General features: G+C 38.0%; 4 protein-coding genes and 1 long non-coding RNA gene across 8 annotated transcripts in view; 3 read left to right on the top strand and 2 right to left on the bottom strand.

Moving 5' to 3' along the window:
- LOC307120374 (uncharacterized protein) overlaps nucleotides 1-1,193 on the top strand; it is a 7,140-nt gene extending 5,947 nt beyond the window's left edge. The window contains exon 5 of one of the 2 annotated variants that reach the window (XM_079807389.1): nucleotides 1-1,193. This exon is cut by the window's left edge and continues 62 nt beyond it. The gene's annotated coding sequence lies outside the window, so the exon portion shown is untranslated. The other variant, XM_079807390.1, reaches the window with a different exon arrangement.
- An 11,281-nt stretch (nucleotides 1,194-12,474) lies between these two features.
- LOC307120409 lies at nucleotides 12,475-14,083 on the bottom strand. Its single transcript, XR_013815789.1, has 3 exons — nucleotides 14,029-14,083; nucleotides 13,339-13,392; nucleotides 12,475-12,577 (listed from the first exon to the last, which is right to left on the bottom strand). It is a non-coding gene; the product is annotated as an uncharacterized lncRNA (long non-coding RNA).
- A 2,629-nt stretch (nucleotides 14,084-16,712) lies between these two features.
- On the top strand, nucleotides 16,713-36,087 carry LOC307120401 (uncharacterized protein). 2 transcript variants are annotated; one of them, XM_079807426.1, is made up of 3 exons: nucleotides 16,713-16,849; nucleotides 28,393-28,707; nucleotides 34,519-36,087. In XM_079807426.1, exons 1-3 carry the CDS (start codon nucleotides 16,801-16,803, stop codon nucleotides 34,545-34,547), a joined length of 393 nt encoding a protein of 130 aa, XP_079663552.1. In that variant the 5' UTR covers nucleotides 16,713-16,800; the 3' UTR covers nucleotides 34,548-36,087. The 2 variants fall into 2 exon arrangements, with proteins under 2 accessions (XP_079663552.1, XP_079663553.1); XM_079807427.1 differs by having other exon boundaries at nucleotides 28,393-28,703; nucleotides 34,519-34,673.
- Nucleotides 36,088-39,561: 3,474 nt separating this feature from the next.
- Nucleotides 39,562-55,135, top strand: LOC307120368 (uncharacterized protein). 2 transcript variants are annotated; one of them, XM_079807382.1, is made up of 5 exons: nucleotides 39,562-39,801; nucleotides 44,686-45,012; nucleotides 47,175-47,519; nucleotides 47,602-47,720; nucleotides 52,683-54,707. In XM_079807382.1, exons 2-5 carry the CDS (start codon nucleotides 44,721-44,723, stop codon nucleotides 52,743-52,745), a joined length of 819 nt encoding a protein of 272 aa, XP_079663508.1. In that variant the 5' UTR covers nucleotides 39,562-39,801; nucleotides 44,686-44,720; the 3' UTR covers nucleotides 52,746-54,707. The 2 variants fall into 2 exon arrangements, with proteins under 2 accessions (XP_079663508.1, XP_079663507.1); XM_079807381.1 differs by lacking the exon at nucleotides 39,562-39,801 and adding an exon at nucleotides 42,775-42,918 and having other exon boundaries at nucleotides 52,683-55,135.
- A 5,827-nt stretch (nucleotides 55,136-60,962) lies between these two features.
- Nucleotides 60,963-69,137, bottom strand: LOC307120373 (CD48 antigen-like). Its single transcript, XM_079807387.1, has 6 exons — nucleotides 69,015-69,137; nucleotides 68,155-68,472; nucleotides 66,738-67,028; nucleotides 66,517-66,630; nucleotides 66,342-66,403; nucleotides 60,963-61,263 (listed from the first exon to the last, which is right to left on the bottom strand). Exons 1-6 carry the CDS (start codon nucleotides 69,067-69,069, stop codon nucleotides 61,216-61,218), a joined length of 888 nt encoding a protein of 295 aa, XP_079663513.1. The 5' UTR covers nucleotides 69,070-69,137; the 3' UTR covers nucleotides 60,963-61,215.
- Between the last annotated feature and the right edge of the window lie 2,952 nt (nucleotides 69,138-72,089).

The raw sequence follows: 72,089 nt of genomic DNA, 5'->3' as shown, positions 1-72,089 counted from the left end.
GACACTGGATGGTTTGCTATTGTAGCTCTATCAAGCTTTTTTCTTCATCTTATTATAAGTCTTTGCTCTTTAAATTGCTAAATTTAGGTCGGTGTTGGTGACACGGCACGGCAGTGGGGGCGATTTCCTTTTAGTTGTTTTTTTGTGTTGCCTTATTTATGTAAAAAAGGCTGTTCTCTCAGCTAGTGAAGATAATAATTTATATTATAAATGGCTTCCAGTTATTAGGGCCCAAGCTCCGATGGTGTGAGGACGCTATTGTAATTCAGAAGGGATTTTAAAGCACTGTTACTGGTTTATAAATCACTGAGGCCTAGGACCTCAATACATTTCAGATTTGCTAATTAATTATAATGAAGTGCTTTAACAGAAACCACTTTCAAATCCAGACGCAAAACTCAAAAAAAAAGCTGTGCATTTACTGAATGAGCTCTGTGCCACTGTACGACCGATTGCACTTTATCTTTATGTATTGTCTCTTTATTATTGTAATTCTTTTAATAACGGTTTTACTGAATGAGCTCTGTGCCACTGTACGACCGATTGCACTTTATCTTTATGTATTGTCTCTTTATTATTGTAAATCTTTTAATAACGGTTTTACTGAATGAGCTCTGTGCCACTGTACGACCGATTGCACTTTATTGTTATGTATTGTCTCTATTCTTGTAATTCTTTTAATAACGGTTTTACTGAATGAGCTCTGTGCCACTGTACGACCGATTGCACTTTATTGTTATGTATTGTTTGTTTATTCTTGTAATTCTCTATTATTCTTACTGGGGGGAAACACTTAATATTCAGCAATAATATTGATCTGACACCATTGTATGAGAACTGGACTGAGCTGGACGATGACATCACTGTTTACTCTAGAGCTGCTGGATAAATGAACTAAATTAATAACTTTTTTACAATATACTAAATAAACACGGAACTTATTAAATTGGACAGTGACACTGTTTTCTTCTGGAGCTGCTGTACAGCCAGAACAAACTTTGTTGCATTATTTTAGCTGCTATAAAACAATCTGAATAGTAAAATACAGAAATACAAAATAATTGTGTGTGTGTGTGTGTGTATTTTTTTTTATTTATTTTTTTACTATCTGCGTACTGGAAGCTTCTTCTCACCAAAACAAATTCCTTACTGTGCAAACATACTTGGCAATAAATCTCTTTCTGCTTCTTTCTAATTTTCCAAGTTTATCAATGCCTTAAAGGGGACCTATAATGCAAAATTCACTTTTATAAGGTGTTTGAACACAGATGTGTGTCCACGGTGTGTGTAAACAACCAGTCTATAATGGTAAAAATCCACCCAATACTTTTTTTTAAATAATCCGATTCCCCATCAATCATTATGAATCTCTCATATAGCGCATTGTTTATTATTTCCCCCTACGTAAGAGTAGGGAAACCCCGCCCACGACTGTTGACGATCTGCCCTTTTGGCATAGACACACCCCTAGAAGCACAGAGACGGCCATTTCTGTTTACTCACTCGCAAATTTATTTTCTGAATGAGCTTTCTAGAACCCACTCATATACTTTGGATCTAGTGAGATTGAAATATCGGATCCAATGATCTCATACCATAAGCTTATTTTATTTTCTATATCCCTGTCAAACGTGTTATCTTTATCTGTCAACGCTCAATCACATGCCCACTACTATTCTTCTCAATTTCATGTACATTTTAATTTGCTCTTTTAAGAAGTTCACAACTGTCGCTGGACTCTGTGTTTCCTGACCTAGATGTCGACCAACATCTGGAGCTGCCCAATGACGCTTTGCAGGATGTTTTAAACAAGACATGATAGTTTTTAAACCAAAATCTAGAACTGATCGGTGGTAAACATCTGAGACTTGCTTATTAAAACAAGCTTGTAGGAAAGTAGAAATGGAAAAAGGACACACTTCGAACATCATCTAAGTGGCTCAAGGATTGCTGCACCCTGCAGAGTATGCAAAAGCTGCATATTTTTTATAATATAATTTCTAATGAATATCAAAGACCAAAGGTCCTGTTCTCAGTCATAAATGCTGCCTTAAATCCACCTGTCAATATTTTCCCAATCCCTCAAACGTACAAAAGCTTCTTGAATTTCTTTATTGATAAAATCTCTTATTTAAGGCCTCAGGTGTTAACTTCATTTAATGAATCCATTGCTTCTACTTTGCTGCTAGCCTCATAGGAGATTTTTGAATCCCATTTCCTTATAATCCCTTACTGAAACTATTGCCACCCTTAAACCCTCTTTCTATCCTCATGATGTAATGCACCCACGTTTTTTTTAAACTGTTAAAAGAGTCTACTGTTTGCCCATCCCTGCTCTAGATGGAGCTGAAGTTATGGTAACGGCCGTTTTTGTTGACTAAAAAAAATATGGACGTAGTGTCCATGACATCACCCGTAGGATTCCGAAGAGCATTTTTTAAGCCTAAAAGTTGTCTGTTGCCATCTTGGCAGCACGTCAACGCGCGTCACTCCCGGATAAATTAAAATTGACAAAGAGGCAGGACATGGGTGGAGCTGAGGTGCCTGGTTGCTGAAACCATGCCCGCCTAGCTCGACCATAGTGGCAATCCACCTGTCACTCAAGTGACCACGCCCTTAATTATGCAGAACTTTAAGGCTTAATATAATTTAGACGGATGAGTTATAAAAAAAATTCTCCCCATCACGGTTGTCATGAAGGGCAAAATTAGCTGTACAGACCAAATCCAATTTTTGTACCAGGCTGTAAACATGTTATTTTCTGCTCTAAAGTTGGTCATTTTAACAATGGGGGAGATACAGATTTGACTCCAGTCGTCACAGTTAAAGGGTTACTTCAGCGATTTAGCATTAAGCTTTGTATCGGTAGAAAACTGGTAGTATATTCAAATTATGGTACTTTCCCCCCTCATATCCCCCTGAGACGAGAGAATTATGCAGTTTATTTCTGTAAAAAATCCTCCGATGACGCAAATATTGTCATTTTGTAGTCATCAGAGGATTTTTTTGGCCAGAGGCTAGAGACTACAGCCAGTAGTAGGAGCTGTTCCACGTTATCAACCCGCCCATAGGGGAGAGATCTCACGCACAGAATGTAAATGCACACGGCCACTCGGATCGGGCATTGATAATGGAGCGGTGCGGAGCAAAGTGAGTGTTTCAACTTTTCAATGAATTCCTATGAAAGTTTAGCTTCTATAGGCATGATCTGAAAATGCGCCAGACTGGACACGCGTCGTGAATGACTGTCACGCTTACCTCAGCTCTACTCAGCTCTTCGCTCTCGTGATGAATGAAATCGGACTCCTGCTGCATTTGTGCCGTGACTTTAGTTCGGCTCACTCACACTTTATTGAAAAGACACGTTCAGTTTTTAATTGTAGTGTCTATTCTCTAACTGAACAAAATGATTGTATTATGAAAATAAAAACGATGGTGGGGCGGTGTCATGGTGGGCAAGTGATAAACCATTAGCCGTGGCTTCAGGAGTGGTCTTGTAGGGAATTCTGGGAGTTGTTGTCTTTCATCCACATGAGACAAAAATAAATTTTCTGTCCTTTCTCAGTCCAGAAGGCACCAAATTCAAAAACAATTTCACATTTCTACTACATAAATGACCCAGTTTAAATACACATTCATCTTCCCAGCGCTGAAGTGCCCCTTTAAGTCACTTCCGTGTTGGTTTCAAGAGAGATAGGCCCTGTCCCAAATGACACCCAAAACCCTCACAGTCTTCCTACGAGTCAGCACTTTCACAACGTAATGCCGCTTTGACTGCCAGTAAGAAGTCGGCTGAGTAACCCACATCAGTGCAGGCTCGGCACAAGTGCACATCGAGGGTGCATATCGACCTCGAAAGGGGGGGCGTTCGCGAGCACCCTTCTGAGACCTGAAATGACAAATGGGACACCCTATGGTCTTGTGGACTTAACGGACATTGTAAGTCCACAAGACCGAAAGTGCACATGAAGTGTGCCTTTTGGGACAGGGCCACTGTGGAAAGTTGCCACTTGTTTCTGACAAGCGCTTTAAGCGGTAGACCAATCACAACAGGCTGGGCTGTCTGGCCAATCAGAGCAGAGAAGGCTAATGGAAAGGAGGCATTTAGACAGACGGATTCATCCATTGAGTCGTTTGAGAATCATTGAAAAATGTAGTGATGTATATTTTGAGAGAGTGAAACAGTTTTTTGACATTTGATGCATGTAAACCTGTTGTAGGAGACCTCCAAAACAACATTAGGAGACTTTAAACAAGCATAATATGGGCACTTTAATGTTTTCCTTGATTGGTATGTATCTATGTGTAAGATCTGTAAGATATAAGTTACAAAGCTCATATAGTCACCCACAAAGTTATTTATTAACAGAGAACACTGATCCAGACCTCCCTGAAACGCCTCGATTGAAGTCCAGATATTATCCTGTGTGTGAACGTCTGCTTAACTATGTGAAGTTTCAGCATAATTTCCTAACAAAGGCATAGTTTCCAAAATAAGACTTTAGCAGAACAATCATCTATATTTGACCAGTAGGGTGTGTTATAAATATATCTCTCTTTATACATGAAACATTTTAGAAAAATTGGACACAATTATGGGACACCACAATGCAGCATCACAACAGAGAAAGGAACCTTAGTGGTGTTGGATGATGATCCAGGTAAACTAACTCCAAAACCGTTTGTCACAGACTCTTATATCAACATTTTGAAGTGTCAAAGTGGCAGTTGCATAAACTGCAATGGCCGAAAGTGCACATGAAATGTGCCATTTGGGACAGGGATGGGTTGCCAGTTGATCATACCTCTTTTGTGGTCTGATTGGTTGAAGGACTATCCATTTGCGTACAGTCATTTAATTTATGCTCTTTTATCACGCCTCTTGTGTAGTAGAAAATACATAGCAGACTGGTCCGTGTAACGCTTCACAATTCAATTTTCAGACCATATAGTGCAAATGCAAAAAATAAAATATTGAAACAAACGTCCATTTTTTCCATTTTCTCGGTTACTTCATCAGTGGATTTTTGCCATTTTCTCTCCTTTTTTCAAATTTCCTTTTGCTAAATTATGACTTAAGAAATTAGCTTTTGAATAAATTGAAATCTAACCAATTTTATTTTCCTTCTATTTTTTCCCCCAATTTACGTGGACTGTGCCATATAGCGGGGGGAGGTCGCGGACTGTTTTACATCGTTTATGTAGGCTATAGCCTGCGTGCACGTTGAGAAGTAGGCTAACTTATAGTTTAAAAGGCTAACACAGAGGACGCCATAGTTTTTATTGTTAATAACTGTGCTAAATGTAGAATTCAGGTCTGGCCATCGGGAGCAGCGGGCAAACCGGTGGCCTGGCTACTTATTTCGCCCGCTGCTTTGTATTTATCTATACTTATTTGTTATTAGTGCACGCACACACACATACACACACACACACACACACACACACACACACACACACACACACACTCACGTGCACACACACTCACGTGCACACACACTCACGCACACACACACACACACACACACACACACACACACACACACACACACACACACACACACACACACACACACACACACACACACACACACACACACCTACTTTATTATAGGCCTATTGATGCATGCCTCAATGTACCCGAATGATTTAAGGACTCGCCATTTGATAATTAACGGCTTGTAATGAACCGAGTTAATGACTGCTAAATTTAAGGGCACGAGAAGATGTGAGAAGCAGTATATTCAATGAAAAGTTCAATGTTGCCGTGGAAACGAAGAATGATGATCACTCAGTGAAAACAATAACATCGGCAAAGGAGTTTATTTAGGCCCAAATATTTTGTATGTTTGCATGTAGGCTAGGCTAAGATGTGAATAAAAGCTAACAAAAATTTGCCGAACTTTATAACTTTAACAAAATTATAAAGAAAGAAAAAGTGAAAGACAGTCACAGACATAGGCTACCAATTCAGATAGATTTTAAACATTAATAATAACTTCTTCTACTCTACAAGAAGAAAAAGTGAAAAAAGAGAGAGAGCATTTTCTTGTGGTGCCCCCCTGAGCACTTGGTGCCCTATGCGCAGCGCGTGTTGCGCGTAATGGGATCGGCGGCACTGTGCATTTGTCACACTTCCATGTCTGAAAAGCAGAAGCAAGCTCAGCGTAAAATAGACTCTTCCGCTGCCTGTATCAGTGGCAGTGCCCATAGCACGAAAGTATCGTAATTTATTGATGTAGCCTGCAGTTCATAACAGCCACGGGTAACAGGTGCAATGGACCGCTCATGTTCGCATCAGTGGCATAACTTTAACCTAGAAATCACGGACCCCGGTGCACAAATATCATAACTATCTAAAATAGGCCTACTGTAATATATTGTATGTTATACTGTAATACATACAGTGAGGAAAATAAGTATTTGAACACCCTGCTATTTTGCAAGTTCTCCCACTTAGAAATCATGGAGGGGTCTGAAATTGTCATCGTAGGTGCATGTCCACTGTGAGAGACATAATCTAAAAAAATAATAATCCAGAAATCACAATATATGATTTTTTTTAACTATTTATTTGTATGATACAGCTGCAAATAAGTATTTGAACACCAGAGAAAATCAATGTTAATATTTGGTACAGTAGCCTTTGTTTGCAATTACAGAGGTCAAACGTTTCCTGTAGTTTTTCACCAGGTTTACACTGCAGGAGGGTTTTTGGCCCACTCCTCCATACAGATCTTCTCTAGATCAGTCAGGTTTCTGGCCTGAGTTTGAGCTCCTCCAGAGATTGTCTATTGGGTTTAGGTCTGGAGACTGGCTAGGTCACGCCAGAACCTTGATATGCTTCTTACAGAGCCACTTTTTGGTTATCCTGGCTGTGTGCTTCGGGTCATTGTCATGTTGGAAGACCCAGCCTCGACCCATCTTCAATGCTCTAACTGAGGGAAGGAGGTTGTTCCCCAAAATCTCGCAATACATGGCCCCGGTCATCCTCTCCTCAAATCAGTGCAGTCGCCCTGTCCCATGTGCAGAAAAACACCCCCAAAGCATGATGCTACCCCCCCCCCCCCCCATGCTTCACAGTAGGGATGGTGTTCTTGGGATGGTACTCATCATTCTTCTTCCTCCAAACACATTAAGTGGAATTATGACCAAAAAGTTCTATTTTGGTCTCATCTGACCACATGACTTTTTCCTATGACTGCTCTGGATCATCCAAATGGTCATTGGCAAACTTAAGAAGGGCCTGGACATGTGCTGGTTTAAGCAGGGGAACCTTCCGTGCCATGCATGATTTCAAACCATGACGTCTTAGTGTATTACCAACAGTAACCTTGGAAACGGTGGTCCCAGCTCTTTTCAGGTCATTGACCAGCTCCTCCCGTGTAGTTCTGGGCTGATTTCTCACCTTTCTTGGGATCACTGAGACCCCACGAGGTGAGATCTTGCATGGAGCTCCAGTCCGAGGGAGATTGACAGTCATGTTTAGCTTCTTCCATTTTCTAATGATTGCTCCAACAGTGGACCTTTTTTCACCAAGCTGCTTGGCAATTTCCAGCCTTGTGGAGGTGTACAATTTTGTCTCTAGCGTCTTTGGACAGCTCTTTGGTCTTGGCCATGTTAGTAGTTGGATTCTTACTGATTGTATGGGGTGGACAGGTGTCTTTATGCAGCTAACGACCTCAAACAGGTGCATCTAATTTAGGATAATAAATGAAGTGGAGGTGGACATTTTAAAGGCAGACTAACAGGTCTTTGAGGGTCAGAATTCTAGCTGATAGACAGGTGTTCAAATACTTATTTGCAGCTGTATCATACAAATAAATAGTTAAAAAATCATATATTGTGATTTCTGGATTTTTTTTTTTAGATTATGTCTCACACAGTGGACATGCACCTACGATGACAATTTCAGACCCCTCCATGATTTCCAAGTGGGAGAACTTGCAAAATAGCAGGGTGTTCAAATACTTATTTTCCTCACTGTATATTCTAGAAAGAAAGACGCATTCAGCCTTACTCAAAGGCCGCGGAAACATGGCCAGTGGGTTCTTTACGCAATCCATTCCCCGCATTCTTATTTTGCTTCTTATGTATTAAATATACAGGCCATTAGTTTATGAAACCTTGATCAAAATTAAAATACAATTAATAGAAAAAGAAATTCACTTTAAAGAAATGATTTCTGCAAAACAACACTCAATAAAAATCATGTCTGACCCCACTCCATGTCTCCAGACATATTGCACGTCTTATAGCCTATATCTTACTCATGCTGCTCACTTTTCATCATCAACATATGAAATTAAAACAATAATACAATAGGCTAATATTTAAACATATAGCCTAACTATGAATCTAAATAGACTACGTTTTGCATTTAGCCTACTCCACTCCAAACGCTTCAAAAATGTATTTTGTTTATTAACGCAAAGTTTTTAATTTCAAATTTAATTTCTAAATTCAGTTCATATTTTCAACAAACGAAATTCCGAGCCAAAATAACGAAGTGGTAAAAAAAACTGCAAAAATGAAAAATATTAAAGAATTTGCGTGCGCTTTTGTCGGCATGAGTACGATAGGCTATAAGACGCGCAATATGTCTGGAAACATGGAGTGGGGTCAGACATGATTTTTGTTGAGTGTTGTTTTGCAGAAATCATTTCTTTGAAGTGAATTTCGTTTTCTATCAATTGTATTTTAATTTTGATCAAGGTTCATCTAATTGCCTGTATATTTAATACATAAGAAGCAAACCAAGAACGCCGGGAATGGATTGACATGTGTAACGAACCCACTGGCCATGTTTCCGCGGCCTTTGAGTAGCCTAAGGCTGAAATAGCGTCTTTCTGTTTTTAATACATTTTTTGAATATATGTCTTAATTACATTAGGCCCATTATAGACAGTTATGATATTTGTGGCTGCACCGGGGTCCATCATTACTAGGTTAAAGTTACACGCTTATCATTAGTGATCCATGGCACCTGCTACCCATGGCTGTTATGAACTGCAGGCTTCAATCAATAAATTGCAACAATTTCGTGCTATGGGCACTGCTACTGATACAGGGAGCGGATGAGATATTTTTATGCTTTCAAACAAGTGTGACAAAGGCATGGGCTAAATACATTCTCTAATGTGGATAGAGACATATATAGAAGGAAAATAAAATCGGTTAGATTTCAATTTTTTCAAAAGATAATTTCTTAAGTCATAATTTAGCAAAAGGAAATTTGAAAAAAGGAGAGAAAATGGCAAAAATCCACTGATGAAGTAACCGAGAAAATGGAACAAATGGACGTTTGTTTCAATATTTTATTTTTTGCTTTTGCACGATATGGTCTGAAAATTGAATTGTGAAGCGTTACACGGACCCAGACTCCCCAGACCAATGTTCAATCTAAAGGCCAATTTATACTTCTGCGTCGAGTGCACGCAGAGGGTACGGCGTACCCTACGCATAGACGCGTTGGATACGCCGTACCCTACGCCGTAGCCTGACGCGCACCTCTCCAAAAATGTAACAACGCGTCAATTCTACGCGGACCGCAAGCGCTGTGATTGGTCTGCCAGAACCCTTCCCTCAGGTCAATAAATAAATAAAAAATCTGCGATAGGAGTGTGTGTGTGTCCAGAAATTGGATGATAGTTCCTTACGTCTGCTATAACACACTATTTTGCAGTCCAGCGATTCTTTATGGTAGTAAATAAATACATAGATCCGCTGAATATAGTTTATTTATTTTCTCATTAAAACCAAAGATGTTAATCAGTAATTGTATATCAAGAACAGGGACACATTAGGGTATATTTCGTGAATGAAGTCTCCGCAACAACAATCGCTTGCTGAGCCACCGCTGCTGAAAACAGCGGCCACGAGCTCCGCATGGTTTCACAAATGCATTCCAGCGCCAGATCGCCTTATTTAACTTTACTAATCAACTAGAGGTGCTTAATTTGTATTAGATACAACAACTCAAGCTGCAAGAAAAGCCGCTCTCTCACTGCTGCTGATATTCCGACATGAATGTACAGATTCTACACATCAAGCTGCTTCTTCTTCGGCCGTTCTCTTGATTACACCAACATGCCCGAGGACACTGCCTTCTAGTGTCTGCATGTGGAATTGCACATTGACGCAGACAACAGCGCAGAAGTATAAATGCTCACGACGGCGTCGGCTACGCGCGTAGCCTACGGCGTACACTACGGCGTACACTCGACGCAGAAGTATAAATGGGCCTTTAAATTGCCCACCCAGCAAAAACACGTTGAAAAGACGTCGAAAAGACGACATTGCCAGACGTTTAAACAACGTTCAAATTTGGTTGAAAAGTGAAAGGTGAAAAGACGTCTTTTTCAAGTCGTTGAAAAGACGTCTATAAAAGGATGCCCACTTACGTCTAAATTTGGTTGAAAAGTGAAAGGTGAAAAGACGTCTTTTTCAAGTCGTTGAAAAGACGTCTATACAAGGACGTCCCACTTACGTCTAAATTTGGTTATAAAGTGAAAGTTTAAAAGACGTCTTTTTCAGGCCTAATTTCAACCGTGAATGCATGATTATATTTAATATTCATAATTACTGTCACAATAAGACAATTCACAAAAGAATACCGTTTATTGACACATCAAAAACACTTTCCTGATCACATATTAAGCCTGCATTTGATCAAACATAACTGTAAAAAACATAATAGTGTGAAATATTACTATAAAAATAACTTTTATATGAATAGGGGAGCGCGGGGCACAACCTAATGCGGGGTTAGTTGTAACACGCATGTTTTAACCCTTTCCACACATGCCAGAATGACTAAACTTGGTGTATTTACTAGTTGCCATATCAACATTATTTAGAGAAAAAAATAGCGCCAAAATTAAAAAATCTCTGGAAGATATTAGTGAACATGTATTTAACCATATCAAAAGTACATTTCTTACCTAAGTTTAGTTTTCATCTCTGTTTTTTGTGTTTATTTAAAATAAGACAAATCCGATAATATCTTAATCTTATATCTGTTATTTAACAGTTGAGATGTTCTTTAATGCTGATCTAACAACAGAAGACACGAGCCAGGGTTTACATCCCAGTTGTGCAGGTGGGGTTACAATGAGCCCCTATTAGAAATATGCCATTATATTCTATACTTCTATGAATTTTTTTGAGAAACCATGAGAAAATGGTGAATAATGACTGAGAGTTAATGTTCAGAAATTATTAATTATTATTATTTTTTTAACTATGCTGTATAGCTGTATTTAGCTGTGTTTGTAGTCAAACTCAAAAATGCTTATATTTTTAATGATTAAAAAATGGCATTATTTTATTTTAAAAAGTTAATAATTGTATTTTGTTGACAAAATATTATAGTTTGTCTTGTATATTTTTTTGATTATAACAGGTAACATTTTAAGCTGTTATTTGGTAATGTTACATTGTGCCCCACCACATGTTACAATGTACACATGTTACATTTCACTTCCATTCTTTCGGGGTAAATCAAGAAAAAAGTAAACACTGTATTAATGAAACAAAACCACATAATTGTACTAGACATGTGTGCAATTAATGTGGGAAAAAATAAATACTCTGAACCCCAAGTGGATTTACACAAACTGAGAAAGTCAAAAAGCGTTAGGTTGTACCCCGCTCTCCCCTACATTGTAAAATGACATTTATTCCTGTGATCAAAGCTGATCTCTTCAGAGTCTCATGATCCTTCAGAAATCATTCTAGAGTTGATGCTCAAGAATCATTTATAATTATTATCAATGTTGAAAACAGTTGTGCTGCTGCACATTTTTGTGGAACAGATTTTTTTTTTTAACAATTTAAGTCTTTACTGTGACTTTTGATAAAATGAATCCATCTTTTCTGTATAAAGATATATATATTTTTTTAAATTTTAAAAATATTTATAAAACAGAACAATGGCCAATTATAAAAACATTAGAATTCAATAAAGCGGTGTTCACCCAAAAATGAATTGTCATTAATTACTTACCCCCGTGTAGCTCCAAACCCATAAGACTTTTGTGCAAAAAACAAATGAAGATATTTTTAGCAGATGCCTTGTGTGCACAAAAAAAGCGTCTTATTCACAAATTATGTATCTTTGACGCATGTTCACAAGTGCACCAGCTCTCACAGCAACACAACACGGATGCATGGGGGTGAACATGTGTCAGATATACATTTTGTGAATAAAGATGCTGTTTTTTTGCGCACACAAAGCATTCATGTCGCTTCATAGAATCGAGGTTAAACCACTGGAGTCATATGGATTACTTTAATGATGTCTTTACTACCTTTCTGGGGTAAACTGTGAAATGGGGGGACATAAATCTCTCAGATTTCATTAAAAAGATCTTCATTTGTGTTTCAAAGATGAACAAAAGTCTTACAGGTTTGGAACAACATGAAGGTGAGTGATGAAACTTTTTGGTTAAATTTTATACATTAGGTAAATCAGACAACATCAATCATCTTCTTGTTCTTCTGCTCCTTCCACCATCCCAATCACGACAGAAGCTTCCACTTTGAATGCTTTAGCCTGGCTGTTTTTCTCCAGCATCTAAAGTGAGAAAGAAAACAATAACAGAAATGTAAATGAAAAAACAAAAAAACAAAAAAAAACAATGGTTGTCCAAAATGTAAAGTATACACCATCACTGTTAGGGCATTTCCACCTCAGGGCACAAAAGACTGGAAACTGACTAATAGCATGAGAACAATTTACTAACATTTTCAACAGTTTTGTTACTTCCTATACATTGCAAATGTTGCACAATTAAAATGACTATGCAAGTACTACAAAAAAGTAAACTGCTGAAATGTTAAAAGGACAGTACACTGGAAATACGGTCATCTTACTCACCCTCATATGATTTAAAAATGTATGGGTTTTCTGTCAATACAATGAAAGTCAATGGGACACAACATTGTTTTCATTGTATGGGCAAAACAGTTCTTCAAATCTCAAATGGCTTTGTCTGTATTCCCCAGAAGAAAGTCATATTGGAGCAACATGAGGGTGAGTAAATGACAGAATCTTGTCAGAATGTCTTTGTTAACAGAATAACAATGATTTTAACTTCATGCATGAATATGTAGCTTTAACTTAACAGTAAAAGTGTAAAGGTGTAAAAGTTCTCAGCAAAAGAAAGCCAACTGTACTGCTTTCCACCCACGGTTTGGCATGTTCAGCGCCGCGGTTCATCTCAAATCTGATGGCGCATTCGCATCTATAATATTTTTTTTTGAAAATAACAACACGTAAAACAGACAGAGTTAGGCTAATGTATGTTTTTATAAAGGGACTTTGGTATTACTTACCAGTCATATGGTTCATAATGTCTAGAGATGTTCTTCGACAGGAGTATGCTCCATCTATGGCCATCAGCCAGGAAGAATATACACACATTAGTCAAAAATATTTAGTAGCCTATACAATACCAGGTTTATTAGAAATAAACTATAGCAGAGGTAAAATGCAGAGTAGAAAAAGAGTAATATACAGATATGCAAAAAAATTATCCTAAAATAACAGAATTTACATTTTTAGGTTTACTTATTTAGTAATACTAATACAGTGTAAACAATAAAAGCCTTTTTAAAAGAACAAAAAATGTGTGTGTGTGTGTGTGTGTATATATATTAAATATATAACGTTATATATAAATATATATATATATAATTTTGCAAAAGAAAATTACAAATGCATGGTGATATATATTTAGGTTGACATTAATTAGCTTACTTCCAAACAAAACTATCAAAATATCTCATCTACACATAAGATTTGATTTTAAAAGCCCCAACTTCCATAAACAAGAGCTCAAGTCTATAACTTAGTTAACGTTAGCATAACGGTTGCAACAGTAGATGCTAAAGGACTTTTTCCGAAGACACTAAACCATTTCTATAAAGTAGGCTAATATTCAACGCAAGCGTGTCATTTACATGAAAGAAAGTGTCAGTAACATTTGTATGTACTATTTGTGTAATTTTAGGCACTAAACTTACCTGAAATTATGAAAACAACAATGAGAGACGGAGTTTTGCAGCTTGTCTCTTGTCAGTTGAGTTGAGTTGACGCTCCGTTTCCTTGGTAACGCCCTCTGCGCCAGTTCAAATGTGACGTGAATGTTCAGCACGCGCGCCCATTAAAACACGTAGAAGTCACGTAGGATTTACATAAATGTCAAATTGAGGGAGTGAATTATTTGATAATCAGATCAAATGTCCTGAAACTTGATACATTAAGTGGATAGCAGGCCTGTGAACCTAGCCTACATCAAACTGTAAATTGAATGAGAATAAAGCAGTATTAAGAATGTAAAACTATTTTGAAGTCAGATTATATATAGGCCTAGGTTATAATATGCTATATGCTACACAAGGCATGAATATATTTTCTCATACTGTATATGTACAATTACAGATGTAAATGAAGCATTTTCTATGTATTTTTTACATATATTTTTTAAAGCATTTCAATATATTTAACAGTGCACTTCACATAGGCCTATAGCTAAATGTGAATATATTAGCCTACATATATTACATATGGGTGCAATTAAAATTAATTTATTAATAGGCTATATAAGTGCTCCGGTTTATTATGGTCTAATAGTGTTTAAAATACTGTGATAGACTATTTTATGGATGCAACGATGCATTAGGCATATTAGCCTACTGAATGTAGTGATTGTTAAATGTTCAGAAATAGATGTACTAATACACAGCACAAGCGTTTTCAAAGAGATATGGCCCACTAGGGGCGATTCTTGCTGGATTTCTGCCATGCCAAATCATACAGTAGGCTATGTTTATATATGGTTTGCGAACGTACTGCTTATACACAAATCATTTATCTGCTGGTTGTGCGATGACACGCTCGTAACTTGAAACCATTTCTACAACAATCTATTTCTTCACTTGCTTTAATAGACGGACTAATTATGTTTATGGCTATATTAGGACTAGCCTATATATTATGTGGTCCGAAACAGACGCGCATCTTGGGCTAAATTTGGACCAAATCTGACGGACTAAACAGAGCCCAGTTTTCGACGTCTTTTTTGGGCTAAATTTAGACAAAATCTGACGGACCAAATTGAGCCCAGTTTTAGACGTCTTTTTTGGGCTAAATTTAGACAAAATCTGACGGACCAAATTGAGCCCAGTTTTAGACGTCTTTTTTGGGCTAAATTTGGACCAAATCTGACGGACCAAACAGAGCCCAGTTTTCAACGTCTTTTTTTGGGCTATATTTAGACAAAATCTGACGGACCAAACAGAGCCCCGTTTTCGACGTCTTTTTTGGGCTAAATTTAGACAAAATCTGACGGACCAAACAGAGCCCAGTTTTCAACGTCTTTTTTGGGGCTAAATTTAGACAAAATCTGACGGACCAAACAGAGCCCAGTTTTCGACGTCTTTTTTGGGCTAAATTTGGACCAAATCTGACGGACCAAACAGAGCCCAGTTTTCAACGTCTTTTTTTGGGCTAAATGAAGGCTATGACGGGCCGACTTGATTTAGCCCAAAAAACAACGTCCAAAAGACGTCTGGTGCTGGGTGGGTGAGCTTGGTCTGGTGATAGCCAGATACGCATTAGCCTTAATTCCCAAACAAATACATAAATCAGTAGGCCTAAGGATTTACAGAATTGAATTAACCTGTTGCATCTTGATTTGTGTGTCTCATCTGGAGCAACATGTGCCATATTCACCAGCAGAATCTCTGTCGCTGATCTCTTGCTATAATACAACACTGCCACCTTGTGGGCTGTTTACCTTGCCACGAGTAAACCTGTATTAACACAAAAGTCACAATTCATGTACAAGTTGTAGGCCTGCTAATCAAGGTCATTATTACATGTTAATACAGTTAAACTTGTATTATTATAATCATTTTAAAAGGAGCCTTCGCCTTTTTTTTGACTGGGTCTGCCTTTCTGAAGCATTATACTTGTCCAGCACATGATTCTTTGTACTACATGTCATGTTTTTCTTGTATAATTCCATTGTTCTTTTCAAAATGGCATATTTAAAAAAAATTAAATAAAAAATAAATCAAATTAGACAAGCAGTTCACGGTTGTGTCTTTATTGGACATTTCTCTAAAACATTCATAAATAAAACAAAGCCAGAAAAACGTACTGAAAAATGCACAATACATAATCTTCCAGGCTAGAAGTCGGTAAGTAGTCAACATTAACAACGATTTGTGACAATTAACCCGTGATATAGTGGGGAAACTATATGTGAGTGTGTGCGTATACACTGCAACGTACACAGCAACGCACGTTAGTTGTTCCTCTTTCTATTCTAGTAGAAAATGCGAATTGAATGGTGAAATGAGAAGAAGAAGAAAAAACTGCCTTTAGAGAATTGTTGGATTGTTGGGGGTGGGACCAGGGTTGGCCAATCAGAGTGTCTATGAGCGCGCCCTACAGTGTTGCCAAGTCCGCGGTTTTCCCGCGGAATTGGGCTACTTCAACACTGTTGCCACGGGCTGTGTTTCATGTCCGTGGTGTTGAAGCGACCCCAATTATGTGATAGCCCCGGGAATGCGAATTTTACCGGAGAAGCCCCCCTGAAACGCGATTGGGCTTGTTTTGGGCTAGTTTTGAGTAGCAATTGTGCGGGTTTTGTTGTGACAACCTGGCAACCTTACTTTCAAATTGCTTTCACTTCCTCTTTGAATGAAACCATTCCGTCGCCGTAAACGCAGAGGAACAACAGAGCACGTGCAGTTTTATGTATCAGAATCTGCTTTTTTGTTTTTAAAATGAAGCTCTTTATTTTGATCTCATTGTTTTTGTGTTTACGTGTGAATGGTAAGACACTTTTATGTTACAGTCTCTATTTGTTAACGATATCTAAATGAAAAACAAAAAAGTGGCTTATTGTGGGGGATTCAAACAGCAGGACTAAACATAAAAACAATATTTTGTAGAAAAAACATGACGCTATATTAATGTGGTGGGAATTTTTTTTTCAATCAAGTATTTTTATGGATATTTATGTCATGTAGCCATATAGCTCACCTTACAGCTAAAAGCTAAAACATTAACACTAACAACTTGAGTGAAAAATATCTACACAGACACACATTACACATAATTTAACTTTGATGAGTTTAACTACAAAGCAGAAATTCCCATAACAAAAATAAACAAAGTAAAAAAAGTTACTTTCTTACCTCAAAATAGTTTTTTTCAACGTCTGCTGTGTCTGCCACATGGCTCTACTTTATCACATGTGGAATAAGGACTAAACTGAGCATGTTTGAAGTGAATCAGGTGATTTGTAGTTCCTGATTGGAGAAATCGGAAGTGTTACAACTAACCCATGTTACAACCATCCCTGGTCTCCCCCTACATATCCAGCAAGAAGTTTCAATATCACCTTCATGTTTCAGTGCCGACAAAATGTATGTCTCACGCCTTCATAAAAAAAAAGGCTTTTTATTAAATATTAATTTGAAATGTAACGTTATTAAATATGAATATAAATTGTTATTCAGGCCTACAGAACAAGTTTCTATATGTGCTGCACAATTTTTATATTAAATAAAGCTGTCCAAAGCTCAAATTGCGGCATCTCGTAGCGGCATCTCCAACAGCCAATACTTTCTCCGGCAGCCGTTGCTGTTTTTAACACCTGTCACTGGCCAATTACATTGATTCGATGTATAATTTGAACAAGATAACATTAGCTATACACCACAGGACTATCGTTAAAATAACATTATACACAAGACTGTCATTTGTAAGCATTTATCATAGGCTACAGTTTGGGGCTTCGGTGCTTCAGAGAACAACAACAACAACCTTTATTTATAAAGCACATTTAAACACAATATGGATTGATCCAAAGTGCTGTACAGAGTACAAAGCAGACATATACAAAAATAATTACAGGTTTTCAAACGCTAAAGAATAAAAATACGATTTAAGAGTAGATTTAAAAATGTCCAAGGAAGGAGCAGACCTCACATGATAGGGGAGACCATTCCAAAGCTTGGGCCCAGCCACAGAAAAGGCCCGATCACCCGTTGATTTATAGCGACACTTAACGTCACAGTTAAGAGCAAGTGAGTGGACGATCTAAGTGTCCTATCTGGACAATAAGGCACAAGAAGATCACTTATATACAGTGGCGGCTCCAGACAATTTTGATTGGGGGGGCAATGGGGGGTCCTGGTCATTTCAAGGGGGGTCTCATGAAAACCAACAAAAAATACAGTGGACACGGCTAATAACTGCATATTACTGCTACTAAACAACAACAAAAATTCGATTTGGTTGACCGCATTTTTAGTTTGATGATGAATACACTGTGAAGTTTGGATTTTCCCCTAGGTCTAGCGTAACAACTTATAGCCTACTCCAGTGTTTCCCAACCTTTTTTCAGTCATGGCACCCTTTGAAAATTTTCTCCATTTTGTGGCACCCCCTCGCATACGTCACGCTAGGGGTGTAACGGTACAGATTGCTCACGGTTCGGTTTGTATCATGGTTTTAGGTTCACGGTTTCGGTACGGATCAGTATTTGCTATGTTCAGGGAAAAAAGGACTACTGTCAAATAAAAATAAAGAAAATAATAAGAACAAATAATTTAAATACAAGCAGCAGCACAAATAAATACTATTGAGCAAAGATACTAACAAAATAAACTATGCTTTTCAGGTTTTTCAGGTACGTCTAACATTAGTTTTCAGGTACAGAAATTGATCAAATGTAAAATAGCATATTTGACTGTATTAAAGGGTTAGTTCACCCAAAAATGAAAATTCTGTCATTAATTACTTACCCTCATGTCGTTCGACACCCGTAAGACCTCCGTTGGCACAATGCACGGTTCACTCTCAAGACCCTTAAAAGGTAAAGACGTCGATGGACTTTGTAACGACGTCTTTAGTACCTTTTAAGGGTCTTGAGAGTGAACCGTGCATTGTGCCAATGGAGGCCTTTCAGAGCCATCAGATTTCAACTAAAATATCTTCATTTGTGTTCCTAAGATCAACGGAGGTCTTACGGGTGTCGAACGACATGAGGGTAAGTAATTAATGACAGAATTTTCATTTTTGGGTGAACTAACCCTTTAAGATTAATCCTATTAAACTAACAAAAGCTATTCAATCAAGAGCAGTGAGTGATGTCCTTGTCTTTTGTTGTTTGACATTAAACAGACAGCAGTAAAGGCTACTGTCCCTTTAAGACCTAATGCTCGGATATGCGTCATCTTTCTCGACTGTATAAAGTTTACTAAAGGCATATACAGACTATGTCTGCTACAATACTCATCAAGATGGACATGTTGACATACTTTTTGTGTGAATTTGTCCGTTCAAGAGCAAGAATTGAAAGAGAACTCAGTATTTGTGCCCTGAGACGTGTGCTTTCGGATGAGTGCACAGAGACAAATTTTCTCACAGCACGCGCAACTTCTCATTCGTGTCTTCTGGCACCACAGCCGGGTGATGACGGCGAAAATCACTGGTAATATTCGAACATACGGCAGCACTCACATGCATTGAACAAAGTTTACAAAGAGAGAATTATTTGAAAAAATATTTATTATAAGTTGTGTATTTGTTTATCATTATTATTATTAGGCTATATGTGCATATGTATTTAGAACATTTAGTTAAATGCCGTTCTCATGTCGGGTTGTAGTCATCGCTTAGGGAGAGAAGGGCGAAATGTTCGAATTTGCATGGTGGTAACTCAAAGGTTTTCTTTTTACCATTTCGTTAATTTGGCTTGTAATTTCGTTTGTTGGAAATATGAACTGAATTTAGAAATGCTTTTGAAATTAAAAACTTTGCGTTTAATAAACAAAATGAAAATTGAAATGAAGACATTATTTGGAGTGGAGCACATGCAAAATAATATAAAAGTAGACAGTTAATAGTTTATAATTATTATGTCTTGAACTTATCTGTATGGCTAAAAATGACGGAGTGCGAGTTGTTTCCGCTGTCATAAAGGAAAAAATGCGTTGGAGCTTTTGTCGGACAGAGGGTTAAAGAAAACGTAGCCTATTTTTTTTAATTTTTTTTATATATTTATTTATATATATATATATACATATATACATATGAAAAAAAAAAAAAATGTTTATATATATATATATATATATATAATATATTATTATTATTTTTTTTTTTTCATATGTTGATTATGAAAAGTTAGCAGCATAAGATAAACTTCATTATAAGATGTGCAATATGCCTGGAGACTTCATTGAGTTGTGTTGAAATTCTTTCTTTAAAGTGAATTTCATTTTCTATAAATTGTATTTTCATTTTGATCAAGGTTTCATCCACTAAATGGCTGAATATTTAAAAAAATAAGACGCAAACCAAGTCCAAGATCGTTAGGAATGTATTGACGTGCGTAACGAACCCACTGGCCTGTTTTCGCAGCCTTTGAGTAGTCTAAGCCCTCTTTCTGTTTTTAATACATTTTTTGAATATATATCTTAATTACAGTAGGTCTATTATAGACAGGCTAGTTATGATATTTGTGGCTGCACCAGGGTCCGCCATAAGTTACGGATCTGCAACGCGCACCGACATTCATGGGGTGTCAGTGATTCTTATGTTTATATTTTTTATATGTCGAATACATTATTAATTATTATTGTTCTGTAGTTTGAAGTGAAACATTTTTACATCTTTATCCCGGATATATATATTTTTTTAATCAGGAAGAGGGTGGGGGGGGTCAAATGGGGTGTCAAGGCGTTTTATAGGAGGGTCTTGAGACCGCCCCTGGCGCCGCCGGTGCTTATATACCTTGGTGCAAGGCCAGACAACGCCTTATATATAAACATAAGGATTTTAAAATCAACTCTAAATTTAATGGGAAGCCAGTGAAGAGATGCTAAAATAGGGGAGATGTGGTCCCTCTTTTTCGACCCAGTCAGCAGTCTAGCAGCCGCATTTTGAACAACTTGCAATCGTGATACTGAAGACTGAGGGACACCGGAATAAAGACAGTTGCAATAATCTAATCGTAATGTTACAAGAGCATGAATCACAACTTCTAAATCTTTGCTTGAAAGGAGATGCTTCAGTTTTGCAATAGATCTTAAATGGAAAAAAATTCCAATAATAACAGCATTAATTTGTTTATCAAAAAATAGTGAAGAGTCAAAAATCACTCCAAGATTTTTGATTTGTTTGTGTTCGTTTGTTGAAAGAGGACCTAACTGGGCTTCCAGAGCAGGGGAGGAATTTGCAGGGCAACCTAGAATTAAAACCTCTATTTTATCCTCATTTAGCTGCCAAAAAATTATTTGCCATCCACCTCTTGATGTCATTTACACATTTCCATAACACATCAGATGAACCAGTAGTGTCCAGCCTTACTGGTAGGTAAAACTGGGAATCGTCTGCATAACAGTGATATGAAATGTATTTCTGAAAAATGAGGGCCAGGGGAAGCATATAAAGGGAAAACAATAAAGGTCCCAGAATGTCTTTCTTTTGTCACTTCACATTTAATCACGTCTGTTCCCTGGAAAGTTTAGTTCACCTCTCGTGTCTTTGGGTATGAGCCGTTAATTCCATCAATATGTCTGATCTGGGCTGTGACAGCCTCATATGCTATACATGCGTCCGAAACAGAATTGATTAGTTCACCAGTCTCGAGTCTTCGGGTTTGAGTCATTCGTTTATCAAGTTCATCAAGACCCAAATGCAAGGCCAAGCAGTCATTGGAAACAGAAAAGATTAGTTCATCTCTCGAGTCTTCTCGTTCAAGTTGTTCGTTCTTTTTTCACGTGACCGCTTCCCTGTTCAGTGTCTCACAACATATACACCATTACAGTCCTATTATTGACTGCCTGTTGTAATATATTTATTATTATAAAATCATCAGAAGATATGTGCAATAAACATTTGTTATGCCTATCCGTTCTGAACAACCCAATGTCCAGGCTTCATATGAAAATCAATTATACTAGCTAAAAAACTGAACTAAACAAACATAAAAAAACTACTCACTTGTTTGTAAGGAATTGTGAATTAACCATAGACTGTAAAGGAATGAACTCATTTCGGATACATGCCAACATACATGCCTCGTGAAAACATCAACTGAACAGTTTGCCCAATGAAAAAGTGAGGGGGACGAATTTACATTTTATATAAAGTGGGGGGACACGTCCCCCGCGTAATCAACGCCTATGCTGTTTCTGATTGGTTGTTGCCGTTTTGACAGCGTTTATGCCAAGAAATCGTAGAGAAGAATACTTAGTTAGGCATTAGTGATGTGTCGTTCATGAACGATTCATTAATTTTGAACGAATCTTTAATATGACTCGAGAACAACGGGTTGTCTCAGAGAGTGATTCGTTCATTTTGTGTTGACTGCACGTGCAACATCCCATGTGTTCTGTACAGGAAACAGAATTGATTAGTTCACCTCTCGAGTCTTCCGGTTTGAGTCATTCGTTCATCTCTTGAGTCTTCTCATTCGAGTCGTTAGTTCAAGTCCCCATAGGCTGAATGCAGAAACAGTTCATCTCTCGAGTCTCAATCTTTTGTCACGTGACAGCCGTGTTGGATACAGAAATGAGTTAATTCCTTTACAGTCTATGGTTAATTCACAATTCCTTACAAACAAGTGAGTAGTTTTTTTATGTTTGTTTAGTTCAGTTTTTTAGCTAGTATAATTGATTTTCATATGAAGCCTGGACATTGGGTTGTTCAGAACGGATAGGCATAACAAATGTTTATTGCACATATCTTCTGATGATTTTATAATAATACAATTTTTTCCATTTAAGATCTATTGCAAAACTGAAGCATCTCCTTTCAAGCAAAGATTTAGAAGTTGTGATTCATGCTCTTGTAACATTACGATTAGATTATTGCAACTGTCTTTATTCCGGTGTCCCTCAGTCTTCAGAAGACGAGCGAACTCAAGCCTAAGCTCTCCTCACTCTTCCTCTTTTCTACTCTTCCTTTTCTCTCGCTCTCGCCGCTCTGATAATGACAGAGAATGCTAGATCAAGCGAACGAACTTAGGCTGCTGAATATATCGAGAATGCGGCTTACATCACAGCCGTTCTCGCTGCAGCGCGCGCTTGCTGCCAAGGGAGTTATAAAATGGCTGCCCTATGGCAGCGTGCGTGCCCTCTCCACAGAGCGTGTTTGCTGACTAGAGCGCAACCTACGTCATAGCATGCACTCTCTGTCTAGAGCTTAACGGTGTCCTGCGCCTTTTTTCACTATATCACTTCTCCCAGTCCCCTCTATTCAGGCGTCTAGAGTGGTTCAACACTGTAGGTTATGTGCCCACTGCATAGTATGCACTCCTGCATAAGCACTGTTAATTCAGCGCCACAAAATCACTCATAATCTGCCACGGTCTAGACTAAAGCATAATGGCATGTGAAATGGCTTCCATACCACCTGGACTTCCTTATATTCTCCCAGTTCCCTTGGTTCAGGTGACTGGAGATGTAAATATTGCAATTAACTAGCCTGTGGTCAAACATGCTCGGTTGCACACTGACGCTGTTACGCGTTTACCTCTGTGGACTCGCTCACCGGCTTACGCTGTGAGTACTCTAATGTAAGTTGCGCCCACTACACAGTGTGCGCCACCACACATTATTTACAAGGAATCACAAGAGCTTTTTCTATGCAAGGAATGCGTCCAATTTACAGTCTGCACAACTAGGAAGGCCAGGCACACGCCCACTGCAGGTGTGCGCCGCCTAACATAAACACTATCCTCACAGTGTTACGAGTTCATCTGTAGGCAGTGTACCAACATCAAAGTTGTACCCCTACAGTCAAGCATTCCCCTATGTTCCCCAGCTCCCTGCACTCAGGCAGCGGGAAACATTTTTCCACAGTCCATGAGCCTGTGAACAAACGCGCTCTCCTGTACAAAAAGACAATCTCCTTGGTAAGCGCAACTTCCACGGCGACCCAAATGAAGCGCGCGCCGCCATTCAGTGCACACCGCCTCTCACAGTGCCACTGGCACAATGCAACCGGGCTAACAGGTCCCTGTTACTCAGTGACACGCCCCACAAATTAATTCAACCCCTGGCTTCGCAAGCCGAGGCCTGGCATGCTATTCCCGGCATTTCGACATGGATGTTGAACATAATAAAACAAGGTTACTCGCTACAGTTCGTGGTAGAGACAACGGTGAGAAGCGACATGAGGACATGCTTCAAACCGAAATATCAAAACTGTTAATAAAGGGAGTGGTCAAAACCGTGCACCCCTCACAAAGCGAGTCAGGCTTTTACAGTCACTACTTGGTCTCTGACCCATTCTAGATCTCAGACATCTGAACTAAGCCCTTATGAAGCGCCCATTCAGAATGTTAAAAATGAAACAAATCCTTGGCACTTTCGCCCGGGAGATTGGATTTTCACTGCAGATCGAGAGGATGCTTATTTCCATATCCAAATAGCCCCTCATCACAGGCCATTCTTGAGATTCGCCTTCGAGGGGAAAGCCTTACAACACAAAGTGCTACCCTTTGGTCTATCTCTGGCGCCCAGCACGGTTACGAAGTGCATGGACGCGGCATTAACCCCGCTGAGACTACGGAGATAGTTGAGAATTTGCAATCTCGACGATTGGCTCATAGTAGCGCAGTCAGAGATCAGTTGCTAACCCACAGATCTTGGCTTCTCAACCATTTGAAATGCTTGGGTCTCAGGATCAATGTGGCAAGGAGCTCATTGTCTCCCACACAGAACATTCCGTTCTGGGAATAATGTTAAACTCACTACAGACGAGCGCATGACTGACGTCACAGCGTGCACTCTTTGTTCAGAGTCGAGCAGCCTCTTTCAAGACCGGTGTATACACTCCTCTCAAATGTTTTCAGAGGATGTTAGGTCTCATGGCCTCGGTGGCGCCAGTTCTCAGACTGGGTCTGTTACACATGCTCCCCCTTCAGTGCTGGCTGAATTGCCGCGTTCCAGCTCACGCATGGCTTCGGGCCGATTACGAATCAAGGTCAACCACAGCTGCATATTAGCTCTGGCTCCTTGGAAAAGTCCCGTCTAGTATCAGACGGGCGTGAGTTTGGACACTATTACGAAGTGGAAAGTTATCTCGACAGATGCACCCAACCTAGGTTGTGGAGCCCTTCACGAGGGCAGGCCAATCTCCGGTCTCTGGTCAGACTCAGAAAAGAGCCTTCACATAAACTGTCTGGAGATGAAAGCGGTCATACTATCGCTGAGAGCTTTTCTTCCGTACATGAACACCACCACGTCCTGGTCCGAACGGACAACATGCCGGTGGTAGCCTATATAAATCGCCAAGGCAGCCTGAGATCTTGGGCAAAACGACTTTTAAGTCGTCCTCAAACCAAGACATGGATATGTACCCAAAGTGCTCTCTACTCCGTTCAGAGCACAGGTCATTTACTTTCAGCACTTCCTTCGTCGCAAGACGAGAAAGATGCAAATTCACCCCGTTAGAGCACTGAGAGTATATGTAGAGCGTTCTGCCACTTACAGGCAATCTGAACAGCTCTGTATATGCTTTGGCGGCCGCACCCACAGGTGCGCGGTCACAAAGCAGACTTTGTCACGATGGGTAGTGGACGCTATCTCTCTGGCTTACGAGTCTAAAAATCTCAGCTGCCCTATAGGCTTTTAGCTCATTCTACTAGAGGCATGGCCTCTTCATGGGCATGGTCCACTGGCATTTCACTGAACGGTATTTGTGCGGCGGCAGGCTGGGCCTCCCCGTTCACTTTTATCAGGTTTTATAATTTGGATGTTCCTGCCTTACAGGCTGGGCTTCTCGCTGTATAAACACATATTAACTCCTTATGGCCCGAATATTCTGGTCTGGGTTAAGTACTTGTGTAAGGTCATAAGCATACACTTTGTTATATGATTTGACTTGTCTGGTCTTATCAGTATACCAAATTATAACCCGACTCTGTCCGGTCTATATACATATATATGTTACCAGTCACGGAAAGTGATGTGTAACACATGGAAATCTGGTCATATTTGGAGAAGTTGTGGCCATTTGAAAGTAGGCACTCAAAAAACCAAAGGGAGAAACGACCTCTAAAGATTTTGCAGTTCTCACCTGCTGGGAGTGACAATAGGGCTCATTTACATGTCATTTAGATAAGCCATACCCCCTGTAAAGCTTCCCCCTCTAAAGCTGCATGGTTGCATTTATTTTTGGCCATATGACTGATATTCTATTTGTCATATTTCTGTTTTGCATAAAACTGAAGAATATTCGGTACATCCTATACTGTATTCTAAAATGACCTGATAATAACTTTTGCATGGATTTTATTGAAAAGAGCTTAGGCTCATGTAACCAGTCTATTTTTGCAATATTTCACGGTGTGTCTGTGAAACGCTGAGGTACCGTAGTAGTTTTGTGCGCGTGTGAACATCATGGCAATGTACAACTCAAAGTACCTCACGCGGGAAACACTTAATGTAACACGTAAATGCAAGTAACAAACGTAAATCAAGCATAGTTCATGAAGTGTTGGCGAAATAACACATTATCGGACCGGAGAGAATAATATGGAATTTCTTCCAAAAAACTTCTTGCACAAAATAAATTCAAGCACTTTAAAGGACCTGTATGTATTAGGGGTGGAAGATATAGCCTCAAAAATATATATTTGCGATGACGATATGAAAAAAAATATATGGTTAATAAGTTTTATTGGTTATTGCAGCTGGTAGGCAACAGCATTTATTAGTGCAAACAAAACCATAACATAACATTTTAGTTTAACAATAACTAATGTAATTTATGTCATGGTCTGTCTGAATTTTTGATTCTGATTGGCTGGAAGGTGTGCAATAAAATCGTTTAATGCACAGGTAGTTCCAAGTCAGATGAATCCTCGTTCTATATTAATGCGCTGTTTTCATTTCAGGTGTCTTTAGACAGAGCACTGTAATCGGTTTAAAAGTCCGAATGAAAATGCTGCATATAAGCACTGCTTTCATAAGGATACACTAATATTTCTGAAGTGTAAAACTTTTTATTTTGTTACAAGTCATGGAGATAATGTTGAAATAATGACACAGACATAGCCTGGCTACGCCATCTCATCTGACAGCGTTTTTTTCCCAGGTACTTTCTACTTCAACTGCGCCTGACAGAAGAATTTATTTTTCTGAGGTGTTTCTTACAGGAAAACCCGATCGGTTTAGACAAAGTCTCGTGTAAACTGGCCACAGAAACGCGCACACACACTTTCCATAAAAGTGGAAAGTACCATAAAAGTATGCATGTAAACGGGGCTATTGAAGCTATTGACACTGATATTGACTATTTATTTGAATCCAAATAAATGCTATAATCCATTCCTTCAAATAAATGTAATCTTACGCACTAATTTATCTCTGTGTCTGATTCAAAGAAGGCAGAATACTAGATCTAACGAGCCGTAACTGACGAAAATAACACTCAATGTTTCCCTTCTGGTCAAATATTGCGCTGCAAACATCAATAGCAGCTTTAAGTTGTCAATGTTTAGTCAGTTGTAAAGAGGGCTGACCTCTTGTAACCAAGTAGTTCCCTTTTTAGGTACTAAGTCGTTATCGGAGGCTGACATGCTGCTCTTTGTGTATAGCCTACTCTGACAGGTGTTGTTGTTGTGCGCGCTAGGGAACGTAAATGCTCCATACGCCATCGCTATATCATTGATGTCGCGATATGACACTTTTTTATCATGTAAAATTTATACCAGTATTATCGTGGACGATATGATATGGCACACCCCTAGTATGTATGTTTATTTTCAGTCATGTCGTTGTAGTTGTCGTTGCTTTAGCACTGTTCAGTGCGCAGCCAGCCACCAGGGTTGCCAGGTTTTCACAACAAAACCCACACAATTGCTACTCAAAACTAGCCCAAAACAAGCCCAATCGCGTTTCAGGGGGGCTTCTCCGTTAAAAATCGCATGTTTTTTGGCATGGTTGCCTACTAAAATTTGCATTCCCGGGGCTAAATATCACATAATTGGGGTCGCTTCAACCCACGGACATGAAAAACAGCCCGCGGCAACAGTGTTGAAGTAGCCCAACCGCGGACTTGGGGGGTGGGGGGTGGGGGGTGGGGCAATAACAAAAGAAACACGCCTCTGCTGCATGCTAGAATCTCCGAAAAACAAGCCGATTTCAACCTCAAAGTGTATGCTTTTAAATATACCAATACTGCTATCTCAAACACGGAGAGGCTTCTTCGTGATCTCAACAAGCAGATTCTGCAAAAAAGCGAAAATCACAAATTTTGAAAAAAAACCCCCGCTTCTTTCTCATTTTGCTCGAAACTTGTACTGCCGACATGTCTCTACTTTCCGTGACTGGTCACATATATATATTTCTCAGGACTCTGGTCAGTGGCTGGTGCCGTCTCTAGACCCTGCTCTATGGCTGATGCCGTCGCTGGACGCTGCTCTGTGAATGGACGCTGCTCTTTGGCTGATGCCGTCGATGGACGCTGCTCTGTGGTTGAAGCCCTCGCTGGATACTGCTCTTGGGTTGATGCCGTCGCTGGACGCTGCTCTGTGCCTGGACGCTGCTCTGTGGCTGATGCCGTCGCTGGACGCTGCTCTGTGGCTGAAGCCTTCACTGGACGCTGCACTGTGGTTGATGCCGTCGCTGGACGCTGCTCTGTGGCTGAAGCCGCTGATAGACTGGCAGGTCCTGCATAGATGTCACCTTCCTCCACAACACCCACAGTAAATGTAGAGCCGCTCACCTGAAGGGCATAGTCAAGGAACTCACTCAAGGACCCTCGAGGACCATCACGGACAAGTTTGGTTTGTAAGTGTTGGTTGAGTCCATAGCAAAAAAAAAAAACAATCAACATAAAGTCCGGGAGGTTGGTGGTGTTTGTGATGTTCAGAAAGTCTCTGATGTGGTCCTCGAGTGAGTGAGTTCCTTAGCGTAGTCGAACAAGGGTGACTGTTGCTGGCAGGGGCGGCCCAAGCCCTTATGGGGCCCTAAGCAGAATTTTATTTGTGGGCCCCTCTGCCACCAATACGATTGACTATTGTCAATTCTTGATAATTCGCACACCCAGAATAAATGATATTAGTTGTAGCTATGTTGCTTATATCATGTCTGCCTGTCATGTTTTTACCCTTATACGGTTTTTAATTGTAACAGTAGCAAACCCACAAGAGTGATCAGGCGTTAATATTCAGTCTTACAGTAAGTCTTACAGTACTACAGTTCACACTGGGATATGTACTTTTTTTAAGTAGTCTCTTATGCTGAATATGCTCACTTTTCCCCAGGATTCTTTGGTGAATATAAGGTTCAAAAGAACAGCATTTATCTGAAATAGAAAGCTTTCAAAAAAAAAAATCCTAAAAACATTGTTCAACACTGATAATCAGAGATGTTTGTTGAGCACCAAATCATAGAATGATTTGTGAAGGATCATATGACACAGAAGACTGGAGTAATGATGATAAATTCAGCTTTGATCACAGGAATAAATTACATTTTACTATATATTCACATAGAAAACCGCTGTTTTACGTTATAATATTATTTCACAGTATTTCTGTTTTTACTGTATATTTAATCAAATAAATGCAGCCTTGGTGAGAAGAAGAGACTTATTTTAAAAACAAGAAATGTTGATTTCTTTCAAACATTAAACTTTTATAAAAGCTTTTATTTTGGCGGAAATAAAAAAAAAATATATTTTTCCATTCGACTGTGTAGAAAGAACCTTTTTATTTTCTAAATAAAAACTTCCAAAATGTAGGCTACACAACTTATAATTTCAAGGGAGAAACTGGAACTACTCTGTTCAAAACATGAAGCACGTCAGACAATATATTCGCACTAAACCATATAGCATTCTCAAATCCACCCATTCATAAAAAGGTTACCGGGCAACTGACGAGTACGTTTTAGTGCCGATTTTTCCGCACTTTAGACTTTGAACCCTGACTAACAAGGGAATGATGTCCAGCCGATGGCGCCGCGAGCTCGTGCAGCGCTGTCAGAATCAATCCGTGCATATATTAGAAAACTTTTTGCAATTTATTGCAATAATTGTTTAAGGCCATTTCGCGATTTCAATCATCATAAAATAACTTTGACGGAGAGTAATTTATTGTGCTCTTGGGGGCCCTCTGGTGGCCAAGGGGGCCCTAAGCAGCCGCTTATGCCTTGGGCCGGCTCTGGCTGCTGGATCCATTGTTGGCGAAGTCTTCTGTAACGTACTGCTCTGAGACAGAAGGTAGAAGATCCAAATGCAGCTTTATTAAAGGGTAATCCACACTTGTAGTCAACAAACAGGCAAGAGGTCATAACAGGTAATCAGTCCAATACAGCAAACAAGACAAGAGAGACAGGCAAACAGGTAATCCACAGAACATGCAAGAAATCCAAAACCAAGAGACATGAAACCAGGGAGAATGGTCAGAAATGCAGTATAGACAAACAAGACTTCGCAGTGAATCACAGAGTGAACATGGTTATTATAGGCTGGGGTAATGAGGTGATGATGCCGCGTTCCAGGCAACCCGTAACCCGTGTTTTTCCAACCTTCTACCCGTGAAAGTGGACTGGAACGGCAGTCAAACCCGTGACTTCCCACCCGTGAACTCGTACTAGATCGATGTACTCCCAGTTACGAGTTTTGACGTCACATAGCCTGCGAAGCAACAATGGCAGCCCCCTACGGATGCAGTGTTTATGAAACAAATATACAAATAACGTAAAATAAAAGGTATACAAGCTTTTCTTGCCTTCTGCGCTGTTTTTCTCCTCCATTTCCCTCAAACAAGCAAGGAGTAAGCACCTTTGGTGATAGAAATGATTGTAAATGAGCATACACCCCGTATGGTCCACCATGCTTTGTTTACATCTAACTACCACACAATTCCTTGCGCTCAGGCAGTTTGGCGTGACTTTGCCTGGAACACTACAAAGTCGTGAGTCGTGGTTTGAAGTTGTAATTTACGGGCTCAAAAACCTGCCTGGAATGCAGCATGAGACGGGTCCAAACAGTGAGTGAAGATGAGTTCGGGCAAAGGATTATGGGTAATGTAGTTTGTGATGGAGTGACAGTCCGGGGTGGAGTGCCCTCAGGTGGTAATCAGGGGCACTCTCACTTGTGATTGTGACAGTAATTTAACAGTTGAGAACGTTCTTTAATGCTGATCTAACCAGCAGAAGACATTGTTACGTTACAATGTGCCCCTATCAGAATTATGCTATTCTATTCTATATAAATATGAATATTCTATAGTCAATGTTCAGAAATCATTCATTATTATTATGTTTTGAACCATGCTGTATGTGTTTTGCAGTGTGTTTGTTGTTTTAATGAATAAAAAAATCCATAATTTTATTTGAAAAAGTTAAATAATTGTATTTTATTGACAAAATATTTTAGTTCGTCTTGAATATATTTTTTTATTAGATAAGATAACATTTTAAGCTGTCATATGGTCATGCTACCTATGGGGCATGTTGTCACATTTCACTTCCATTCTTTTGGGGTAAATCAAGAAAAAAAGTATTCACTGTATACAGAGCCGGCCCAAGGCATAAGCGAACAAAGCGGCTGCTTAGGGCCCCCGTGGCCACCAGGGGGCTCCCAAGAGCACATGACTTTTTGCTATATGTTATTTTGATGATTGAAAACGCGAAATGGCCTTAAACAATTACTAAATAAACTGCAAAATGTCAAGTTTTCTAATATATGCACGGATTGATTCTGATAGCGCTGCACGAGCTCGCGGCGCCATCGGCCGGACACTATTCGCTTGTGGGTTCAAAGTCCAAAGTGCGAGAAAACTCAGTTCTAAAACGTAACGTTACTCGTCAGTTGCCCTGTAACCTTTTTATGAATGGATGGATTTGAGAATGCGCTATGGTTTAGTATGACTATCTTGTCTGACGTGCTGCATGTTTTGGACAGCTTCCAGTTTCTCAGTAAATGTTTTTCTTCAAGTGCTATGTCGTCCCCTTGGAATTATAAGTTGTGTGGCCTACATTTTGGAAGTTTATATTTAGAAAATAAAAAGGTTTTTATACACCGTCGAATGGAATGCAAACAAAATCAAATTTTATTTTCGCAAAAATAAAAGCTCTGTTGTTTGAAAGAAATCAACATTTCTTGTTTTTAAAATAAGTCTCTTCTGCTCACCAAGGCTGCATTTATTTGATCAAAAATACTGTAAAAACAGTAATATTGTGAAATATTATTATAATGTAAAACAGCTGTTTTCTTTATGAATAAAGTGTAATTTATTCCTCTGATCAAAGCTGAATCATCATTACTCCAGTCTTCAGTGTCACATGATCCTTCAGAAATCATTCTAATATGATTATTTGATGCTCAAGAAACATTATGATTATCAGTGTTGAAAACAGTTGTGTGCAATGTTTTTAGGATTTTTTTTGAAAGCTTTCTATTTCAGAGAAATGCTGTTCTTTTGAACCTTCTATTCATCAATCCTGGGGAAAAGTGAGCATATTTAGCATAAGACTACTTAAAAATAAAAAAGTACATATCCCAGTCTGAACTGTAGTACTGTAAGGCTTTGAATATTAACACCTGATCACTCTTGTGGGTTTGCTACTGTCACAACTAAAAACCTATAAGGGTAAAAACATGACAGCCAGACATGATGTAAGCAACACAGCTACAATTACTAACATTGCTACTGGGTGTGCGCATCAAGAATTGACAATAGTCAAACGTATTGGTGGCACTGAGGGGTCCCCAAATAAAATTCTGCTTAGGGCCCCATAAGGGCTTGGGCCAGCCCTGCTGTATAAATGAAACCAAATAATTGTACTAGACTTGTGAAATTGATGTGATATATATAGGATATATAGGACTAAAATAAATAGGCTTTACACAAAATATGTTTCACTTAAATAATTAACACATTAACAAAACGAAAGAAAGAAAAACAAGTGTAGGCTACACTGACTGACGCGCTCCACAAGTTAAAAGAAATGTTTTACAAATTGAAGCACAATATTTAGTTTTTATTGTGTGTACACAAATAAAAGTAAACCAGCAGTTTCAGTTTCAGTTGGCTGATATTTAGTAGCTTAACCATGAAGGAAACGTTTTAAAAATAGCCTGAAAAAATCAATTACAAGAATACCCTAGGCTACTTGTTCAAAATAAAACACAGCCTATAGCCTGCATGGTTTTTCAAAATCCTGTTAGCATTTAAAGTTAAATTATTTAGCATTATTTAGCAGGACCCCGATTTCGGCCTTGCTAAAATTCTTTTTCTTGCCGCTCGCCATTCTCAAGTAAAACATGTGGATGTTGAATGTGCTCTTTTATATGCTAATGATATTAATTAGGGGGCGTTTACAAGGCGAAGATCTGAAACCATTCAGCTGCGCACAATTTCAAGAACATTTACGATTTATATATTTCACATGCGAAAGAGAGGCATATGCACGTTTTTGTGTGCATTTTTTCGGAATCACACATGCACACATTTGAGAAATGATCTTAGATCAAACAGTTTCTACGCAACATTTTAAAAATGAGGCCCCAGGGCCCGCATTTATCATCAGTGCTTAGAAAAGGTTCTATATTTTGTCCTACGACTGAATTTTTAAATGTGCCTAAGTACAAGAAAATGCATATTTATCAAATGTGCGCATACAGTTCTTATACGCATGAGTAAGAAATCATTGTTGATAAATCCCATCTCGTTCACATTCATTAGCATTCAGAAACGCCTCCAATCAACCATATATGGTGACAACACTTCCCTTTAAAAATCACGTGATGTGTTTTTTTCCTCACCACAATAATGGCAAAGAAGAGGAACTTCACAAACACACAATGAGTCGCGCAACGACGTTTAACAACAACAAATTTGCATCACTAATGATTTGCACATTAACAGAATGAAACACTTTTCTATTTACATCATTAAATTCGCTGGATAGTGCTTTTCTGGCGATGTGGGTGCAGTCTATGGCTCCAATAATGTTTAGGAATCTGGCGATAGCACAAAAGCCCCATTTAATTTCGGCTTGTTGAGGATTTCGGTAAGGGAACTGGATGTAGGTTGGGTCCAAGGAAATAATTGCATCCAACATTTGTCACAGCTGTCTTTTATAGGGTTTGACACCAATTATGCATTGTGTTTAAAATGACAAAATATGTATATATAAATTTAGTGTTTTATAATTAAAAGAAATATAGGACACATGAAGATTGATTAATGCATACTGTGACACTTAAATGCTTTTTTATGTGTAGTGTCGCTATTCTACCACTAGATCTGCGTAAGCATGCTCAGAGGTGTGCTTATATTTACACTATGTATAAGTACAAGCTGGTAAATCCCACACTTTTCGTGAAACCGTTCTTACACACAGATCTGTGCATACACCGTTGATAAATGAGGCCCCAAGTCTCTAGTATTTTTGTGTTTGTGTAACTGAATCATCAGTCCTGTTCATGTCTTTTACTGTGTGTGTATCTGTGTTTTATTACAGAAAAATTACGAAATGTAGATGATCTGTAACCTGAGGAGTGAATTGCTTCTACAATACAAGATGACACTGGATGGTTTGCTATTGTAGCTCTATCAAGCTTTTTTCTTCATCTTATTATAACTCTTTGCTCTTTAAAGGGGGGGTGAAATGCTGTTTCATGCATACTGATCTTTTTGCACTGTTAAAGACTTGGATTCCCATGCCAAACATGGACACAGTTTCAAAAGCTAAGGTGGACGTTTGATGGGAGTATTTCTTTGCCAAAATTAGTACTTCCTGTTAGTCATAAGTTTCGGAAAGTTTTTTTCGATCATGGGTCCGCTTGACGTCAACAGGGCGGAATTTCCTTGTATGGGCCGTACGGACAATTCTACCGGAAGAGCGAGCGAGCGCGCGCGCGCGAGAGAGAGAAATACGCCCATCAAAGCGCTGGCTCGTAGCCAAATAACCCCGCATTAAGGCAAAAGTGGATGGAATTTGCTTTTCCGGATTTTCAAATCGCCTAATACTGAAGGATGGAGCGGTCCCAAGGATAAAGGTCCCAACGTTGGAACCGCAGGCAGTGAGTAAGACTGCTTCAAATGTCTGTTTTTGCCTATGCCCATCAAGTAGCCCAAACATGACCACGTATTGATCAATGGAGCATGCGATGTATAGTGTGTACATTTGTTTAGCTGGCCACTATATGTGTATGTTTGTGTATTGTAAAAGCACTCCAAACAACAATACACAAAGAATGGGGAAATATGTTGAACTAAATAAGCGCGCTTCTTCATTCAAATGCGCTACTATTCCATGTCTTTCTATGTAAACACTAGCCTGACGCGCAAAACCAGTCCACTTACTACAAATCATGTCTACACAAACCACGCGTAAACACACACACACACACACACACACACACACACATACACACACACACACACACACACACACACACACACACACACACACACACACACACGATATAATTAAAGTATAAATGTGTAAATAACACAAGCCGCTACGCATATTATATAATTAGTGTAACTTATACCACATAGAGATGTCCTGCTCTAGTCGTTTTTGCTGCTGCTCCTGTTCAACTTCAGCCTCTGGGTCTGATTCCGGATCATAGATGTATGGCTGTATCTGATTAAAAGCCATTTTTTATGTTGAATAAAGTTTTTCCCCGCTTTTAGGGATGACGCAGCTTTCCGACGCACTCAACACAGTAACAGCGGCGCGCGCTCGACATTCTTTAGCTCCGCCCACACGATACGCCCCCAGCCGCACGGCTTTTTTCGGAAAGACTCGGAACAGCGCATCTTCCTTTTATAATTATAATAAAAATAAAGACTTTTCTGAGATATGCAGGATGCAATGCTACTCTATAGGTACTCAAGATTGACATGAGACTGACTGAAACTGAGTGTTTATATATATACACGTGTGTGTGTATGTATGTGCGTGTATCTTATTCATATATATTTGTTATTTTACTATCTGTGTACTGGAAGCTTCTTCTCTCACCGAAACAATTTCCTTACTGTGCAAACATACTTGGCAATAAATCTCTTTCTGATTCTGATTCTTTCTAATTTTCCAAGTTTATCAATGCCTTAAAGGGGACCTATAATGCAAAATTCACTTTTGGTGAACACAGATGTGTGTCCACGGTGTGTGTAAACAACAAGTCTATAATGGTAAAAATCCACCCAATACTTTTTTTAATAATCTGATTCCCCATCAATCATTATGAATCTTTCATATAGCGAATGGTTTCATATTTCCCCCTACGTAAGAGTAGGGAAACCCTGCCCACGGCTGTTTGATGATCTGCCCTTTTGGCATAGACACACCCCAAGAAGCACAGAGACGGCCATTTCTGTTTACTCGCTGTATCAGCTATAGCTAGAGTATTATAATGTCTGCACCAAAAAACATTACAAATGTTCTGTTGTTGGATGTACCAACGAACATACGAGTCTCCATAGACTCCCGGTATTCAAGCCACTGAGGACACCTTGGTAGAATTTCATTTATGAAATAAATGTGCCGAGCAATGTCTGTATAATGTTATATATTTGCTCAAAACATGTTACGCATGACTGCTTCACCAACGAGGACAATGCTGGATTTGCGAAAAAGTTATTTCTGAAGGATGGGTCAGCACCAATGCTTCGTGCTCTAACTTCATATCCAGAACAAGTAAGGATGACACTTCATATTTTGTGAATGTTTGCAAATTTATTTTCTGAATGAGCTTTCTAGAACCCACTCATATACATGGTCATACTTTGGATCTAGTGAGATTGAAATATCAGATCCAATGATCTCAGACCATAAGCTTATTTTATTTTCTATGCCTCTGTCAAACGTGTTATCTTTAGCTGTCAATGCTCAATCACATGCCGATACTATTCTTCTCAATACATTTTAATTTGCTCTTTAAGAAGTTCACAACTGTCGCTGGACTCTGTGTTTCCTGACGTCAACCAACATCTGGAGCTGCTCAGGCTGTTTTAAACGAGACTGCTCCATTGAAAGTTTTTAAACCAAAATCTAGAACTGATCGGTGGTAAACATCTGAGACTTGCTTATTAAAACAAGCTTGTAGGAAAGCAGAAATGGAAAAAGGACATACTTCGAACGTCTTCTAAGTGGCTCAAGGATTGCCTAGCTGCACCCTGCAGAGTATGCAAAAGCTGCATATTTTTAATAATATAATTTCTAATAATTACCACAGACCAAAGGTCCTGTTCTCAGTCATAAATGCTGCCTTAAATCCACCTGTAAATGTTTTTCCAATCCCTCAAATGTACTAAAGCTCCTTGAATTTCTTTATTGATAAAATCTCTAATTTAAGGCCTCAGGCTTTAACTTCATTTAATGAACCCATTGCTTCTACTTTGCCACTAGCCTCGTAGGAGATTTTTATCCCTTACTGAAACTATTGCCACCCTTAAACCCTCTTTCTGTCCTCATGATGTAATGCAACCACGTTTTTTTTTAACTGTTAAAAGAGTCTACTGTTTGCCCATCTCTGCTCTAGAGTCTAGATGGAGCTGAAGTTGTTATGGTAATGGGCGTTTTTGTTGTTTTGTTGACTGTAAAAAAATATGGACGTAGTGTCCGTGACATCACCCGTAGGATTCCGAAGAGCATTTTTTAAGCCTAAAAGTCGGCCATTGCCATCTTGGCAGCACATCAACGTGCGTCACTCCCGGATAAATGAAAATTGACAAAGAGGCAGGACATGGGTGGAACTGAGGTGCCTGGTTGGTTGCTGAAACCATGCCACCCTAGCTCGACCATAGTGGCAATCCACCTGTCACTCAAGTGCCCACGCCCTTAATTATGCAGAACTTTAAGGCTTAATATAATTTAGACGGATGAGTTATAAAAAAAACTCTCCCCATCACGGTTGTCATGAAGGGCAAAATTAGCTGTACAGACCAAATCCAGTTTTTGTCCCAGGCTGTAAACATGTTATTTTCTGCTCTAAAGTTGGGCATTTTAACAATGGGGGAGATACAGATTTGACTCCAGTCGTCACAGTTAAAGGGTTACTTCAGCGATTTAGCATTAAGCTTTGTATCGGTAGAAAACTGGTAGTATATTCAAATTATGGTACTTTCCCCCCTCATATCCCCCTGAGACGAGAGAATTATGCAGTTTATTTCTGTAAAAAATCCTCCGATGACGCAAATATTGTCATTTTGGGAGGATTTGTTGGCCAGAGCCTTAAGACTACAGCCTAGAAGGAGCTGTTCCACATGTTATCAACCCGCCCATAGGGGGTGGATCTCACTCACAGAATGTAAATGCACACGGCCGCTCAGATCAGGCATTGATAACGGAGCGGTGCGGAGCAAAGTGAGTGTTTCAACTTTTCAATGAATTCCTATGAAAGTTTAGCTTCCATAGGCGTGATCTGAAAATGCGCCAGACTGGACACGCGCCGTGAATGACTGTCACGCTTACCTCAGCTCTGCTCAGCTCTTCGCTCTCGTGATGAATGAAATCTGACTCCTGCTGCGTTTGCGCCGTGACTTTCGTTTGTAGTGTCTATTCTCTAACTGAACAAAATGATTGTATTATGAAAATAAAAACAATGGTGGGGGCGGTGTAATGGTGGGCAAGTGATAAACCAGATAAACCGGGAGTGGTCTTGTAGGGCAGCGAAGCAAGTGCATTCTGGGAGTTGTTGTCTTTCATCCACATGAGACAAAAATACATTTTCTGTCTTTTCTCAGTCCAGAAGGCACCAAATTCTAAAATAATTTCACTTTTCTACTACATAAATGACCCAGTGTAAATACACATTCATCTTCCCAGCGCTGAAGTGCCCCTTTAAGTCACTTCCGTGTTGGTTTCAAGAGAGATAGGCCCTGTCCTAAATGACACCCAAAACCCTCACAGTCTTCCTACGAGTCCGCACTTTCACAACGTAATGCCGCTTTGACTGCCAGTAAGAAGTCCGCTGCGTAACCCACACCAGTGCGGGCTCGGTACATCGAGGGTGCATATCGACCTCAAAGGGGGGGGCGTTCCCGAGCACCCTTCTGAGACCTGAAATGACAAATGGGACACCCTATGGTCTCGTGGACTTAACGGACATTGTAAGCGACATGGGGCCGCCCTCCTGTGGGCTCACCACCTGCACCTCTTTACGGCCCCATTTGGGACAGGGCCACCGTGGGAAGTTGCCACTTGTTTCTGACAAGCGCTGTAAGCGGTAGACCAATCACAACAGACTGGGCAGTTTGGCTAATCAGAGCAGAGAAGGCTCATGGAAGGGAGGGATTTAGAGAGATGGATTCATGGAATCATTGAAAAATGTAGTGATGTATATTCTGAGAATTAAACATGAATTTGACCTTTTGATGCATGTAAACCTCCAAAACAACATTAGGAGACTTTAAACAAGCATAATATGGACACTAATGTTTTCCTTGATTGGTATGTATCTATGTGTAAGATCTGTAAGACAAGTTACAAAGCTCATATAGTCACCCACAAAGTTATTTATTAACAGAGAACACTAATCCAGACCTCCCTGAAACGCCTCGATTGAAGACCAGATGTTATGCTGTGTGAACGTCTGCTTATCTATGTGTAGTTTCAGCATAATGTCCGTCCAAAGGCATAGTTTCCAAAATAAGACTTGACCAGTAGGGTGTGTTATAAATAGATCTCTCTACATGAAAATTTTTTGATAAATTGGACACAACTATGGGACACCGCCATACAGCATCACAACAGAGAAAGGAACCTCAGTGGTGTTGGATGATGATCCAGGTAAACTAACTCCACAACCGTTTGTCACAGACTCTTATATCACTGGAACCCTTGGCTCAAGATGAGCAAATGTTTATACGTAAATAAAAACTTAAATACAAACTGTTCATCATATAAAGGGATCATGTCTCTTCAGAAAATTTTGACAAAACGGCTCAATTCATATTAGTTTTACTAATTTTATTAGTTATTAGTTGAACTTTTTGAAGATAGACTGTCAATGGAGGGGCAGAAAGTGCTCAGATTTCATCAAAAATATCTTAATTTGTGTTCTGAAGTTGAATGAAAGTCAGGGTTTGAAACGACATGAGGGTGAGTAAATGATTGCAGAATTTTTATTTTTGGTTGAACTAACCCTATAATGCGATGCCATTCAGATCGATATTCATACACGCGTGTAACTACGGTTACAGACACTCTTGTCAATTTGCTCTTGAATTTTCACAGACTGGCTTTGACCATTCCAATATGGCGGACAGCTGACACCAAAGAAACAGCCGTTAATGAAGCATATGTCTACCCCCATGTTTCAGTCTGTGTTTGTCCCCCCTACACATAAAGTGTTGATATATGCATGCTTAATTGCATTAGCCTTAATTCCCAAACAAACACCTAATCAGTAGGTCTAATATTTACAGAATTGAATTAACCTGTTGCATCTTGATTTGTGTGTCTCATATCTGGAGCAACATGTGCCATATTCACCAGCAGAATATCTGTCACTACTCTCTTGCTATAATACAACACTGCCACCTTGTGGGCTGTTTACCTTATTGCATGAGTAAACCTGCATTAACACAGATGTCACAATTCATGTAATTAAAGTTGAAGGCCTACTAATCTAGGTCATTATTAGCTACATGTTAAAGGGGCGTATCCAACTTTTTCCCCAAAATAAACGTAACAATAGCCTTTTTATTTTACCATTTATGACTCAAACATCTCCTGATGAGCATACTGACACCTTGTCCGCTCACAGTGGGTGCACCTATAAGCCTGTATCCTATTTTTCCTATTTTCTGGCGGGTCGTCTTTTCCCGCGCTGTCTGCGGATGTGACGTCACCACCGCTGCGAGAGCGAGCAGAAAATGAAAGCAGTTCTGTTTTTTGGCCACAGGTGTCAGTCGCGAGTTTAAATTTCAGAAAAACGCATATAGCCCGTATAGTTAAACTTTTATTAAATTATAATCAATTTAATTTTTAAAATGAGCCTTCACCTTTTTTTGACTGGGTCTGCCTTTCTGAAGCATTATAGAGTCTGGGAAACTACGTCATTGCGCATTGCATTATGGGTAGTCGCCGCCATGTTTTAGGACACGCTCAGGAGCGTACAATGATAACAAATGCGAATCACCAGAGGAAAAAACGACTATTTACTTTAATACTTTTTAAGAACTCTTGCTTGCACTCACTTATAATAAATGGACTAATATTTGAATCTCTTACGTACATGAGCGCTCAGTCGTGCGGCCGGGACATTGCACATATTCATCACGTTTCATACAATGAGAAATCAGACGGCCGCCTTCTATCGCACCACACATTGGTTTGTCTTTTGCAGTTTATTTTTTAATAGCCTAACTAAAAAGTGTGTATCTGATATATAAAATAGTAAATATACTTATAGCTTGATCTCAGCCAGTGGATCATTTATTCAATCAACATAGCCTATATCATATCGCCCTAATTCCTTAACGTGCATTAAAGGATAACAGATTATGGCTCGTAATGCAGCTTTGAAATGATTTGTATTTGAAACCGCTTTAGCCTACAGTACTAAAAAGTTTTACTGGACTTAAATGGAACAAGTACAAGATTTCCTTCTACTGAGAGAAGCTGAACAATGAAGCATTTCCAGACGCGTTTCATGCATTATTTATGGTGTGAGCACATTCAAGCGGTTCAGAAAATATTCATCTGTTATATATCTGTTATAAATAATAAATACAAATTATAAAGACACATTTTGGCTAAGTTGTTTATTTCCGAGTGTTATGCTGCCTTCACGTGCTCTCTGAATTATTACGGAATTTTCCTTGGTAAAAATTGCACATGAACGCCCTCCACTTTCAAAATATGAATGGGATGAGCTCGTAATCACTAACTTACTTCAGAAGTGGGAATTGTCAAATTTCCGATAGCACGTGAAGGTAGCATTACTTTCACTTACTCTTGTTATTTCCAAGCTGGTAAACTGAAATTTTGTGCGTGATTTGAGATATGTTTTCCACGCAGGTTGTAAAAGAGCGGCTATGGCAGTTCATAACACAGCAAGCGGTGACCATTCAAATGTGTTTTTAACTGTATAATACAAGTTTTAAAGTCTACCTCCACTACTACTCATTCTCTAATGTAGTGCTGTGTCCTAAAGACCACGAATGCATTGCGTTGCTGACGTCACGTTCCCATTCTCTATACTTGTCCAGCACATGATTCTTTGAACTACATGCCATGTTTTTCTTGTATAACTCCATTGTTCTTTTCAAAAAAGGCATATTTAAAGAAACAAAATAAAAAAATATAATCATAGACAAGCAGTTTGCGGCTGTGTCTTTATTGGACATTTCGCTATAAAGCATTCATAAATAAAGCAAAGCCACAAAAACGTACTGAAAAATGAACAATATATAATCTTCCAGCCTAGAAGTCGGTGAGTAGTCTACATTAACAACGATTTGTGACAATTAACCGATTGATATAGTGAGAAACTGTGTGAGTGTGTGCGTACACTCAACATGTGCTGGATTATCATCCAATCGCATTTATTCTCCTGCATCTCCCCACAGCAACGCCAGTTAATGTTGTTCCCCTTCGATTTGAATGGTGAAATGAGATCTGTTTCAAACTGCCAGTAGCGAACGAAATGTTTGGGTAGGACCATGGCTCTGGGTGGGACCAGAGGGTTGGCCAATCAGAGTTGCTGGCGCGCATTTTTCGAACTGTTTAATGCTTGGCTGCCTGCTTTTCACTTTCATTCATTTGAATGAATGAAACCATGCCGTCGCCGCGAACGCAGCGGAACAAGAGCACTTTTATGTATCAGAATATGCATTTTTGTTTTTAAAATGAAGCTTCTCTTTATTTTGATCTCATTGTTTTTGTGTTTACGAGTGAATGGTAAGACACTTTTATGTTACAGTCTCTCTATTTGTTAACGATATCTAAATGAAAAAAGTGATTTACTGTGTGGGGGGTCAGGGGATCTCTGGATAATCCGTAATTCGTTTGGAGTTATAAAACGAAAATACCGTTTTTCTGTTTTTTGTTTCAAAACGAAAAACCAAATAACCGTTTTTGGTGTCAGAATCAAAAAACGAAAAACCGATTAAAAACGGTCCGTTTTTCGTTTTGAACTTCAGTCAATTCGTTTTTCGTTTATAAACCAAAAACGGAAGTCACGTGGTCTATTCCTTTTTTGGAAGCGAAAGTAACCGGTAACACTTTCAAAATAGAAGTAACTATGGTTAACGAGGTGATTGTAGACTAACTATAACGTTTTTTAGTGCCACTAAAGTAGCACTGGGTGTGAGAAAAAAAAAAAAAAAAACACTTAAGTTAACTGAAATAAAAATTAAAACTAATAAAATAATAACTCTGGCTGTTAGGGAGAATTAAACATTTGTAAGAACATTGGTGACCTGTAACTTCAGATTAAGACAAGTGAACTAATTTTATATGTAGCTTAGGATAGCAAGAAGCCTATTTATTTATAAGTTTCTATTATTTAATTCACATTTTAGTTTTGTAACATATGTCTTGCTATGTGGAAGCTCAACCAGCAGAGGTCACTCTACCCCCTTCTGCGCACCGACTCTTTCTGTGGGACAACAGGCAACAAGGGTTTGACCTTTTGACTTGTGTTTATATCAAAGAGAAGGCAAGCACTGCTACCAACAGAAGCTAATCACTGAGTTTGAAGGGTGTGCAGAACTTCACGTGCCTTCCAGCTCCTCTTTCTATGGCACTATAGCTGTTAAAAACTCTCAGCTTCCACCATCTACTGTTACCCCTTCTGTGTCAAAACAAAACTCTTCCAAAACAAATCTATAAAGTTGTATACCTTTTATTTTCATTCGCATTTTTCTCCAGTGTAATATACTTATTATGTTAGTAAAGTAGATGAAATATTTTTTATGCAGCTTGTAGTTCTCATTAGTTATGTAGACCTACTTGTGTGTGAAACCTAGCCTTACTCAGTCAAAAATTCTCTCTAGCCCTGGGACTTTCAGATCTTTTAGTGCTTTTTTGGGTTTAATTCTGTTTGATGAACCACCAGGGAAAGCCAGTGCTCTGTACTCTTGGTACTTGTGTAAAGTAAAATAAAAGTGAAGTTAAATCATTTAGTTTTGGTACTCTGGTACTACCCTAGTACTCGTGTCAGGGCCTCCCAGAGTTTCCCCAATACCTGGAGGATGTGAGCCTGTGCACTGTGTGCTGGGTTTAAGGACTGATGATAGTAGCAAGACTGGCCCCAGTCACCTACCATCACTCTCTCTTCAAATAAATGCTGGACTGGCAGGACACCACTCCTTCCTCCGGCACCATAAAAGGGCCTTTGTTGTCACTTTCAGATATTTACATCATGGTTTATGGTAAGCCACATCTTTGAATTGTGGCACTACTTTTGTGGAATTGGATGATGTCAACTTATGTCTTTAAATACAAATGTACATCATAATGTACATTTGTACATTACTAATCTGAAAGTGACAACAAAGGCCCTTTTTATAGTGATGATCTTCTGCTGTTTGTTTGCATGCGTTACATTATGAATCCAGACATATTTCTCTACCTACAATCTTTATGATCTGTTGAAAAACATTTTCACTGCACTTTCCTGTTGTATAACTTTGGCTTATAATGAACTGTTGATTTCTTCTCCAGGTGTGTCTGGTGCTGAAGAAGTGTCAGTTTCAGTGATGGAGGGAGATTCAGTCACTCTACACACTGATTCTAAAACAAACCAACAAGAAGATATTAAATGGTATTATAATAGCATTCGAATCGCTCAAATCATTGGAGATCTCAATGAGATCTGCACAGATGTTCAGTGTAATGAAGGTACTGAGAGATTCAGAGACCGACTGAAGCTGGACCATGTGACTGGATCTCTGACCATCACAAACATCAACACCACTGACTCTGGACTCTATAAACTACAGATCATCAGCCACAGCATCAGAGAAAAGATTTTCAATGTTACTGTCCATGGTGAGTCCTTTTAAAGGTGCTGCATGTAAGTTTTTGACTGTACTACAACAATGCTACTGCCAGTTATTCTACTTTGAAATGTGCGTTCTGTGTCGGAATGTCTGTTTTTGTTTTGGTAACGCATGTTGCCAGTTTACCCAATAGTATTTAATAGACACCACAGGTTGCCAGCATAGACTGTAAACAAATATGGACGTAGTGTTCGTGACGTCATCCTTAGGATTCTGATGAGCCGTTTTGAAGTGCAAAGTAGGGACGAGCTGGCCGTCGCCATCTTGGCAGCGCGTCATCACACGTCACTCCCGGATAATAGAAAATGGGCAAAGAGTCAACAATATTATTTGTCAACAATATTGCATAATACATTTAATTTTAGTCATCGTCACTTGACCAGCATTTACGCTGCGTCTTGTCTTATTTTCGTCACGTGATAAATGTTTGTTGACAACGATATTTAGCCATACTTTTTGTTTACGAAAGCAACACTATCCTCGCCTTCCATTGTCAATTGCACTCGTTCCAGTTGCATGTCCTCAAACTGGTAAACCGTGTTAAAGAGCACCTATCATGGCATTTAAAATGTTCCAAATATTGTTTTAGAAGTCCCCAACAACAGTTTTGCATGCATGCAATGACAAAAAAGACTTTAGTTTTCTTATATGCATTTATTTTTACCTGTTTTGACAGCGATTCTCAAATGATTCCTTTAGTGATTCACTTTTCAAAACCCCGCCTTTACGTGACGCTAATCTGCGGTGTTTGGTCCGATGACCCAGTCAGTTGTGATTGGTATAGTCTGTGCAGATATTTTCGGAAACGGAACGCCCATCAAAGTCTTATAGTGACAACAATTTGTTAATATGTGTCAGGAGTTATGAATATGAAAACCGCGTCTGTACCGTTTGATTGTAATATGAGCCTCAGCTGATCTCATTCATAAAAAAACTCCTCTATTCTCCTCACGAAGACTCGCGACAAATCAACATCCCTCAGGGCTTTTAGTTCAAAAGTGTGCAGATGAGGAGACATATTGATAGATTCTCATATGTCTGTGTCAAATTTCTAAACAGAGGAGTATTTTTTATTCAATACTTCCTCAAAATGCACAGATAGCCTAATCATGAGCGATTGAGTCTCTTATGTGTTGTTTTCAATTCATACTGGCAGCCGGAGGGCGCTCTGTGCACATGTAGTCCATGTACAGACAGACGAAGAAGAACCATGTGCCATAATAGAAGTCCATAATAGAAGCTTCCTGAGATCGCGAAACATACATTTGACGACTAATAAACACTCAATCGCGACGATGTATGGTTTGTCTTCAAGCCACTTAGTCTTCAAATGCTCATCCTTGGGCAGATGAAAAAAGTTTGCTTTTGAGTTCACTTCAGAACACAGCGTCTCGTCGCCATGATGTTTTCACTGGAGTCTTGGAGTGCAATAAGTGGGCGTATCGTATTCAAATAACTTGACAAGTTGACGTCATCTAGTCAGAGAAAAAGCTTCGGTCTTCTAACGATTCTCAAAAATGACTCAGAGTCGACTCTTACTTTTGAAAGAAAATAACTATATATACGGTGCACTGTCATATTTCAAACTATGCAGGATGTTTTTGTTCACTTAGATCTATGTTACACACTACATGAAAGGTAAATTTCAAAATTCCATGATAGGTGCTCTTTAAGAGGAGGGGGCAGGGCAAACAATATTTTGAATTGACTGCAGTACCCATTTCAACAACTAGCTGTCATTCCTACATACAGCACCTTTTAAAACAAGGTTATTTATTTATGTTGTAATCACATTATTATTGTTAGATTGTTTTTTTTGCAATGACATTCAGAAGTGTTTTTTCTCTGTTCCTCTGTTTTAATTCACATGAAGTATGTAGATAACGTTTATAAACTGTTCAGAGATAAACTGTAGATGACCGTTTCTCATCATACCATCTCTTATCACATTCTTTTCTGTTTAAATGTGGATTTGATGTAAAATAAGGGTGTGAATTGTGTTCATAAGCACAAAACATGGATACATTTGCTTTTCAAACCTAAAGTTTGAAAAGAAAGGGCTTGCTCAGTCACTTTCATGTTCACAGTTTTCTCATGATGTGTAGATTGTTCCCCAGAAAGATCTTCATCATCTGATGGTTTGTGTTTTAGGTGTTTCTGCTGCTGAACGAGATAAAGTGAAGAGAAAGTCAGTGAAGGAGGGAGAATCTGTCACTTTAGATCCTGGTGTGATGAAAAACCCAAATGATGTGATGACGTGGTATTTTAATGAGACTCTCCTCATTGAATTCACTGGAGATCAGAGTCAGATCTGTACAGATGATCAGTGTAAAGAGAGATTCAGAGACAGACTGACGCTGGATCATGTGACTGGATCTCTGACCATCACAAACACTAAAACCACAGACTCTGGAGATTATCAGGTACTGATCACCAGCAGTGGCATCCGTCGCCGCAGCATCAGCAGCATTAAGAAATTCAGTGTTACTGTAATTGGTGAGTATAATTTCAGAATTTTAAAATACAGTTCAATATTTGTAAATCTAATATTAATGTCTGTGTGTCTTTATTGTTCCAGGTTCAGGTCTGTCTTCAGCTGCTGTAGCAGGAATATGTGTTGTTGTTCTGCTGGTGGCTGCTCTTACTGCTGTTGTGATTTACTATTGCCGCAGGATCTATACACCAGCAGCACGGAATGTAAGTATTACATACAGCTGATTTAACAAGAAATAGGAGATTTATTGCGCAAAATTAATCTTCAAATGTACAGTGGTATGGATACAGGGTTCCCACGCTTCTTGAAAGTACTTGAATTTCAGACACATTGATTCAAGGCCTGGAAAGTACTTGAAAACAAATATAGGTCCTTGAAAGTTTTCTAGGCCGATATGGCTAGCCTAGGAACTATACTCTCATTCCTGTGTAATAATCAAGGAACTTTGCTGCCATACTTTGGGCGTAGCGGAGCAATGATATTACACAGCGCCTGAAAATAGGCTAACTTCCATCAACATAACCAACGTGACAACTTGCTTGCACAGAGAGCATGCTGGGGACTATTTTCAGGCGCTGTGTAATAGGGCTGCCACTAACGACTATTTTTATATCGACTAATTTATCGCAATAATTTTCAACAATTTTACTTAAAAACATTTTATTTAACTTGCAACTTGTAACTGACATTCAGTAGTACTATAAAAAAGTATAAATGTAAACAAGCCCTTGACAAAATGTAAAACTAAAAGAGTAAAAATTTACAAAAAAAAACATAATATCAGCAAATACTGTTTATATAGAATAGTGTTGTCACGATACCAAAAATTATGACTTTGAGATGTTTGCAACAATCACATTATTATCAAACATGTTAACACTAACCACTATTCTGAACAGGTTGGGATGACCGAAATCTTATTTCATGATACGAGTAATTTAATATTTTTTCAATGTAATTTTATAATTACAATATAGATATTTAATTTAATTGTATCTGTTTTTTGTTTTTTTTAAATAAGCCAAAATGTAAATTACAAACAATATGACAAAAACAGTGCTTTATTTTCAGCTACAGTAGCTCTAATTAACAGTAGCATTCAATAAAGAAATTAAATAATCAAATGTAAAAACAAAAATGCTCAGTCACTCTGTAAATTAACTATACGCTTATTCTTAATAAATATATTAAAGTTATTCAGTCAAGCATGGGGTGATTTTCTATTTTCTTTTGTCGTTTGATTAACATTAATCACACAGAATATTAGGTCCGGCCCTTTAAGACCTGCACGGACCAAGTTCATTGTAACACATCCGATTTCTCACTCAACTCTGTATACGTTATACGTTCAATAAGACATATCCGACTGTGTTTACCTGAATACTCACCTGGGGTCCGTTCTTCGTACCTCGCTAACTCAGTTAGCTGGATTTGATTGTTGACTATTTGGCATGATCTTGGATTGTTTGGTTCTTCGAAGCTCATCCTGGATTTGCTGTCATAGTAACAGGTCCGTAAGCTTAAACCTGTTCGCGAGCGGCTTATTTCATGTAAACAGGATTAGATTGCATCTTGAGGTGATACTTAAAATCTGTCCCAGCCACTGCTACTTTATTACAAGAGTTCATTATTGAACCAGGGGCAATAATAATAATTTTAAATAATAATTATAATATACAAATTTTAAACTGTATATGTATATGAGAATGTATATAATATTATGTTGTGTATAATACTATAGACACAGCCACTTGATTGAGCGATTTATTTGTGATGGAATAATTACTTTATAATTTTATTGGCGGTTTACACACATGTTGTACAGTTAATCTGAGCCGTGCATTAATTTAAGTGATGACGGATATTATGGGATGGCTTGATGCAGCGCAGGAGATGCAGAGAATTTGATCTTGACCCTTAAGAAACTTTAATACTGTCACGTTACAAATCTGCTTCAAATTGAATTACAACATTGAAATAAAAATGTAAAGGGTGTACAAATACTGTATAAAATCGTGAATATAAATAATTTGTAATCATGTTAAAAAAAAACATTTATCTATTATAACTTTTATGTTGGTTTGGTCGTTTGGCTGTTTCCTTATAAAGGTTCAGAAATTCGTGGTTTTTTTTGTGTAATTTGTCAAGTTTTTTTGCCAGGTGGCTTTTTAATTATATGATGTCATTACGTTGCTGTCTTGACGCCAGCCAATCGCTGCTTTACTGATCGTGGTTTCGAGTATCGATGCATCTGCCCTCTTCAGGGAACACAAGAACGCGCAGTGATCTTAGATCATTTAATCCAGATATTTGAATCCAATCCGCAAATTCGTTTGAAGAACCAAATTAGCCTGAGATCAGTTATCACGATTAAAAGATCTGGGATCTGTCAAATCATCTCAGATGTATTAAGCGAGGTACGAAGAACGGACCCCGGGACGTGCATTTGTACATATAAAGCTTTTTTTGCATTTGTTAAAATATATTATTTGTCCTAATGTTAAATAATTATTCATTAATAAAACATTCATTTTCGTTTTCAGGGATAAAAACACTTTCATCTTTTCAAGTATTTCTGCAGAAATGCCATGATATGGGCTTAAGAGTATGTTTTAAGATAACTTTTTTTTGCATGTTTTTATTATGTGCCGTTTAAATTAATTTTAAACCTATTATTTTAGAAATATTTTATATATGTCCTATTTGTTTTCTTTCAGAGAAACACGTTTCACTTTAAGGCCTTGTATTAAATGGTTATTTTTATTTGACATTTGAAAAAAAGAAATGTCTCATTCTCTGTCTATTATTTTCAATCAAAATAATACGATTGAATATGGAGTCAAATGGGAAACACTTTATAACATGTTACAAATATATTAGGCCTAATATATTTTTAAAATAATAAAAAAAAGTTGTAGTATTGTTAAAGTAACAATAAACTACAGTGTTTGTGTCCATTAACATTAAATCTCATGAAATAAAATAAATGGTGCTTGAAAAAGTCCTTGAAAGTCCTTGAATCTGGTGTTCATGAAAGAGTGGGAACCCTGGGATAAATTGTAGAATGTCAGTAACCAAAGTAGATGGGACCCCTACGGAAGTCAATGGGATCCTTCAACTGTTTGGTTACTGACATTCTTCAAAATATCGTCTTTTGTGTTCAGCAGAAGAAAAAAAATCATACAGGTTGGGAACAACCTTGGAATTTGAGGGTGAATAAATTATGACAGAATTTTCATTATTATTTATTATTAAGTGCAGCTTTATTTAGAGAACAGGTGTAAGAAAATAAGAAATGCGCATTTCGATTCCACTTATCGGTTACTGTGCGCATTTTATTGTGGTTTTTAACCGCTGCACACACACATGCGTGCACGCTGTTTCCTGTGCTGCAGACACACACATGCGTGCGCACAGAACGGCTTCTCATGGTGAATGAATAGTGCGTGATAATGAACTGAGTTCTCTTCTTCGTCTTCTTGCACTAATAGCGAATGGACTAATACACACAAAAATGTAAAAAAAAAGTTGGTTATGTCGTTGACGGCAGATTTTCTTGAAGGGTTAGTTCACTCAAAAATGAAAATTCTGTCATTAATTACTCACCCTCATGTCGTTCGACACCCGTAAGATCTCCGTTCATATTCGGAACACAAATGAAGATATTTTTGTTGAAAGCTGATGGCTGAGAAAGGCTTCAGATAGGCCTCCATTGGCATTCTGTACATTTACTCTCCCAAGACCCATAAAAGGCACTTAAAACGTCGTTACAAAGTCCATCTCACCACAGTGACTCTACAATAATTTTACGATGCAACGACAATAGTTTTTGTGCGCAAAAAAAAATCTAAATAACACCTTTATCCAACTTGTTCTTGTCTTCCGTGTGTGCCTCCACGACGCATGCGTGAGAATATGACGCAGATCCGGCATTCGGACACATGACCCAGAAGCGATTTGTTTACAAGCAGAGGAAGACGCGCGTATCTAAGCTGTTGAATTCTACATTGATCGTGCTTTAGGTCTCGGCGTAGTGCTCAAAATGGGGTTAAAGTGTGCATTTCATGGATTCCTGAACGCTGGCGCTACGTCATATTCTCGCGCATGCGTCATGGAGGCATACACGGAAGACAATAACAAGTTGGATAAAGGTGATTTTTTTTTGCGCACAAAAACTATTGTCGTCGCATCATAAATTTATTGTAGAGCCACTGTGGTGAGATGGACTTTGTAACGACGTTTTAAGTGCCTTTTATGGGTCTTGGGAGTGTAAATGTACTGAATGCCAATGGAGGTCTATCTGAAGCCTTTCTCAGCCATCAGCTTTCAACTAAAATATCTTCATTTGTGTTCCGAATATGAACGGAGGTCTTACGGGTGTCGAACGACATGAGGGTGAGTAATTAATGACAGAATTTTCACTTTTGGGTGAACTAACCCTTTGATGCTGTCTCTATGATAACGTTAATCAAATAACAAAAGACGAGAAAATTCACTTACTGTTCTAGACCGAATAACTTTTAACTATATTTGTAATGTGTAACCTATATTATATGAATAAAGTGCAGTGTTATTATTTTACATTTGATTACAGTTGCTGTACCTACCTGAAAATGTTTATTTCAATCCACTTTGTTCAATTGTATTTATTTGTGCAATTGCTCATTTGTTCTTTTTTTGAATTACTGAGTGTTTACTTGTCTTTAATAATGCTTAAAATGTATGTAAGGCTTTTTTTTTTTTTTTTTTTTGCTATGGTATTTTTAAACCATAGGCAAAAGTTGGTAGCCTGTTGATTTTTGTTCATGGTATTCACCTACAATGAAATGTTTTGCAATAATAGCCTAATAATAAATGTGTTTTTTACCCTCTTGGATTCGAAATTAGGGATCTATAATAATCGGAATCGATAAGCGGAATCGGAATCTTTAAAATTCAAACGATACCCAACCCTACTCGTGATGCTTGGCAGAATCTCCTGTGTGTTCTTGTGTTTTGGGGGAGGTGTGACTTTGGAGATGCTCTGAAGGGAGGGTGGGATCTCATGCTAACTTGCTATTGCTAGCCACTTTGAAATTGTCTCCCCGCCTTTATATAAACTGCTATTGCTAGCACATTTGCATTTTGTTAACTTGTCACTTGTGTTTTGTCTCTTTTCTCTTTAGCTTCATCTTTTATGTTTATGTGGCGAGTGGCGAGCAGCGAGCAGCGAGGCGGAGGGACTGTGAGAACGGGTCTTTAAAAATGACAGCACTCTAATAAGAGCAGTATTTCTTAATTTGCATCGATGTGTGACAGCAGGAGTGAGGATGTGTGTGAGCTCTGCTTCCACCATTTACTAAACAATGGAAGCCGAACAGTCAACTATACGCGCAGCTCAGGAAAAAGAATGCAACAGAAAAGTGCGGCACGGCCGGGAGGGACGTGCTCGCGCGCGCTGCAGGACTCTGACCTGAAGCGCACGCAGCTGCGCACACGCCTTTCACTCTTGTAAAAATGCACGTCCTGGAGAGTATTCAGGTAAACGCAGTCGGATATGTGTTTAGTGAACGTATACAGAGTTGAATGAGAAATTGGGTGTTACAATGAATTTGTTCCAAAAGGGCCGGACCTAATATTCTGTGTGAAGCAGGGCAGGGCAGGAATATGCCGGTCAAGTGAGTTTTTAGGTTTTTTTTAACAATGATAAAACAATGAATAGTAAGTTCTGTCATATTATTCAATTACTTTTACAGTTTTTTGCCATGGTATGGATTCAGTGGAAGCAGCTGCATTTATCCTTCATTCATGCAATATCTATTCAGTCAGTACCTCGGTTCCATTGCTTGACAGAACTCCCTGAAGCCTGCCCCATCCACGACACTGATCGCTCTCATGTCCTTACAAATGAACAAAATTAATTTCTCCGTTATGGCCTCGCGTGTTGCAGACACAGAGCTTGTGGCGGGCGATGCAAAGTAAGGGTGGTCCAGTTTGCACATACAAATTAGTTGCTTATATTTACAAAACGAGCCTACAAAAGCATAAAAAAGCCTGTTTAATAAAGAAAAGTTCACGAAACTAAGTGAAAACTCACTAAAGTGTTTAGTGAAATTAGGAAACATTTAGATATCATACATTGAGTTGTATAAGTTGACGTTACATTTCTACATACATTTTGTTCTCATGTCACAAGTAATATCAAGGTTTATTTTGATCTGTTTTACATGATTCTTTTGTAGTGTGGTTTTCGGTGAAGTGTACTAAAATAAATATCGTCACCTGTGTACATTAGCCCACTTCTTCGCGACGCTTTTCCTGATAGTTTATAGAACAACTACTCCGAGTCGCCATCTGTCGTTTCAAAGAAAAGCACAACGGCAAGCGCGTCAAGTATAAACACCTCGTCCGTTTGGGGAGGAGCGCGCGCAGTCAGCGGAGGCTCGGGCTCTGGAGACGGGCCAAAGTACACAAGGCTTCAGGCGCGCCAGCGCCCACTCGCAAAGCAGACAGCCACGCCTCTACTACCGCGGGCGTTTTTTTCCCCACATTTTTTTATTTATTCGAATATTAATTTTCACCTTCGAAATTCGTTTTTTAAAAACTATTCGAATATATATTCGAATTTAGAATATTCGTTGACAGCCCTATTCCAAACCCACATTACCGCGCATGAGAGAGAGAGAGAGAGAGAGAGGGCGCGCGCGAGAGAGAGAGAGAGAGAGAGAGAGAGAGAGAGAGAGAGAATTCACTGTCTTTAAAACAACATGAGCGTCTTGCGCTCAAATTGCTCTCTATTTGTTTACATAGTTAATGTGAACTGTGAAGTAACATATACAAACAATGAACAGCTGTATTTTTATTAACTAAGATTAACAAAGATTAATAAATACGGCAACAAATGTATTGATCATGGTTGGTTCATGTTAGTTATTAGTCTAATACATTAACTAATGCAATGTTAACAAATCAAACCATATTGTAAAGTGTTACAAACAAATCATTTACTCAGAACACCTCTTGAAATGAGAATATAAGTGTGTTTACCCCATTTTTTTTTTTTTAGTAAGAGTGGTTATAGTAAGATTTAATCTTAATGAACTACAGTATTTTCAGGTTATTTATATGACAATATGTAGAAAAATTACCTACCAACATTGTGATTGTCCTTTAGCTTAATCATTTGAAATAATAAAAACAATATGATGTTCAAACTTTTGACTACTTTCTTTAATAACTACATAACACAATACTTGTACTTTTACTTTCAGTACTTGAGTAGTGCATTTTAAAATAAACTACTTGCAATACTTAAGTACAAAAAATGTTGAATACTTTAGTACTTCTACTTAAGTGTGGTGCTTAAAGAGCACTTCAACTTCTACTCAAGTCACTTTTTTGATAAGGAACTTGTACTTTTACTCAAGTATGTGTCTCTAGTACTTTATACATCTCTGGTTAATTTTCATAAGGGGATCATGGTTCCGTGTAATAAATAATCACAAACTGTACTAATCTATCGTCTCACAAACCTAAACTAACATGACTATGTGAGTCAATACATGGCATCGGATTCTAAGGTAAAATTTTTGTTGTCTAAGTTAACGTATATCATATAAGCTTAAGAATTGTTGCCGCGAAAAAACAAAAAACAAACTATACCTATAATTATGCTAATTAAAATTATTATTAATGAAAACATTATATGAACTTACCTTAAAACATCTGCAACCAGTGGCATTGCCCCTTGCTTTGTCCTCTCAAAATGACGTCCTTTCAAAGTTTGGGAGCGAATTTAAACATCAAGGCGAAAAGCTTGTGAAACAACCAAGCGCTGGGTAGAATCAACCAAGCGTTGCGACTAGGGCTGCACGATTAATCGGAAAAAAAAATCACGATCTCGATTCAAACATAAATGCGATCTCATTTCTTAATGTTGGCGATTCTCTTCCGTGTATTTCCCTCAGATCATGCTGCGTTCATGCTTTATTGGTCACACTAGAGCTTGTCACACTCACACAATAACAAAACACTAACCAATCAATCATAAATCTCCACTTCTCTCTTCTCCCTCATGCCACGTTCCGCTGTTACTGACGTGTAACAAGGCGGCAGACCTAAACGGAGTCAGATTTGTAGTGGTAAGAGGTAAAAATTAACCCCAGTGTGGAAAATCCCGGTGGCGACGGTGAGAGTGAGGATGTAACAACAACATTGGTACAGAAAAAAGGAGCACATTTTAAACCTGTTTAAACCTGAAGACGATGCGCAAAGAGTTATTTGCAAAAATTGCTTTTGCATCGTCGCAGCACCGCAAGGTAACACCACTTATCTATACAATCACCTCAAACGTCACCACAAAAAACAGTACTAGTTAGCCATGAGAGACAAGGGAGCCACACCACAAAATATCAGCCGCCAGACCACGCAAACTTCCATAACTCAGATGTTGTACGGAGCATCGCCATACCCTCCAAGTTCCCAGCAGTACAAAGATATAAGAAAAGCCATTAGGGCTGTCACTTTTTATTCGATATTCGAATATGCATTCGAACATGACGTGAAATATTCGTAATCGAACTATAAATAAACTATCCGGTTTTTAAAGTGCCATGCAGAGCGGGTACCCGCGAATATCAGGTGAAAAACATCCCAATTGTGTCGGATGCGGGTCGGGTATTACAAGGGAGAACACGGGTTTTAAACAGTCATGTGCAAACTAATATAAAAATATATGCACGTACAGTAGAATGTATATATATATCCTACTGGGGTTAATTTATATATATATATATATATATATATATATATATATATATATATATATATATATATATATATATATATATATATATATATATATATATATATATATATATATATATATATATATATATAAACAAATATATATATTTGTTTATTCGCTTTCCTTATAAGGAATAAGTTCATCTACCGCCGCTCCCATTGCGCGCATCACGCGCTGCGCGTCGGGCACCAAGTGCTGAGGGGGGCACCACAAGAAAATGCTCTCTCCACCTGTATTTCAAGATGATAAAATAATTTCAAATCCATATTAGTTTATTTTATGCCCGCGCACGCGCCCTCCCAGGACAATCACAACCGCGCGCGCAATCTGCCTGCACTGCACTCGTCGCTATGGATCCTGAGAAGTTGAAGAAAAAAATTGCTGCAAATGTGGAAGTTAATCGCTGAGGAAGCACGCAGATAACACTGGTAAAAAAAAAACAAGCACACACAGTTCTATCGAACAGTATTTTTGTCATGTTTCCTGAGTTTGGTCTCTTAATAACACTGTCTTAGTACATTAAGCCACGTTAAGCGTTTTCTTATAACATTTTTTTTTTTTTATATTTTATTTATAGTTTTCATTTTTTACAAAAAACACAAAAACAAAAAGAAACAACGAAATAAGACAACAAAAACCCTCTCTCCACAAGCCAAGATATTAAATAATCATAAAAATAGAAATCAACAACTAGTCTGTCTACATTTGTTGTTTCTACATTTTAATTTAATTGTAACTAATTACTTTTATTTAAAATTTTGATAATTTGTTTTTTAAAGTATAAGAAAAAATGAGAATCGTGTAAGAGAATCGTGATCTCAATTCCCATGGAGAAAAATCGTGATTCACATTTTAGCAAGAATCGTGCAGCCCTAGTTGCGACCCAGCAGGTTTAACCCAACAACTGGAAATTTGAAACTACCCAATGGTGTAAAATGTGATCAAATAAACCAACAAAAATTACCCAACAGTCTCAACCCAGCATTTTGGGTTAAAAACAAGAGGCAACCTCCCGCAGTTTCTCTTGAAGCCAATACGGAAGTGATTTAAACTACAATTCATCGACTGGCCGCTAGAGACAGGCTCCAGAAGGGAGCAGAATCTCATTGAGCCCCATGTTAAAATGCCCAACTTTACAGCAGATTAAAACATGTTTACAGCCTGGTACAAATTGTGGTTTTGGTCTATACAGCTAATTTTTCCCTTTATGACAACTGTGAGGGGGGTGAATTTTTTTTTTATGACTGAAAAAGCCTTAAAGTTCTGCATAATTAAGGGCGAGGCCACTTTGAGTGACAGGTGGATAGCCATTTATCTGCTGTCTGTTAGTCATCGCATCACTTCAGCTCCGCCCACGTCCTGCCTTTTAGCCCATTTTCTGTTATCCGAGAGTGACGCGTGCTGACAAGATGGCGACGGCCAGCTCGTCCGTACTTTGCGCTTCAAAACTGCTTATCAGAATCCTATGGGTGACATCACGTACACTACGTCTGAAAGGATCGGTTTTGCTGCTAAGGAAAAAGCTGAGATCCAAACCCCAGCAATAGAACAATAAAAGTCACTAATCTTGAGAGAAGATCTCACAGAAACTATGGGACATCACCCATTTCCCCCCTCCCCGTTTTGCCCTCTCTTTACCCTGGTTCAAGTCAACAAAGGCAGATATACCAAAGAGGATGTATCTTGTAAATCTATTGTTTTATCCCTTTCATGTTTGATGTCTTTTTAAAGGTCTCGGTGCGAATGGTAAAAGGGTCTCAGTTTCACTGCAGTCACTAGTAGTATTAGAAAGGTTGAAAACTAATGAGAATTCAGTTCTCCTTTTTGAATGGTCTCTTCAAAGATATCTGATCCTCTCCCCCAAAACCAGGTGTTTGAATTGCAAATATTTACAACCCTTTTGTTCTAGTTGGAATATATAAAGGAGGGTTAACAGAGCTGCCAGGGGGGAACATTCTGCAGCCAGAACCCCCATGCAGTCTGTGTCAATGTATTTGAGACACTCACACACTCTGCATGTATTGTGCCAGACATGATGACTCTTTGAAATTATTTTCATATTACTTTGCGATTGTGTTTATGTTTTTATGCTGATCAGTTGTGTACCATGGATTCTTGCTTAATTATTTTCTTGTCTGGCCAAAATAAATGTTAATCTTGATTTATTCTGTATCTTTCTGAAATCATTATTTTAGTAGTGTCGCATGCGGAGTAAGTAGGAGCTACCGCAAATCTCTCTGTTGGGACAGATCACACTAAGTACTCCATAGCGGGAGCATTGAGTCAAGCATGAGAGAAAATCTGATTTCTGACTGTCGCTGTTATTATAAGTTGCAGCTCTTGTGGCTATTAATCAAATTATACTTTTTGTTATGAGAACTTGTGGGACTCATAGACTCAACAGACTAATTTGTGTTCGTGAGAGCTAGTGATTCGCGACACTAGCCTCTGTGCGGCTCCGGGTCCCATGGTGGAACGAATATTTGAAAATAAGTGATACTAAGAAAAATAAATGATCTAAATTAAATCGCAACTAATTGTAAAATCAGCTGATAAACTCTAAACGTAACACACTTTATGAAGTCACATAAAATTGGAGTCAGATAAAATTATTCATGGAGTCAGATTTGAAATGAGATATCAATAAATTAAGATAACTTCACCAAAATGCTGAAAAGGCTTACACGCAGAATTCCTTTTGACCAAGCCGTTAGAATCCGTTTTTTTGGGCTAACGGATGGAAGTTTACACGTCCATACTTTTTTTACAGTCTATGGTTACGCTGGATTTTTCCTTATGACAAAGAGTGTTGGTGTGACGGTCTGAATTTCACAGAACATACCGTAATAAAGCCGCCTCTACAAGTGAAACAATTAGCTCCTTTTTAGAGCATATTAATGGTCAAATGCACACAAAAATTACAATATGCCCATCGGGGTGAGTATTAACGTAAATACAGTCGTAAACAGTTCAGAAGAATGAGTAACAGGAACCGTATTTTGATTCCACGTGTGCCTCAGGTCTTTAAGGGACAGCAGTTATTCAAACTACAAAAAGACAAACGATCACTTGCTGCTCTTGACTGATTAACTTGTGTAACTGTAATGGATTAATATGTATTTAATTTTTTACAATGAAGATTATCCAATGTTATTCTAAATTTGATTGCTTTGGGTTTTTTTTAAATTCAGTTTCTTACCTGAATACTGTTAGACCTGAACAAAATAAAGCAGTCGATTTCATTTGTCTCTTCTGATGTATTTAATTGTGCTGTTGTTAGTGATTTGCTTATTTGTTACTATTTTATTATTGTTTACTCGTCTTTTTTTCATTCAATTTACCATTTGAAGTCAAGCTTCCTTGTGCGGTATGTAAGCTATTGCAACAAAATTACCCCATTATAGTATATACATTGTTAGCAAACATTTGTGAGATAATTGTAATGGTAATTGATCAACGTTTATGTATGAAAAAAAGCTTAAAGGCTTTATCATATAAAGTGATCTCTTGAGAATACATTTTTGATTGCCTAGACTTTCAATAGATGGACAAAAAAAGAAAAAATATAAAAGGTCAATGAGCTGAATCTGATTGACTGTCTACCTCAAAGACAAATGTTTGCTTTTTTTTATATTTTCAATAATTTAATTGAAAGTGAAGTGAATCTGTCGAGTTGTTTGGGGTAATTGTTTTTACATTGACTTAGATACAGGTTAGATAGTATGTAAAGTCTACTTAGACTGATACATTTTGAAAAAAATAAAACTTGTGATTTGCTTAAATATCTGGGGCCAGATTCACAAAACATTCTTAATAATAAAATTATTTTTAACTGCCAATTTCTTCTTATTTTCTAACTTAAGAAAAAATAAAAGAATATTTTGTATTCCCAAAAACTTTTCTTAAAAATGTTCTTATCTTTTTTCTTATGATTGTTCTTTAGATAAAATTTAAGAAGTATTCATATTCACGAGAAGAATGTTCTTAAAAATTAAAGTTAGGATAACCTCCAACCTATCTTAAATACCCAAATGTAAGATGTTTAACAAATTATTCGGTTGTTTCAAATATAAAGCATTACAACATAGTAGATAGCTAAATATAATATTTATAACTAGTACCATATGGACGAGTATAAAACCAGCAACCAGATCGCACCAATCAGCAAGTGTCAACAGCGGACGACAAACCCACGCAATTTAAAAAGAGAACCATCTTTGGCATCTCTTACAAGGATCACATCACAAATTAAACCGTGAAAAACACCATTAGCCTTGGAATAGGCCTTTATGGAGACCTCCTCACTGCAGTTATAAAGAAAAAGCTGGAATGGTACGGACATGTCAGATCCAAAAACCTAAAATCTGTCCACAACAATCATTCAAGGTACCGTCCCAGGTGGCAGAAAAAGAGGCAGAAGTGGGCTGACAACATTGCAGAATGGACTATAGAGTTTTGCAGACACAGGCACTAGCACATGACCGAGACTAGTGGAGGGACCTGGTCAGATGTTCAACAGCACAGCGACCCGACGACCACACCAGGTCATGGGACTGATGGTGATGATGATGATGAAACCACTATGCATTGAACTCGATAATAATTTGTTTTCAAAAAACAATAAGGAAAGAACAGTAAATGACAGGCAGAGATATACAGTGAAGGGTGGAATCAATATTTACTAATGAAAGTTATGTACTTTTCTATATGATAAACAAAAACATATAAATGCCATCATTTATGGATGATATGCCATTGGTGAAACATTAAATTATAACACAATTTCAGACATCACAATAACACACACAAAAAAAGAGTGAAAACAAATGTAGACATCCTGGCAGGGAATAAAAACCAAAAGGTGAGACTCAAGGTCCAGTATGAACTCTGACATCAGTTCCGGTAGATAAAGGTCATCGTTTTTTGCGGACGTTTTCATACACAGTCTCCGTCTTTGATTTCTGTAATGAAAACACAAAATCCATCAGGAATCTGCTGATGCGACAGGAAATTAATAACAGACCAAGGTTTCTCTGAATATCCTTGTTATTCTCTTAATAAAACCTTTGAAAATCCCAGATCTATAATTTTTACTCTAACGGTTGATCTTGCACGCTGTTTTTTTATTTTTAATATGCAAATCTACAAATACAGACAAGTATTTTTTCTTAAAAACTACTAGGTTACTACTACTACTAACAGAAGCTAACATAAAGCAGCAAGAGGAAATGACATCAATCATGACTTTTTAAACCGTTGAATCATCAAACAGTTTAAGTTCTGCAGGTCTGCACTGAGAATGATTGTCTTTCACACTAAAGCAACAGCTCAGACACTTGTTGCAACACGTCTACAAAACAACCAATGGCTGCTAAAGCTGTGTTTCACCTCAGATAATCATGAACCGCAGAGACGCTGCAGCTCCAGGACAGACTTCAGCACAGGTGACATCTCTGAATCCTTCTTTCTGTCCAATGAAAATCTAATAGTATAAAAATGGCCTTGCACGGTTGATTTTTAGAATATCAAACCAATGTATTTATAGTTGGGATTGTTTATATATGATTTTAAACAAGAGATTATTTAAATTAGTAGGCCACAGACTTTCAGGCAGACAGCAGCACATCAAAAATAGAAATGGGCTGTCCATAAACTAAAGATACACCAATGCAACAATGGGAGCCATCTAGTTCAGTCAAACGACACACAGCATGGTCACTGTTCCTTGGTAGAACCCGGTACCTCTCATTCGAATTAAAGGTGCACTATGTAACTTTTCTGTCCGCTAGAGGTCACCTATTCAAAACAAAGGTGTAGCTTGATGACGCCACGTTTGAGCGCAGAATCTTGGGACATGTGGTCTTCACCTCACAGCTGGTGGAAAAGAATCGGGATAGGACTCGGGCAGAAATCATGTTCATGGATGCGATTATTAACGTTACTGTAGTATGAAGCAGAGCAGGACCAAGTGTTGTGGAGCTGAGCGAGTGACTGTTAATAAGATGAACGCAACACACACCTTGCGAGCAGCGGGACTTTTATTATGCCACAGTCGCCAGCGCCATTTCCGCTTTTCAGGTCATGAGTATGAGGTAACGCAGCTCTCTTTATCATATTAGATACATCTGAGTGTGTTGAAAATTATGTTATGACGTTACTCTGTGTGTTCGCTCGGCGGCTGTTATGACTGTTGTTGCACACTGCAGTGAGAGTAAAGCGTTTCTGCAAAAATAAAAATGAGGAAAACCGAGGGTAAAGCAGATATTATGCCATTGACAGGCGACTCCTTCACACGTCCCGGTTCCTTGGTTAAAAAAGCAATTTCTCATGATTGACATATAATTGGAAACATTTGGGATATTGTAAGTACTTAACCGAACACAATATATAACACTGGCATAGTGGTTTTTGGATATTTTACTGATAAAATGTTACATAGTGCACCATGCGTGACAAAATCGAATTCATTCATATGTATTGGTTTGCATTAGTGGTTCTCTATTCCATGCCGTATCCGTGTAAGCACTCTGTGTGTTAATAGAGAATCTGAACTGTTGTTTACAACTTAATTCTTAATGTGCTCAAAAAGTACATAGTCAAATGTCATGGCATCCAAGTCAAGTTGAGACAACCTAAGTCTATACCATTTTCAGTTGATAAAATATTTCACCAAAAAGTAGACCTTTCTACTTTGTTTACATACGTGTTCTCATACACGTTTATGCTTCAGTAGACAATGAGCATGTTTACATGCACACCAGTACCCCGATATGTATACCATGGTTAATAGAAACATAGAATAAAGCTATTACTTCATTAAATTGCATTTTATAAGTTCCCGTATGAACTGAACGGACCAATTACCTGTGCAATATGACTGAAGCCCATTGTACATGCGTGACGTGTGAATCACCGTATACTCTCCATATACTCGAGCCGTTCCTATCAAGACGGGGATGATAAAATGAGCAATCCATTTGAATTCTATTGAGAATTTACCACTTCAAAACGCTATGGAGAAAGTCAAACGTGATCTAAAACGGCCACGTAAACTAAAAAGACTGATGAAAATAAGGGAAAACATCATCCTGCTCCAACATACATGTGAAAGCTTTTTAAACTACTCATGTCCACCTTTACTAGAACTTATCATGTTGTATTGTATTAATTGTGGCAAATTTTGACTTCTTGTCCAAATTCTTTAACTTCTTGTAGAATTTATAATATATAAACTGTTGAGGGAATAGATTTTTCACTAACGATATTACAACTGTGGCGTGATTGTAAATAAAGTTTCTAAATGTGTATGTGTATTTCTCATAGCAAATGCTATAGATAAAAATAAAAATAATAATTAAAAAAACGGTTGGCCTAAGCGTGGTGAGGAGCCATCAATGGTCTTAATTATATCCTTTTTGTAACAAATGCTACAGTTAAACAATTACAATAGCTAAGTTATTTTTCATAGGGCCAAGTACACGTTGGAAATAGCTTTAAAGTCTGGACCATTATTGACTAAACAATTGGTTTTCCCTATGTGTACATTGTGCTAATAATGACAGATATCAGAAAAAAAATGGCTTTCAGATATTCCAAGAGATGACAGAATATTTACATTTTCAATATAAGAAAATAAGTCAAGTAAAAGTAAAGTTAGTTTGAACTACCAATGCACTTTAATTAGGATGACCATATTTTGATTACCAAAACCCAGGACACTCGGCCCGGCAATGAGATACTCAAATGATACTCGAAGTTTACGCAAAGATTCCTTATTAATTTCAATACATTTAAAGTATGCCCCATCTGTATGGATAGAAAATTGTTATATTAGGGCCAGGACAGGACTTGAAAACCGGACATGTCCTGGGAAAACAGGACGTTTGGTCACCCTACTTTAATTGAAAATTCAGTCAAACGGATAAGGTTTTAGGTGCTTAAAATAAAATACATCATATGTAAACAAGTAATTGTTAACTAGCTTGTGTTCTTTCAACTTATTGAAGTGCGCATTTGTTACAGGAAACTGTCCGTACTGATTTAAAGGGATACTTCACCCAAAAACAGAAGAAAGAATTTTGTACCGTTTTGTAACAACTTGAGGGTGAGTAAATAATGACCGAATTCTCATTTTTTGGTGAACTCTCTCTTAAAACAGGGGTCTTTCGACATTTTTCAGGGCAAGGACCCCTTAGGCGATAGAAAAATGGAGCAAAATGTGTCAAACAGAGCTACACATTAAGCATATATTTGATTATGATATAATAAGATATATAATGTTAAGACGGTATACCAGAACTATGCACATTATTGTTGTTGCACATGCACCACTGTCTGTATATTACTTGCCATTGTTAAAATGAACATGCTGCGATAATCACGATTCATTAGTTGTTTGCAGTTGTTGTAAATTATTTTAATTGATTTGCAGAGTCATACATTTATTTTACAAATCAGATTAATAATTAAACATTTACCTGAACTTTAGTTTCAAGTTTACTAAAACATTGTCATTTTACTGAGATGGACAATTAAGAATCAAATCACTAATATATATTGATACAAATGTTTTTTAAATCTATGATTCTGTATTTACATCGCGTATCTATTTTGAAATGACGTATTTTTGTCCAGTGCTAGTTATCACCGTCAATTGCAATTTTGAGAGTAAAACAGGCTTACAGGCATTTATATTTAGATGTCACTTCCAAAGCTTTGTAGTGTGTAATTTGGCGTTGTTCCTCTTAGCAGCATGATAAACAATACTTTTATTCAATGGATTATAGCTATATAACCTCAATAGCACAAAAAAACGCTCACTTAAAAATCACAATTTAGCTGTCACTCATCTCATTTCACGATCTCATATCGTTCCTTCAAAATCAGTAAAGTTGAATAATGAATCTCTTACTTACATCGTGTCTTTGTTAAAGAGAGAATTCACGAGAGCGAGCATAACTCTGAATAAAAACTCCGGCGTTTTGAGCGGTGAGTGGATTCTAACTTAAACACATCTTATTGGCCATTGCGTTCCAGAGGTCAACAAGCACGTTTATGATTGGCTACATTTCAGAGCACAAAATCAAACGCAATGTTTGCCAAATCTGTTTCTCCAATAATATTATATTAATACAGTATCAACGGAGGGTGCTCTGCTGTCACTACTGTGTGCGTATATTTGACTTTGTGATGATTTCTTCCCACGTTATAATTTTTTTTAATCAAAAAATTATTTGTGTTCAAACATTAATTGGCGGACCCTCTGCAGTACCGCCGCGGACCCCTTAGGGGTTGCGGACCCCCAGTTGAAGACCCATGTCTTATAAAGTGATCCAGACAGTCACCGAGAGTTTTGCTGTGGACTTCGACTCTTTCTTGACCACGAAAAATTATAAAAATGTGTTCTTGTCTCGTGCAGCCAAAGTAGAAGTTGTCAAAATGCTGCATCTGAAACTGAATGAGGGGATAAAATGCAAGTCCCGCTGATATGTTGCAAGTTGGAAGTTTTTAATGCTTCACAACCGACATAACAAATGAAATAATCAAAGTCAGATCCATGAATTATTACGTTTTGACGTCACTACTGAGCCATAACCTGATTTATTAATGAAGTCTTGTAAACACGGTTTTCTTGCATTGGTTAGTCGGTTTGCATGTAAACCGGGACAACAGCTTATTTCAAGAAGTTGATTTTAGTGAGTTATCAGCGAACTGATATGCATGTAAACGTGCTCATTGAATGGGAAAAAAGATGCAATGAATGTGAATGGTGACTGAGCCTGTCAGATATAATAATTTATCAATTTTTTTACGTCTGCAAAATGAAAATATCTGCGTAAAATGGAAAACCTAACTTGGTATTTTCACTGAGGTGCAAACAGTACATACGTTTAGTATAAATAGCATAAAAACTCTCTTTTGTTCTGAAGGTTATAATGACGGTTGAGTCCATAGGCCACCCACGTCTGTCCACTGACCGTCTCATGCTGCAAACTTCAATCAGCTTCAATCACACTGACTGACTGCAGCAGCGTCTTACCTTTTGCCGTGTTCTTGGCTTACACAATGCTGAATCAGTTCCGTCTTCCTCCTGGGTCTCGACTGTTAAAACAACAAAACTTGCAGTCTTACATAGAAATGTGACAAATAAATAGTTCTGCTTCAGATGTATTATTTGTAGAATATATTTTGTAGTTAATAACTGCTCTCCTGACCTGTTTTTTTACATGTCCTGCAGATGCAGCACATCACGACTACAGCAACAATCAGTAGAGATCCAGCGGCGGCCGCAGAGATCAACACTACGTACAATAAAGGTAGGCCTTGATCTGTAATGGACAAAATTAGCCTTTAGTGTGACTGAAATGTCAGCGCTACAGTGTGTAACATGATAGATCAGCTTAGTTAATCAACATTCATATCAACACCAACATACCTGGACATGTGTGACAGAGTTGAGTGATGTTGAGATGTTGAGTCTGGTTGTTGATGGAGTTGTTCACAACACAACTATAGGCATTTTTATCATCAAATTTCACCTCTAAGGAAAGGCTTCTGTTATGACGGGACACACTGATGCTGGACAATAAACTGATTCTTTTGTACCAGGAGAGAGTCACATGACTCACATTCAACACTGAACACACCAGTGAACAATTTGAGGATGATGATGATGATGAAGAACATTGTGAAGAGTCTCTGGTAATGTTAGGTGTGGGCAGAGGAGCTGGAAAACGAGGGAACAAACAAGAATGTGGTTAAATCAATCTTAATTTCGATGTATTGTGATGACAGTCAGTGAGTGTTTCTCAACATCTCAATATGTAAATAGTTAAAGGAACATTCAGAGTTCAGTACAAGTTAAGCTCAATCAACAGTATTTGTGGCGTTGTGTTGATTACCAACAATGAATGAATGGGGTTTCAATGGTAGAGGAGAGCAGGGAACAACCTAACGCTGCGTTAGTAGTTGAAACTTTTACTAGTTGCCATATCAAAATTATTTAGAGAAAAAAATTGCGCCAAAATTTAAATCTCTGGAAGATATTACTGAACATTTATTTAACCATAGCAATATTACATTTCTTACTTAAGTTCAGTTTTCATCTCTATTTTTTGTGTTTATTTAAAATAAGACAAATCTGATATTATTGTATTCTTATTTCTGTTATTTAACAGTTGAGATAGTATTTAATGCTGATCTAACAGCAGAAGTTGGGGCATGTTGTCACACTGCGTTACAATGTGCCCCTATTAGAAATTTGCTCTTCTATTTTGAGAAACCACGAGAAAAGGGTGAATAATGTGTCATTATGTTCAGATATTATTAATTATCATTATGTATGCTGTATAGTATTTAGCGATGTGTTTGTTGTCAAACAATTTTTAAAAAAATATTTTTAATGATTAAAAATGCCATTATTTTATTTTAAAAAGTTAATAATACAGTAAATAAAATAATATTTTATTGACAAAATATTTTACTTTGTCTACGATATTTTTTTGATTATATCAGAACACCTAAAACCCTAAAATGACCCCAAAAATATGATTTAAACAGCTTTACAGTTCAAATACTACACAAGTTTCAAGAGTAGAATTATTGTATTTTTAATAGATTATAAGGGTCACATTTCTCCTTTTAAATCCTTACAAAACTGACTTCTGTTAAAACCGCTTTGCCGTAAAAGTTTCTCTTTTCTTGCCGTAACCATTTTTTTCCCTGAATTATTTTTCGTGGTAATCAACATTATGCTATCAATTAAGTTTAACTTGTATTGAACGCAAAATATTTCTTAACATTCTCCTAAAAGCAAAAATATTTGAATGACAGAAGAAATGATCTCTACTTACCAAAGACAGAAACACTGAATGTTTTGGATGATCGTTTCGCTCCACTTATCAGCAGTTCATAATCTCCAGCATGTTCAGTTGTGATGTTTGTGATGGTCAGAGATCCAGTTTGATCGTCCAGCTTCAGTCGGTCTCTGAATCTCCCATCAGGAACATCAAATGTGGAGAATATCCTAGCAGCTCTGCTGATTTCAGCTATGAGAGACTTTTCACCTCCATATTTCCACAGTATGTCTTCATCTTCAGCTATTTTAATAACATTCGTTTTTAGAGTGATCGATTCTCCCTCCATCACTGATAATGACTGACCAAACACACCTGGAGAACACAAAAAGGCTAAAAGCTGATGCAGTTTTTAGCAGCAGAGACACAAAACAAATGGTGATATTTGATCTTTAAACTTATCAAAATAAGTTACTTGACAAGTTAATTGTGGCTGAGTAAAACTTCAAGTTTAATTATATGCAAGAATTACGCTTTCATATCAATAGCTCATTAAAAAGAGACCATATATGAATCTATAGTAGATCTCACAATAATGTGTTAAATTGAATTAATTTTGGAAATGCAAACGCGAATCATCTGACTAATTTGAACCATAGCAGCTTTATTTCTCTAAAACGGAAAGAAATTAGGATAACACTTTATTTTAAGATGACGTAATTAGACGTTACTACATGTACTTACTAATAACAGTAAATTATGTATAATTACAAGTAACTAACCCTAAACCAAACCATAACTCTTTAGTAAGTATGTAGTTAATTAGTATTACTCAGTAGAGTGTGTGCGTAACTGCGTCACTTTAAAATGAAGTGCAACAGATATTACTAGGCAGTAAAAATATATGTATAACTTACCAATCAGACGCCACCAACTCAAACAGAACAAAACAAACATTGAAGAATGAAACATTTTCTTCAGCGGGTCAGTGAAAACTCTGGTCTAATAAGACTATCTGCTCCAAACACTCAATCTAATGTGAATTTTCCCACCCACTGTTTGACCACCCTACTAGTTTACACACACACACACACACACACACACACACACACACACACACACACACACACACACACACACACACACACACACACACACACACACACACACACACACACACACACACACACACACACACACACACACACACACACACACACACAATGCATGTGTATATATTAATGTTAAGATTGGTTGGTTTCTGAAAGGTAGTTTCTGATTGGGTCAAATATGAAAAAATAGTGGAATATTGATAATTAAACATTGTCAGCCTTAATTTAATGAGAAATCTGATAGATTTCAGATTAATAATCACTCAGTTTTTGAGAAATGGCAAAAACCGTCTGCCATCTTACAATGCAAGTCTTACTGAGGTGAGAGCAGCTCAACAGTCAAACTGAAACCTGCTGCGGTCGGTTTTCTTCAGAAACATGATTGATATGTTGGGTGGACAAAGAGCTTGTGCATGATGGCTATTTGTTTGATGTGAGTTTAGTTTGAAGATGAGGGGCTTCTTCCTGTCCTGCTGTTATGCACCTCACAGACAGAGTCATGAAGCTTCGGAGCAGAAACGAATCAGCGAGTCGATTCAGCGGTTCAGAGCGCCAAAGTCACGTGATTTCAGCAGTTTGGCAGTTTGACACACGATCCAAATCAGGATTCGACTCGCTGATTCGTTTCCGCTCCGAAGCTTCATGAAGCAGTGTTTTGAAATCGGTTATTACTATAGAAGTCGTTATTTATTTATTTTTTGCGCACAACACACATGCGCTTTATAGTATTAATATTATACCATGGTACTCACATGGACTGATTTAAATATGTTTTTAGTACATTAATGGATCTTGAGAGTGTAAATTACATTGATGCATTTAGGGGTGTGGTCCTGGTCAAGACAATCTCCTGAACTCCAAACTGAATGTCAGAATGGGAAAGAAAGGTGATTTAAGCAATTTTTAGCGTGGCATGGTTGTTGGTGCCAGACGGGCCGGTCTGAGTATTTCACAATCTGCTCAGTTACTGGGATTTTCACACACAACCATTTCTAGGGTTTACAAAGAATGGTGTGAAAAGGGAAAAACATCCAGTATGCGGCAGTTCTGTGGGCGAAAATGCCTTTTTGATGCTAGAGGTCAGAGGAGAATGGGCCGACTGATTCAAGCTTATAGAAGAGCAACTTTGACTGAAATAACCACTCGTTACAACCGAGGTATGCAGCAAAGCATTTGTGAAGCCACAACATGCACAACCTTGAGGCTGATGGGCTACAACAGCAGAAGACCCCACCGGGTACCACTCATCTTCACTACAAATAGGAAAAAGAGGCTACAATTTGCACGAGCTCACCAAAATTGGACAGTTGAAGACTGGAAAAATGTTGCCTGGTCTGATGAGTCTCGATTTCTGTTGAGACATTCAGATGGTAGTGACAGAATTTGGCGTAAACAGAATGAAAACCTGGATCCATCATGCCTAGTTACCACTGTGCAGGCTGGTGGTGGTGGTGTAATGGTGTGGGGGATGTTTTCTTGGCACACTTTAGGCCCCTTAGTGCCAATTGGGCATCGTTTAAATGCCACGGCCTACCTGAGCATTGTTTCTGACCATGTCCATCCCTTTATGACCACCATGTCCCCATCCTCTGATGGCTACTTCCAGCAGGATAATGCACCGTCACAAAGCTCGAATCATTTCAAATTGGTTTCTTGAACATGACAATGAGTTCACTGTACTAAAATGGCCCCCACAGTCACCAGATCTCAACCCAATAGAGCATCTTTGGGATGTGGTGGAACGGGAGCTTCGTGCCCTGGATGTGCATCCCACAAATCTCCATCAACTGCAAGATTCTATCCTATCAATATGGACCAACATTTCTAAAGAATGCTTTCAGCACCTTGTTGAATCAATGCCATGTAGAATTAAGGCAGTTCTGAAGGTGAATGGGGGTCAAACACAGTATTAGTATGGTGTTCCTAATAATCCTTTAGGTGAGTGTATAAGATAACAGACACTGACACTAGACACTGATGTAAATTATTCTAATACGAAATTTATTATTCGGGGTATTATGTAAAATAATACTTTTAATAAAAATACAAATGAACGAAATTCACTAGGCGGACTCTAATTTGGAAAGTTTTTCTCTCAGTTTTTACAAATTAATACATTTATATAAAATGGCAACATTTTATGTAGCCTAAAATCCACTTTTAAAAAATATCTACATTTCTCATTTTCATTCATGATGATAACGTGAACATGTGCTTTGGTTTAGTGGAGGATTGCTGCCATCTACTGGAAAACAAACACTTTTAAATTTAAAATAATATTATTTTTACCTTTATGTTTAGACATTTTAGACAATCATGATTATAACAATAAAAACGACTCTTATCATTTTTGAGGTGCGTGGTGAGATATAAGTAGCTAAACATTTAATATTTGACAACTGTTTATGATAGATGTATTCAACGACCCACAGTAATAATACAGTGCATTAAACTGTTCATATTTTTTATGGAATTTCGCCATATTTTATTAAAATATGTTATAAGACACGTTTAGCACTTTTTGACATATTTGAATATGCAATGTGTGCTTATTTTAAATAAAATACTATTAGCAAAGAGTTTAGCCTAAATGGTATGGGGCGCCGTTTGTATAGCGGCTCACGCTGAAAATAACAGCAACATTTTGACACATTTAGCTTCAAACAATGTTTAAAAAACTGGTATGAATTTTTGGCGGTCACTTTTTTAGCACATTTACAACAATATTTGTCAACTTAGAGATATTTTAAATAGTTAAATCTAAATGTTAAATGTTAAATGTAAATGTTAATTGTTAAATCTAAATGTTAAATCTAAATCTAAATGTTAAATCTAAATCTAAATCTAAATGTTATATCTAAATGTTAAATCTAAATCTAA

Source organism: Gobio gobio, assembly GCF_949357685.1.
Source record: "Gobio gobio genome assembly, chromosome: 24".
NCBI classification, from domain to species: Eukaryota; Metazoa; Chordata; class Actinopteri; order Cypriniformes; family Gobionidae; genus Gobio; species Gobio gobio.
This window is presented reverse-complemented; position numbering and strand designations above follow the sequence as displayed.

Excerpts from the sequence above, each read along its gene's own strand:
- LOC307120373 (XM_079807387.1), bottom strand. The coding sequence starts at position 69,069 with ATGTTTCATTCTTCAATGTTTGTTTTGTTCTGTTTGAGTTGGTGGCGT. Across the intron at positions 67,029-68,154 it reads ATTCAGTGTTTCTGTCTTTG|CTCCTCTGCCCACACCTAAC; the intron begins GTAAGTAGAGAT and ends CTCGTTTTCCAG. Across the intron at positions 66,404-66,516 it reads CAGGACATGTAAAAAAACAG|TCGAGACCCAGGAGGAAGAC; the intron begins GTCAGGAGAGCA and ends TTGTTTTAACAG.
- LOC307120401 (XM_079807426.1), top strand. The coding sequence starts at position 16,801 with ATGAAGCTCTTTATTTTGATCTCATTGTTTTTGTGTTTACGTGTGAAT. Across the intron at positions 16,850-28,392 it reads TTTGTGTTTACGTGTGAATG|GACTCTGGTCAGTGGCTGGT; the intron begins GTAAGACACTTT and ends TATATTTCTCAG. Across the intron at positions 28,708-34,518 it reads AGCCGCTGATAGACTGGCAG|AAAAATTACGAAATGTAGAT; the intron begins GTCCTGCATAGA and ends GTTTTATTACAG.
- LOC307120368 (XM_079807381.1), top strand. The coding sequence starts at position 42,789 with ATGAAACCATGCCGTCGCCGCGAACGCAGCGGAACAAGAGCACTTTTA. Across the intron at positions 42,919-44,685 it reads TTTGTGTTTACGAGTGAATG|GTGTGTCTGGTGCTGAAGAA; the intron begins GTAAGACACTTT and ends TTTCTTCTCCAG. Across the intron at positions 45,013-47,174 it reads TTTCAATGTTACTGTCCATG|GTGTTTCTGCTGCTGAACGA; the intron begins GTGAGTCCTTTT and ends TTTGTGTTTTAG.